The 72,089-nt window shown below is 41.0% G+C and overlaps 2 protein-coding genes across 2 annotated transcripts; both read right to left on the bottom strand.

Annotated features, from left to right (window-relative positions):
* Positions 1-35,068: 35,068 nt before the first annotated feature.
* On the bottom strand, positions 35,069-40,786 carry COPRS (coordinator of PRMT5 and differentiation stimulator). Its single transcript, XM_063112797.1, has 4 exons — positions 40,613-40,786; positions 38,292-38,362; positions 36,020-36,234; positions 35,069-35,490 (listed from the first exon to the last, which is right to left on the bottom strand). The coding sequence occupies exons 1-4, from the start codon at positions 40,709-40,711 to the stop codon at positions 35,321-35,323; spliced, it is 555 nt and encodes a 184-aa protein (XP_062968867.1). The 5' UTR covers positions 40,712-40,786; the 3' UTR covers positions 35,069-35,320.
* A 2,376-nt stretch (positions 40,787-43,162) lies between these two features.
* Positions 43,163-71,356, bottom strand: UTP6 (UTP6 small subunit processome component). The gene is made up of 19 exons (XM_063111447.1): positions 71,149-71,356; positions 69,855-69,939; positions 66,397-66,438; positions 65,964-66,056; positions 65,125-65,172; positions 64,616-64,679; positions 63,013-63,131; positions 55,602-55,679; positions 54,725-54,806; positions 54,154-54,235; positions 53,115-53,299; positions 52,441-52,520; positions 51,969-52,046; positions 49,426-49,605; positions 48,479-48,559; positions 48,167-48,276; positions 47,300-47,366; positions 45,225-45,297; positions 43,163-44,265 (listed from the first exon to the last, which is right to left on the bottom strand). Exons 1-19 carry the CDS (start codon positions 71,238-71,240, stop codon positions 44,108-44,110), a joined length of 1,797 nt encoding a protein of 598 aa, XP_062967517.1. The 5' UTR covers positions 71,241-71,356; the 3' UTR covers positions 43,163-44,107.
* Between the last annotated feature and the right edge of the window lie 733 nt (positions 71,357-72,089).

Genomic DNA, 72,089 nt, shown 5'->3' with positions numbered 1-72,089 from the left:
AACGATATGGAAAAGCCAGCAGAAAGTTTGAACAGAAAAGAAAGGGATGTGGTTAGCTGCAAGCCTGTGTCCAGGCAAACATGCTGTGGATGGAGAAGAAAATGGTCAGGAGCAAACCCCGGACAGGCTAGACCCCCAGGGCCTCCTGTTCCTGGCAGTGACCGGTTTCTGAAAATGATTTCCCTCCCAGGGACCCCAACAATAAGGAGGAGCTAATTGCATTCCCAAAGCCCTCCCTGCCCGGACTGAAGTCTCAGAGAGATGAGGAAAGAGCTGGGACCCGACCAGTTCATCAGGAGGAAGTTCAAGGGGGAGGGGGGGGCTCTGCCAACAGCATCCGAAAGCAGGAGGATTCAGGCAACCTTGGCTTTGCCATTCTCTGCAGTCCTTCTGATGAAAAGGGCTGGCATGGTTCTAATGCCTAGCTGGTTAAGCATAGAAAGAAACTTATTCAAGAACAGACTTGAGATGAAACATCCAGAAAGTAACACCCATGGCCTGATAAGGAAACTATCACCAAAGCCAAGCTCTAAGTATCAGGAACCCGGCCCTATTGCATTCACTACTGTAGCCAGCACTGATTTCCTGTCTGCAGCAGGAACTTGACCTTGCTGCCACTGGGAGCCACCACTGTGGCCATCATCACCAAAAGCTGGCCACCTCTGCTGCCATCCATGCCAGCAAGCATGGTGGCTCCACCCATAGCTTGTTTCCGCCTGTGGCTCCCTCCTGAATCGAAGTCTTTATGGGTGCATGTGATTGGTGCAACCTGGCCCCAGGCCTGTATCCCAGCCCCAGGGCAGGCTGGGGATGAGAGTTCTGACTTCCTCATTGGGAAGACATGAGAGGAATTTCCCCGGATACAGAAAGACAATTCAAAAGGGCACTGTATGATGAAAAGGGTTCATGGTGGTGATAGTAGCAAAGTAATGTGAACGTGCTTAATACCACTGAAATATACAATTAAAAATCGTTAAGATGGTATATTTTATGTGTATTTCACCACAGTTAGAATTTGGTGAAAAAGTTAACTAAAAAAATAAAAAGACATGGGGCAGCTGTGAATATGACAAATGGCCACTGCATCTCAATGAATGTTTGGTGAATAAGTAAATAAAATTATTAGGCAGGGACACTGGGCTCCCAGACACACAGTAGTAGTAACCAGTCACTGTTTAACATCTCTCAGTGGACTGAGCATTTTCAGCATACTTTGTACCCCCTGCCATCATAGCTCTCACCACACAGGATGACTATTGTTGACATAATTATAGCTAATTCGTCTAAGTATTTACAGTGTGCCTGGTGCTTATCTCAATTACTCCTCTCTACAACCTGTGAGTTAGGTGTTGGGTGACCGTATTGATCAGAAGAAGCAATTCATTACACTGGAGGGTATCAGAATATGTCAACAGAAATTCGATGTGAAGTTAGTAAATTCAAGGTAAAGTAAGGATGCAGAAGAAACAGAGAGAATAAGAAGAGAGAAACCTCAGCATGTTTATGCTTTTGTGACTGCAAAAGCAAGGAACCCAGGACAGCCTGGAACACAGGGATGTTTAACCAAATAGGGTCAAGACTCAGTAAAGACTAAAGCAGCATAACGCCTTCCTCCTACCTGGTAGCCCTGGCAACAGGGCTATAATGAGAAAAACCACGTGCAAATAGTCATTCCAGAGGGAGCCACACAGAGTTCCATTAGCGCCACCCTAGGGATAGCTCTGGGGGAAGCGAAGTTTGAGAGTAGTTTGTGGCACAATGTAAGTTGAACCTGCTCACCCAAGGGAATGTGTGGTCTAACCAATACCTGTTGCTTCCCCCGCTAAGGATGATCAGAGTCTGTGTGTCTGGTCAACTGTGTACTTGTTTATCCAGCTTCACCATGTCCTTCTCCCCGGCATCTCTGCCTGGAGGAAACCCAGTCCTGGAAATGGACAGCAGTTCAATCTGCCAGCCTGCAATGAGGCAGCTGCAGCAGCCTGCTGCCTCTATTGCTCTCCCGACCCCAGCCCCTGCCAGTTGGAGCCTGCCCAAAAGAGGCTCTTAAGGTTATAACATAGGAAATTGAAGACTCGAGAGGTTATAAACCATGCCCAGGATTAGCCAGCTAGCCAAGAGGTGGAGCCAGGATTTGAACCTAGTCTAATTCCAAAACCCCCCTCCTTAATCACTGAGTAAGGATGCAAATTCCCAATCAGACAGTAACTAGCTGTGTGGCCCCAACAAGTTACTTTAGTTCACTGAGCCTATCTTCCCATCAGTAAAAAGGTAACAAATGGTCTGCCCAGTAGGGTTGTTGAGAGAATTGGAAACGATGTATGTCAAGTCTTAGCACAGAGCCACCCTAGGGATCTAAGAGCAAAAGTAGTATTCCTGTTTAGATGGCAAATCCAAAAACAATTTTAGCCTCATAGGAGTTAAGGAACATGACCAGAGTTACATAGTCATTTGCTATCAAAGACAGATCTTGATACTGGTTTTCATTACTCCAGATTCTGTGCCTCTGGCTCATTTGAGGGTTTGGGCGGGAATGTGGAGGGACTAAATCTAATGGACCTACACGAGAAATTCAATTTTATTTTACTGAGGACAAGACTGCATCTACTCCATGGAAATAACTATGACAGGCACTGCGGAGTGGAACAACATGAGGATGACCCAGCTCTGTCCTCAAGGACAGTGGCATAGCCTGTGCCGTGGGCGTGATGCCAAGCTGGTAACAAGAGCTCCTTTCCCTGCCTCTCCCATCAGTGCACTGGATTTGGCTAAGCCAGTGATTCTCGGCCTTGGCTGTACGTCTTTCTCGCCTGGGTCTGAGTTAAGTGGTCAGGTGTACAGCCTAGGCATTAGTGAATGGGCAGCCAGATTGAGAACACCCCAGCTCGGCAGAGACAAAGTTCTTGGGCCAACTGGGGTGTGGGAGGAGGAGGGAGTGTGAGTGGGGTTTTTTGTGTCAGGGAAGTAATTGGATCTTTAAGGAGAAAGCCCAGGGCTGTGGTCTGTACGGCCCTAGACACAGCTCCAAGTACTCATGACAGAAGCAGGAGGGAGTCCCTGCTTGTGTGTCACAGGCAAGACCTCAGACATCAGGCTGCTGTCAAGATGGAAATTCTTCTCTCAGCCTGAGATACCTCCTTTATTGCCAGAACTGGGCTACATGGAAAGGAAGAGTCTCCAGTGAACATACGCTTGACTACAGCCACAGAGTGGCCTCCCTGACTGTGAGAGGTGAGATGCATGGCCACCTGGAAATGATCTATTGCGTTTCGAACATGAAGTCAGATAAATAAAATGCATTATTTTATTAGCAGCCCTTAAAAGCTCCTGCAGTGGTGTGAATTACAGCAGATACAACTAGTTTCATGTATTTATTTTATGTGTTTGGCACTTAACTCACACTAGCTTGCCTTGCAAGACACTCAGCTGTAACACATTTTTACTATGCTGTGTTCATCCATATTAATCAGACTTTATTGATTACTCACAACCAGTATCTCTAGAGAGCAGTTGTCTTCTTTCCAATAATTCCTCTCCTTTTTCAATGTTATCTGTCCATCTTTGCTATTGTAGGGTTTGGTTTCCATGCTGCAGTCTTCATCACCAGTCTTTCATTAGTGTTTCTTCTGTGGTTTCTGAGAGTTCTTAAATACTATTCCACCATTTTTTGTGCTTTTTAAAACATTGATTAAGTAAATAAATACTTAAAGACATAAGATTATTTGGTAATGTAAAATACCCAGAAAACACAATTCTTACAAACATTTTTTGCTCTGTATTAAGTTCAAAATTGGTAGCATGTTGAATACTACTTGATATAGAAATTCTAAGCTTAACTTTTCAAAGATTAAATAAAAGCTCAGAAACATGCACAGATCTTCTCGATAGTCACTACCCATGTCAATCTGGGTGCTCCAGGAAGCAGATGCTGAAATGGGGTCAGAAGTGAAAGATTTATTGGGGGGAGAATGACTATAAAATATAAGGGGGGATGAAGCAGGACTGGACAGAGAAAGTCTCCCAAGTGCAATGCAGATCTGATCCTGTGAAAGAAAGGAGAGGAAGAAAAATAGGGCAGGGAAGGTCTGAGACCACAATTCAGATCTTTCAAAGTCTTGGGCAACCCAGTGAGGAGTGGAGGAAAATTTCCCATTGGAGGTGTCCCGCACTGGGCAGAAATGGCCGGGTTCTGGAGCCCCCACCATGCTCAGCCATCAGCCTGGGAGCTGCCTGTGGAGAGAGACCTCTGCTCAAATGCCGCAGTGGAGGATCGCAAAGGTGCTGCAACTAGAGCACATTCCTTGCAGCTGAATGGCAAGTTCTTTCTTCAAGGGAGCTCTGAGCAATGCTCTTCCATGACTTCCATGCTTCCTTCCATCTCCAGCCAATGTGAACATTTACAAATCAAAAGGCATGGTTTCCTAGACTTACTAAATGCTTGCCTATTCTTCGCCTGAGTAATCAAGTGAACACCATGCCTGGCTAACTGTGGGAAAATACAATTAAACATTTTATACAGAGATATATTTTATTGACAGTGGTGGGACCATGGGCAACTTTTCTTTCTGTTTTTCTTTATATCCCGAATTTTAGACAATGATCATTTTCTTTTTGATTAGAAAAATATATAACAAGTACTTTAAAATCAGTCTCCATAATCACACCTTTTTGATCTAAAATAGTATACCTCAATTTCGTAGCTCACCAAATTGCATCCAAGTAAGAGAACATGGTAATAGACCAAACATAGGCTTTGAGTTCAGACAGACTTGAGCTTGAACCCCAGCCCTATTCTTACAACCATGGACACTGGGCAGGCCCTTTCTCCAGCTCAGCCTCGGTTCCCTCATTTGGAAAGGAAGACATGTGTCCTTACTTCTCAGCATTGCTATATTAGAAGGTGGATGTATGTCCTCTAGTTCCACGCCAACACATAGGAACCAATCCATCTTAGTGCCCTTCCTCCCACATACACCAAAACTGCTTAAAGTTTTTAAAAATCAAATCCACATTCAAAGAACAGAGAGTGGCCATGGCTGAAGAAATTCAAGAGAATGACCTGGGAAAGTCCCCAAAATTAGTTCTAAAAAGCTCTTTGGCAACTATTCCACTTCTAGGTGTATATCCAAAAGAATTGAAAAGGGGCTCAAACAGATGTTTGAACAATTATTTCATGCACAGAAGCATTATTCCCAATAGCCAAAAGGTGGAACAACTCAAATGTCCATTGATGGATGAAAGGATAAACAAAATATGGTATATACATACAGTGGACTAGTATTCAGCCTTAAAAAGGAAGAAAATTCTAATACACGCTACGACATGCATGAACCTGGAGGACATTATGCTATGTGGAATAAGCCAGACAGAAAAAGGACAACTATTGTACAATTGCACTTATATGAGGTATCTAGAACAGTCAGATTCAGAGAGACAGAAAGTACCAAGAGACAGAGGTTACCAAGGACTGGGGAAGGAGACAAAGGGGAGTATCGTTCAATGAGGACAGAGTTTCAGTTTGGGAAGATGAAAAACTTCTGGGGACAGATGGTGGTGATGGTTGCCCAACAATGTGAATGGACTTAATGCCACTGAACTGCGTGCTTGAAAATGGTTAAAATGGTACATTTTATGTTATGTATATTTTACCAAAATTTTTAAAATAAAAATAATTTTTAAAAACCTCCTTGGCAATGCAGTATTATTATTTGAAGCACATGCAGAAAATGAAGCTGAGCTACTGGCAGGTGTTTCTCACATAGAGAAGCAACACACAGCTTGTGCAGTTCATTGCATTTTTCACAAACTGAATTATAAAATAAGAAAACCACACCACAGAAAATTTTGAAAATAAAGAAAAAATCCTCATAACCCCATTTCTTTTTTTTTCTTCACAAGATTTTACTGTAATCATAGTGTATGGGCACTATGCGTACTAAAAACAAGTCCCCAAAAAGGCCCCCAGAAACCTCCTTGACAATGCACAGGAGCAAGATGGACAGTAGTTTTCCTCCAGGGCACCCAACCATGCTTCCCCCAGCGTGGGAAGCATCCAAACATCTGCTAGATGTGAGGGCAGGGCCACAGGGGGATGGTGGGGGGAAAGGAGAGTTGGAAGAGAGAAAGCTGATGGTTGTATAGTCTCCTTTATACATGTGCACACACAGAGCCCTTTCCTACTGAGGTTAATCACCTACCCACAGCCCTCTTTCAGGCTGGAATCCACAAGAAGAAGGAAATGGTTGTCGAGGCAGCCCCAGACCCTGGGCCGTAGAACCATCTGGCTGATGGCAGAGTCCCTCTGCAGGGAGCCCAGGACCAAGTACTCTGGGGAAAACCAGCACAGCAGAGCACAAGTCTGGGGCTGCACACACCCAGGTTTGAGTTATAGTGCAGCCTTAAGCAAATGATTTCATTTCTCTGATCCTCAGTTTCTCTAGATTTAAAATGGGAATTATATTTCCTACCTCTTGATGGTGTTATGCGGCCTGAGAGAGAATCTATCTAAAGTTCTTGGCACGGAGTTCACTAAGTGCAGGCCTCCTAAGGCCCTGAAGCAACTTCACTGATCCAGCCAACAAACAAATACTCGAAACATTTCCTCTGTGGACCTGCTTGTGAATTCATATGAAGAACTCGCTGAAATTATTTTAACTTTATGAAGAAACATTTGAAAGACTTAATAAAAGGTTTATCTAAATATTTTCCCAAATTTGATTATCAGTCATTCTTTAACAAATACATTGACCTGGTCAGAAAAACAGATTCTGGAGATTGCTTCAGATGGCCTCTCGAAACAAAAATGTCTTGAACAGGAGTCACATATATCATTTTGTTTAGAAATTCATTTTTAGTCTCCAACCCTACCAAAGAAGAGAGGTATATTAGTTAGGGGAACACTCTAGTTGCTACAACATATAGACTCCAGAAGGTCGGTGCCTTAACACAAAAAAATGTATTTCTCACTACAGTTAATTTCAGTGTTCCTGGTGGACAGGCAGCTTTTCTCCATGTGGGTACTCAGGGTCCTTCCATCTTGTGGCTCTACCATCATCTTTACAGCCAGTGGAAAGATGACAAAAAAGTAAAGAAGCTTCATTATTTCTTAAAAGTTGACCCAAGAGTGGCATACATCACTTCCACTCATGTGTCACTGATGAGAACTAGTCACATGGCTGCAGTGGAGGCAAGACTGGGGGAAAATGTTGCCAAACATGTATTTGACAAAGTTCTTGTATCTGTAATATACAAAGAAATCTTGTAACTTAATAATAAGACAAACAATTGAGTTAGAAATGGGCAAAAGATTTGAACAGACACTTCACTAGAGAAGATACACAAATGACAAATAAGCACATGAAAAGATGCTCAACATCATTGGTGAGTAGGGAAATTCATATAAAACCACAATGAGATACCCCTACACACCCACTAGAATGGCTAAAGTTAAAAAGACTGACCATCAAGTGTCGGCAAAGATGTGGAAAAACTGGAACTCTCATACCATGCTGGTAACAATGTAAAATGGTACAACCTCTCTGGAAAATAGTTTGGAAGTTTTTTAATAGGTGAGATGTTTAACTTTTTTAAGTGATATATATCACTGTAACCAATTATTTTAGAATGTACATTTTTTTTCCAGAAATACATGGATCATTTAAGAAATTAAATTGTGCTCATGCCTCAACAAATTTCAAAGGACTGGTATTCTATAGACCATTTTCTCTGACCACAATACAATTAAATTTGAAGTCAATTACAAACAGAAAACTAGAAAAAAAAACATGTTTGGAAATTAAGAAGCACATTTTTAAAAGTCATGGATTAAATAATTAATCAGTGAAAATTAGAAAATATTTAGAATTCTACAATAACAAAAGTGCTACATATTGAAATTTATAGTGTTTACCTAAAGACTTACTGTGCTAATGGGAAATCTGTAGTTTTATATGCTTCTATTAAACACTAAGTTAAAAAAAAATTTAGGTAGAAAAACTAACAGTAGAATAAACCCAAAGAAATTTATAAGGAAAGAAATAATAAAAACAAGAGCACAAAATAATGAAATAGAAAACAAACATACTTAGAAAGGATCAAGAAAACCAAAATTTTGTTATTTTAAAAGATACTAACAAACCTCTGGCAAGATCGATCATGAAAAAAAATAAAAGGACCAATTTAGGAATGAAAAATGGTATATAGATTGAAGAGATGGAGAATATTATAAACTTTATGCTACTAAATTTGAAAACTTAGAAAAACATGGACAAACTCCTATGAAAATAAACTGACTAAAGAAGAAATTAAAAATCTGAATAGCCCTATAACTGTTAAAGAAATTGAATTAGTAGTTTAAAATCTTGGCACAAAGAAAATATCAGGTCCAGTAACTTCTACCAATCATTCAAGGAACAAATAACTCCAATATTACACAAACTCTTTCAGATTATAATAAAGGAAGAAACACTCCCCAATTCATTTTATGAGACTAGTATACAATTAATACCAAAATTGGCAGGGACAATGCACAAAAGAAATATTATGAGAATTTCACTGATGAACATAGATACAAACTCTTTTTTAAAATTAGCAAACTAAGTCTAGCAATGTACTAAAGAATCACAACCAGTTGGATTTATCTCAGGAATATAAGATTGCTTTAATGTTAGAAAATCAATTAATGTATGGTCGTCCCTCAGTATTCTCTGGGGACTGGTTGCAGGACCTCCCTGATACCATAACGTGAGGACACTCAAGCCCGATACAAAATGATGTAGTATTTTCATATAACCCATGCACAACCTCCCATATACTTTAAATCATCTCTAGATTACTTATAATACCTAATACAATGTCCATGCTATATAAATAGTTGTATACTATATTGTTCAGGGAATGATTACAAGAAAAAAAAGTCTATAAATGTTCAGTACAGAAGCCATTTTTTTTCCCAAATATTTTTGATCTGAAGATGGTTGAGTCCATGGATTCAGAACACACAGATATGGAGAGTCAACTGTAATTCACCACTTCAACAAATTAAAAGAGAAAAGTCATATGACATCACAGTAAATAAAAAAGGTTTTTGATACATTTTACTACTTCTTGATAAAAATTAATAAATATAAAAATAAATCCTTACAAAGCCAGAAGTAGGATCTCCTTAACCTCCTAAAATGTATCAACAGCAAAAATCTCATTTATGGTGAAGCACTGAATGTTCTCCCTTTGAGACCAAAGAAAAGAGTACCTGCTTATCACATTTTCATTCAACATTGTATTGGATGAAGAGAAGAGAAATAAAGGTATAAGGATTGGAAAAAATAAATAAAACATTCATTATTCATATATATTATTGGACTACCTAGAAAACACAAAAATCCATAGAGAAACTATTAGTTTTAATAAGAAAGTTTAGCAAGCGGCTGAATAAAAAAATCAATACATAAAAGTCAATGAATTTCTATAATCAACAACAAATAAAGTAAATTTTAAAAAGATAATTATGCCAAAAATATAAACTGAAATGAATAAATCTAACAAAAGCTACGGAAGTGATTTATGGAGAAAATTATAAAATCTTTTTGAAAAACATTAAAGATGACCTAAATAAATGGAGAGGTTTATGGATACCTTTTAATTTTAATATACTTTTCTTCTAAAATATTTAAAATTAACTTTTCGAAAACATTCGAGTATATTAAAACAATTTTACTTTTTTACGTTTTTATACTCATTTAAACATGACTGGCTCATCTACAGAACATTCGGACAGATACAATTTAATTAAATAATATTTACTATTTTGCCAATTTTAGTAATTACATTTTTAAAAATGTTGTCATCATGAAGCTATATTTGTCAAGGTCTGAGGATGGAACATATTTTATTTAACACTTTGTTAGCTTGACCCATAAGTTTTAAACACTTGGACAGATGGCATGTGGGCTCCTCAGAAGCCAGGGGCCGGCCTGATGAGAGGCACTGGGGACACCCAATGCTGTGAGCAGAGAACCCGTGTCTGGCCCCTGCAGACTCTCGCAGAGAGAACCACCCAGGTGAGTCAGGATGTCCTATCTGGAAACTTCAGTCAAACCCCATAAAACTGAGTTCATGAAGTTCATGAAGCTGCTTGGGCCCTCGGGGCAAATCTACTCAAGCTGCCAAGAGGGAAACGCAACCATCTGAGACTTCGCACTGTGTTGAGTCAGCACTGGAAGATGGACGTGTTTGGCAGGAGGTTCTAGAGAGGAGGTTGGGGAGGAAGAGGACAAAGAAAAGCCATTGTTCCTTTCTGTCTGTGCACGAGCAAAGTCTGAAAGTCATTCAACAAACATGTCCAGAGTGCTAATCATGATCATTGTCATTAAAATATCCAAGACTTATTCAGTGCTTATGTCCCGGGTACTGGTGAGGTGACTTTTACATATGAAGGTACTTCAAAAAGTTCGCGGAAAAATAGAATTAAAAGATAATATGAATCTTTCCATGAAGACCCCTCATATAACCATACACAATACATGTTATACACAAGAGCCATATGAATTAGGTACTACTATTTTCCCACCTTTACAGATGAGGAAACTGAAGCTTGCTGTTAAGTGACTTGTCCAGAGCCATGCAGTTTGTACATGACAGAGCAGGAACTGAACCTGGATAAGCGTGTTTAGGATAAACATGTTGGCCTGTCAGTACCTAAGTTATAGAAGTCAGTCATAGTCCTCACCTATGAGGACCTCATGGTTTAGCAGCAAAGACAAATATGCACATAAATACATTTTGATAACCCAATCTGGAAAAAACTAAGTAATCAAGAAGGACATCTAGATGAAGCAAAGTTAAGGAGCTGGGAATGACAGGGCATGTTGGAAGGACAGCAAAGGACCTATCTGACTCTAGAAAAGGTTCATAGTGAAACAGAGTGAAAGAGGGGATGGGGAGTAACCAAGTCAGTTGATACTGGATTGTAGGAGACTTCCAACACCCAGCTAAGGAGCTTAGACTTTATTGTCCAGTTAATGTTAAGGAAGGAGTAACATGAAAAACACAGCCATCAGATTCATTTGTCTCCTCTGTGTCAGGTGAATGGAATGAACATGGTGGCAGGGTGACCGGGGGACCAGTGAGGGACCCCTGGCACGCAATCATCTGGCCTTAAGGCAGGTCATTGGCAGTTAGGAAGGAAGGAACAGTTACAGGAGCTTGGCAAAGGATGGATGAATGGGGCTTACAGCTGGGTGGCTAGCCAAAGGAAACTAGTTAATGTAAAGGCAAGGAATAATACTAGGGTACCACCAGGATTACATTGTAGCTTTAAAAATGATTGTTATACAAACTACATAGCAATATGGGAAAATGCTTATGATATACTGATAAGTGAAAAGGAGAGCATCTTAAATCACATGTACCTATGATTACAAATATCTTTAAAGGCACAAGAAAAAATAATCTCCAACAAATTAATCAGCCTACCTCAAAAACTTATTTCTATTTTGTTGGTGTTATGGACTGAACTGTGTCCCCCGACCCCAAAATTCACATGTTGAAGCCCTAACCCCCAATGCAACTGTATTTGGAGAGAGGGCCTTTAAGGAGGTAATTAAGGTTAAATGAGGTCCTAAGAGTGGTACCCTAATCCCATAGGACATCAGAGATCTCTCTCCACACACACAGAGAAAAGGCCACGTGAGGACACATGAGAAGGTAGCATCTGCAAGCTGAGGAGAAAGGCATCATCAGAAACCAGCCCCACTAGCACGTTGATCTTGGACTTTGCAGTCCCCAGAATTGTGAGAAAATACACTGCTGTTGTTTAAGGCCCCCGCTTTGTGCTATTTTGTTACAGCATCCTGGGCAGACTAACACACTTAGCCAGTCAGTCCCCAAGTCCTATCAATCCTGCCATTGCAATTCTGCTTGCAACCACTGCTTCCTCACCATTCCCACTGCCAGCGTGGTTCAAGACCATCTCATGCCCAGACGAATGCAATAGCATCCCTTCTCTTCTCTGGCTGTGTACTTCCTGACTTGCTTCTCATAATCCCAGCAACCAATTCTTACTTTATCTCATCCCATCATCTCAAATATCTGAAATGTTTGAATCTGATAAATGATATTTTCTTCTAATACCAACCCTTGGCTCCCTCTCTCTAGAACTCACTGTGCTCATCTCTCAGACATGAGTTCTCTGGCCTCTCCAGGTGTACTAGAGTATATCCATTGCAAGTGCAGAAAGAAATCAAGATCAGACCAGCACTCAAAGGGTTGGTGGTCCGTCCCTCACCACCTCTCCTGCCTCATCTCTGTGTGTCTTTCCTTAGTTCCATATCCCCAGGCTTCTATTGCAAGGAGCTTCTTCCACATAGAGGGAAAGAGGACCACCAACAGCTTGAACCCTAAATCATCACTGGTGGGAAAACAGTTTCTTTCTCCCAACATTCCTATGTCAAATCCCAGGAAAGAATGTGACTGGTCATTCTTAGGTCAAGTGCCCATTCATGAGTCAATCACTCTGGCCAAGAAGAAAAAAGATTCTAATAGGCCAGGGCTAGATCATGATACAGTAATTAGCAAGGGAGAGAGAAGACCCTATTACCGAAGAGGAAAGAGATGCTGAGCAGACAAAAATAAGTGTCTACTCCTCCAGGTAACACCTGTTGTGATGCAACCCAACACACGGGACCCTTCCCCAGGGTCACCCTCGCCGACTTGGCCACGTCTCTGGAAGAGTGAATCAGACAGCACCTACCTAGGTAGAGCCAGACACCTGTGCTGTCCCACCCCCTGCCCACCCACCCCCACCTGCACAGCCCCAGGCAATCTATTCCAACTGGTAATCCAGTAGAGAAAGAGTTGAGCATTTCTTGGAACAATGGCAATGTTTCGCTTCTATCATGATTCATACAAACTTGGCTGTGGGGTTTTACAAAGAAAGGAAAATAGACACTGACATCTCTGATGCGGAACTCTTAAGTCCTTCCAGAATAAAGCCGGGCCTCCATTTGACAGGAAGGATTTGGTTTGCAATACAAAGGGCAAAAAGCCTCCTGGCTTTAAAGGTTAGGTTAACACTGGATTAGAGCACAAAATAAATCTGCAGAAGCTGCATCCTGGGAGATTTTTAAAATATGGTCAGCTAGTGCTGGCGATGGAAAGTGAATTGAGCACGTCTTTACTCTGTTGGTGGAGTTATAAACTAGCATAAGCCTTTCCAAGAGCAATTTGGCAATCGTGTCTTTAAAATTCCAATACCCTTTGACCCACAAATTTCATTTCCAAGAATCTATTCTAAGAAAACAATCCAAAAAACTGAATATTTATACAAAAAGATGTTCACTACGGTATTATCGATGACAGTGAAAATTTAGACACAACATAAAAGAAAGGATAGATACATTTTGGTAAGTCTTCTCCATGGGATATTTTTCAGCAATTGAAAATGATATCCAATCAGTTCACAGAAAAAAATTGTAAGTAGCTTTGAAAGATTTTCAGCCTTCCTTATAAGAAAAACTTATATTAAAACAAAATTGAAATATCATTTTTATCTTGATGGACACCTTTATATATTACTGGGTAGAGTTTTATATTGATACAACTCCTTGGGAAGGCAATCTGATAGTGAATACCAAAATATATAAAATATGTATATCTTAAAATGAATCTGCTGACCTAGCAAAATTTCACTGCTAGGAATTTATCTTACAGATATTACTCACACATGTACATGAAGGGCAAGTCTGTTGCTTGCAAGATTGTCTAGAGAAACAGAAAAATCATCTTCAATAGAATACTGGATAATAAATTATGGTACATTCATGCAATATGTACTATTATATGTTAAGAAGAAAGACCAGGTTAAAATCACACACGCTATTGTGGGATGATTTCCAAGATATATTAAGAGAAAAAGACAAGACAGCAAGGTGCAAAGCAGTAGGTATGGTATTCTACTATTTGTGTAGAAAAGCTTATTTATGTTTGTATGTACATAGAATATTTCTGAATATACAAGGAAATTGTAAAAATTGTCCTTCAGGGGAGGATGACTGAGGTCAAGGATGGGAAAAAGACTTTTTTGTATATCCTGCACTATTTAAATTTTTTAAATCACGTGTATTTTCTTTTCAAAAAAAAGGCAACAAAAATAATAAAATGATTATGAAAAGGATATCTCTGTATGCCTATAATTATATAAATACCTATATTGAATATTAAGTGAAAAAAGATAAATTTAAAATTGCTCATATAGTCTAGTCACAGTTATATGAAAAGAGAAAAAAATGTTTAGAGAAAAATATTGGAAGAAAATGAGGAAATGTACCACAATGTTAACCTTGGGATTATGTATGGGTGATTACTTATCTTTCAACTTTTTCTATAGTTCCCCACATGTCTTCATAATCACATTTTATTCTTGTAAGAGAAAAAATAAGCTTTAAAAATTTTTGTTAAATTGAAATATAATACCATCCATCTCTGTAGTCCCAATACAGAAGGTAAAAATCAGGGGAGACATGAAGTTAATGTACTGCTCACGGTCTTTTTCAACTCCAGATTCGGCACCAATGAAGTTTGTTGTAGTTTCTTTAGTTTTTACATTTTCTGGCTTGGCAACTGTTGCCAATAAAGACAAGACATAGCTCATAGATTAGCCAAAAGAAAACTGTATTTATAATACCCAATACCAGATTGGCTGGTCAGCTCAGCTGGTTAGAACGTGGTGGTATAACACCAAGGTCAAGGGTTCAGATCCCCATACCAGCCAGCTGCCAAAAAATATGTATATGTGTGTGTGAGTGTGTATGTGTGTATATAAAATATCAATGAATAAGTTGGATGAGCATTATCAGACGTTTCTGCATTATAAATTGATACTACCTTTTTGGAAAGCAATTTGGCTGTTTGAGTCTAAAGCTATAAAAAGTATTCATACTCTCTGACCCAGAAACTTGACTTCTGGAACCCATCCTCAGAAAAAAACATGAAATAATGGAGAACTTATTCATAAAGGTCTTAATTAAGAATGGTATGCAACCATAAAGACATTACAATTATTATTAACATGTAGCAACATGGGGAAATGTTTATGATACAGTGCTAAGTAAAAAAAAAAAAAAAAAAAAAAAAAAAATTGCATATATCCTATAATTACGACCTTTTTTTTTTTTTTTTTTTTTTAAAAAAGATGACCAGTAAGGGGATCTTAACCCTTGACTTGGTGTTGTCAGCACCACGCTCTCCCAAGTGAACTAACCGGCCATCCCTATTTAGGGATCCAAACCCGTGGCCTTGTTGTTATCAGCACCACACTCTCCCAAATGAGCCACGGGCTGGCCCTGATTATGACCATTTAATAAAATACATGTAAAAAGCCCTACAAGGAAGTACACCAACATGCTCACGGTGCTTGCATTTAGGTGAGATCACAAGCAAGATTTTTTCCTCCTTTTCTCTTTTCCAAAATGTTTATAATGTATTCTTTTTAAAAAATAATATGCTTATAAGTACTTGAAAATTCAAAGTCTAGACTGTTCCACAGGAATTGATTCTTCTCTATGTCACTTAGATTCTATTTCCCTTTAGAGAAAATAAAGCCCCTGTATTTCATGTAATAATAACAGTCACTAATAGTTATTGAGCAACCACCCTGTTCCCTTTACATATTTTAGTTCAATGAATCAAATGAAGTAGAAATCCTTATCACCATTTTGCAAATGGGGAAAACTGAGGCTCAGACAGGCTAAATGAAGTGACTAAGAGGTGACGGCACCAGGATTGAAACTCAACTCCAAACCCAGTTCCTTTCACCACATCACAGTAACTACCCAAAATAGTTCTTGGTGTCCAGTGTGTGCCAGAAAGAATGCTAACACTTTACACACATTTGCTCATTTAATAACCCTGTAGATGTAAATAATGTCCTCATTTCAAGGGAGGTTGAGTCACCAGCACTAAGTACCAAAGTTGGTGAGAGGTAGAAGCGGGATGCTAACCAGCTTGGTCTGACATGAAGTGGGCTCCGAGGCTGTCCTGAACAGGGCAGGGCCTGGCTCTGACACACTTCTGCAGCCCTGGCACTGTACACAGGGATGTCCATGTGGCCTGGCCTAGGGCCAGCACAGATGTCACGTCCTCCTGCCAGTGCTGACAATGCTGGTGCTAACCTACCAAAAGGCCTCAAGAAAAGTCGTTAAAGCTCTCTGAAGGATTCCTGGTTCTCAGAGTGGGAAGAAGGGAAGAGGGGGGATTCCATCCTCTCTATGATGGAAAATTCCAATGCTACCTGGCTTGGCAAGAGAAAGTGATGTCTAACCTCGTCGATCCCTACCCCAAGAGTCACAGGGCCCTACTGGGACTCAGAATCCAGAGGAAGGCTGGAGTTCTCTGCCCGGACCCAGAGACTGAGCCAAAAATACAAGCAAGGGCTTAAACTCTCAGGGAAGCAGGAAGTCCAGCTCAGCCTCGGGGAGACCAAACCCGAGGTACTCAGGCCCAAGGCCGAGTAAGGCCTGAGTAGACCAAGGGCCTCTGAGATGTGGCCATAGCTGAGGTGGAAGACAGACTAGCACTAAAGAGAGTTCCAAGGATAGGGAGTGTTGGGACCCTCATACACTGCTGGTAGGAGTGTAGACAGACCCAAACCTTTGGAAAACAATTTGGCATTATCTGGTACACACATTCTACAATCCAGTAATTCTACCCTTCATCATACCTAAAGAAATTTTCCCAGGACATGGGCCCCAGAATGCTCAAAGCAGCACTGTTCATAAAAACAAAAACTGCAAACAGCCCACACCCATGAAGGGATTGAAAAATATATTCATGTGATGAAAAACTATATAGCAGGGAAAACAAATAAGGTATAACTCCATGAATGGCTCCCACAAACACAGTGTGGCCTGAAAAAAAGCAGATCACGATATAATATATACAGTGTGAATTCACTCAGAAGTCTCCAGACTAAACAACGTATTGGCATATGGGACATATGCCTATGTGGTAAAACTATAAAGAAAAGCAAGAGAACGACAAACACAAAATTCAGGATGGTGATTACCAGCAAGGTGTGAGGGGAAAGAATGGGATTTGAGGGGAGCCCATAGGGGTGGGGAGAGGGGTTAGAAAGTATTGGAAACATTGCCTTTGTTAAGTTTGGTGCATGGGTATTTATTTTTATTTTTATTCTAACGGACCCCATGCATTATATACACTCAAGTGTATGTACAAAGTGCCTCAAAAAAAAAAAAAAAAAAAAAAAAAAACCTGGAGGACATTCTGCATGGGGAGCTGCTGTGTGGAGGTGTCCCAGCACCTGGCAGCCTGCCTGGCTATGACCAGGCCCCACTGAGTGTGAACGGCCCCAGAAGAGGTAGAGATTCAGTCTCCGGTTGGCCTAGAGAAAAGGAATGTGGAGGAGAAGGTGCAGGTCTAAAGTCAGAAGGGTGGGTCAGATCTCATCTTTGCCATTGACTTGCCACATGACCTGGGCAAGTAATTAAAACTCACTGAGATTCAATGTCCTCATCTGTAAAAATGAGCGAAAGCTAAGAAGCTAGCTTTATCTCTGAATCCCCAGCACCTGGCATCTTATTTGGGATATAATAATAAATATACATCTGACACCCAGTCTTATCATGAGAAAAACAGATTCCAATAGTGAAATATCCTGCAGACTACCTGACCAGCACTCTTCCAAGCTGTCAAGGTCAACAAAAACAAGAAAAGTCACAAAAAGACAAATAGTGAATGGATTCTGCTTACAAGAGGTACCTAGAATATTCAAATTCATAGAGATGGGAAGAAGAATAGTAGTTACCAAGGGCTGGGAGTAGGGAGAAAGGGAGTCACTGCTGAAGGGGGACAGAGGTTCAGTTTGGGATGATGACAAAGTACTGGAGACAGATGGTGGTGACGGTTCTACAACAACGTGCATGGACATAATGCCACTAAACTATATGCTCAGAAATGGTTAACATGGTAATTTTTATGTTATGTTTTGCCACAATTAAAAAAAATAATAAAGCAAAATGAAAATAACAACCAAGAAATGTCTAGGAAACTGCCACAGCAGCCCAGAGGAGCCCGAGGAGACACGAAGACGAAATGTGATGTAGTGTCCTGGATGGGATGCCGGAACAGAAAAGGGGACTGGGTACAATTTAAGGAAATCTAAATAAATTATGGACTTTAGTAAATCATAATGTATCAATACTGGTTCATTAATTATAACAAATTCATCACTCTAATATAAGATGTTAATAATAGGGGAAACTGGGTGTGGGGTACATGGGAACTCTCTGTGGACGTTTCTCAGACTTTTCTTGATTGTTTCTGTTTTGTTTTGTTCATTTTTGAAAACTGGTAAAGCATACATAACGTCAAATTTGCCACTTTAACCATTTTTAGGTGTATAGTTCAGTGGCATTAAGTACATTCATACTGTTATGCAACTCTCTTCTAAATTTTTCTGAAAATCTAAGATAAAATCTATTTGTTAAAATATATGCACGTATATATATTTCAAATGAAGGATAAAAGGGACCAAGGGAGGGAGAGAGGGAAGGGGATGCTGGCCAGAACTCTCTGAGTAGTCCCTGAGCCTCTGTCTTCAGGACCTCCTTTCTGGGAGGCCCCAGTTACCAGGCTCTGTGTCCAGTGGCAGATCCTCACCCACGGACTGACCCCGTCCATACTCTTGTCCCCACATACCAACCCATAAACAGTAGCCTTGTCTTGTGTGTGATGTCAGTCTCTCCTCTGCTTCCTGCCCCACCCCCAGGTCTTCAAGGAATTGGCTCTTTATTTTATATTTTTTGCCTTTGACATTCTACATGTACCACACCTTTTGCTGAAGAGGCCCAGGGCTTGGCAGGTCACTGAGAGGACTCAGAAAGGCCACCTGAACTGGGAATTTGGGGCTCACACAATAATCACCAGCTCCACTGAAACAGAGACACGGAACCCTTAACCCTAACATGGAATCACAGAATATTTGAGGTCACCCTACTTCCCAGCCCTCACATTACCAAGTGAGAAACTGAGGCCCGCAGGGTCCACGTGACTTGTCTCAGATCACAGCTGGTTGAAGGCAGAGATGGGATTGGGACCAGGGGTTCCTGAGCCAACCCTGCCTGGTCTTTTCTCCTGAAACTTGCTGCCTTCCTAAAGCAGATGTTAATGGACTTCTGTCTCAAGCAATAGAGCAGACTAGATGTTCTGAACTACTTCCTGCTGAAAACATTAAAAATGTTGGGTGAAATGTTTTTAATCCTTTAAAGGCACCAAATGAGCTGGCAAAAGGGTTAAGACTAGTCATAGGTGAAAAAAAGAAGGGAAAGCAGGAACCCAGAGAGGATGTGGACACTGGCTTTCTCCCTGAGGAAATGTGCCAAAGCCAAGCGATCTTGAGCTTCAGCTTCTTGGGCTTCACAGAGTGCGTGAAAAAGGGGACAGACCCTAGCCCAGTCAAGGTGGGGAATCAAATAGAACCCTCCAACGAGGCTGCGCCACATGTTCAGTATAAGGGAGGGCTAGAAATGAATGCAGGCCCCACAGAGGAGCAAGGAAAATAAATGCCCCACATCAGACTTTGAAAGTGGATGGAAGGAGCTGGACAGTTAGCTCAGTTGGTTAGAACATGGTGCTGTTAACACCAAGGTCCAGGGTTCGATCTCTGTACTGCCAGCCACAAAAAAAAAAGAAAACAAAAGATGGAAAGAAGGACATTTTCACCCTTATGTAAACCACAAACCAGCCCTTATGTTTAAACTTACACTAGGCAAAAACCTCAAGCCATCTGAGCAAGGCTTTAAGGGGGTGAGGAATTTAGCCATAAGCATATCTGGGATAAGAGTATTCCAGGCAGGCAGCAACAATAGCCAACTTGAAGGCCCCAAGGCAGCATCATGCCTGGCTTATTCCGGGAAGATAAGAAGGCCTAAAGGTCTGGAGTGGAGAGAGCCAAGCAGCAGAAGGAGAGGAAGTCACATAAGTAACAGGAGACCAGGTTTTACAGGGCCTGGTGTGCCATCGAAAAACTTGGACTCTTCCTCTGAAATGTGGAGCCACTGGAGGAGTTTGGGCCGATGAATAAGGTGATCTAAAATATATTAAAAGGATCACTCTGGCTTCTGTGCTAAGGATATGTGAATGGAAGCAGGAAGGTTGGATAGGAAACTATTGCATCCAGGTGGGAAATGCTGATGGCTCTAGAAAGGGTGGTAGGAGGATGAGGGATGAGGTCCTACGTGAGTGTGTTGGAATGCAGAACCAAATAGGTTCCTGACATCAGATGTAAAGTACGAAAAAAGGGAGGATCATGCCGATTCCAAGGGTTTTGACCTGAGCAATTGGAAGGAATGAGTTGCCACAGGCAACAGGTTTGGTGGAAAAGATAAGTGAAAAAAGTTTGGGACTTTCGAGTCTGAGATGTCTATTAAACATTTAAGGGGAAATGTCAAGTCGGCAGTAGGTACATGGAATTCAGGAGAGAATTCCAGGCTACAGATGCAAATATGGGAGATGTGGGCATGGGGGGATGGTATTTGAAGCCATGAGGCTAAATCACATTACCAGAGGCGTGTAGGGAGAGAAGCGAATCAAGGACTGAGCCCTGAAGCACACCCAACAGAGCTGGGAGAGAAGACAAACCAGGGTGGGGGACAGGGGTGGCTGAGAAGGAGTGGCCAGTGTGGCAGAAGGAGAACCAAGAGAATGTGGGGCCCTGAAGCCACGCTGAGGATGGTGAGACGAGGAGGAGGGTGTGCAAATCTGCCAAATGCGGCAGGATGGTCAGTCAGCCGTGGACTGAACGCTGAGTGCTGGCAAAAGTGGAAGAGAAGAGGTAAGAGCTTGACTCAGGTAAACGTAGAGAAAATCACCACCCACCGGAAAAGCTAAAATCAAAAAAACACTGAAATACCACATGCAGGCAAAGACGTAGAGCAACTGGAACTTTCACACTCTCCCAACGGGAGTGAAAATTGGTACAATCTTAGAAAACCTTTCGGCAGGATCTACCAAAGCTGAACATGTGCATAATCTATGACCCAGCAACTCTATTCCAAAATAAATGAGGATACTTCAAAAATTTCATGGGAAAGTAAAATTAAAAGAGAATACAAATCCTACCATGAACTTTTTGAAGACCCTCATATATCTAATAGCAATCTATCCACGTGTTCACCAGAAGACAATGAACAAGAACGTTCATGGCATCGTTTTTGTATTAACCCCAGACAGGAAATAACCTGAAAAGAATAGATTAGATAAATGGTGATATATTCATATAATGACAATGAAAATAAGTAAACTACTGCTACATGCAATAACAGAGATAAATCTCACATGATAGAGTATAATATTGATACAGTATAAAGTTAGACCGAAAAAATATAAATCATGTGATTCATTTAAAGTTCAAACATAGGTAAAATTGCTGTTCAAACAAAAACTTGTACATAAATGTTCATAGCAACACTATTCACAATAACCAAAAAGTGAGAACAACCCAAATGTCCATTGATGGATGAATAGAGAAATAAAATGTGGTATATCCATACAACGGAATATTATTCAGCATAAAAAAAGAATGAAGTACTGATACATACTGCAACATGGATGAACCTTGAAAATATTTGCTGAGTGAAAGAAGCTGGTCACAAAAGGCCAAATGTTATATGATTCCATTCATATGAAATATTCAGAATAGTCAAGTCTATAGAAATAAAAAGCAAATTAGTGGTTGCCAGGGGCTGAGAATGGGGAATGGAGAGTGATGCTACTGGTATGGGCTTTCCTTTTTAGGTAATGAAAATGTTCTGGAACTAGATGGTAGTGATGGTTGCACAACACTGTGAATGGACCAAATGCCACCAAATTATACATTTTTAAATGGTTAAAATGAAAAATTTTATGTCATGGGTATGTATTTTTACAATAAAATTAAAAAGATAAAACTAAGCTATGGTTTAATACCTTGGGGTATAGAGAGGGATAAGTGATGGAAGGGGTGCAGGGTTCCCAGCGTGCTCTTTTTCCAATCAGGGTGGCAGTTACATGGGAGTGCTCATTTTGTGGAGATTCGTTGAGCTATAAGAGATAATGAGTACAATTCTTTCAAGGAGTTTTGCGGCAGAGTGGAGATGAGAAAAGGAGAGTAGCCAGAGGCAGAAGTGGGATTAAAGGAGGATTGTTTTAAGATGGGAGAAGTAATAGTATTTTTTGTACAAATGAGAATAACCTAGTAGAAAGGGGGAAATAGATGGCATAGGAAACACAGAGGAGAATCGCTTAAGTGGTCCTTGAACAAGAGAAAGGAGATGAGATCTCACACTCGAGGGGGGAGATCTGCAGCGAGTCCATCTGTAGGAGCAAGCAGGAAGCGGAGTCAGCTGGGTGTCCATGCTGGTGGGCGGGTAGAGCAATGGTTAGTCTAGCAGTTCACTACTGGTTTATTACCAGGTTTATTACCCCCAATTTACTGATGAGTTATCACAGACTCAGGGAGAAAAGAGGTTTGATCACAATCACACAGCTGGAGCCAGAAATAGAACCAAGATCTCCCTAACTACAGGTGCACTACTCTAAGTTATCCATGTGCCCCAAGTCCACCGTGTAAAATAGCACCTTCAATTGTTTGCCCTAAAACAACTTCTCAAACTTTTACAAGTACCTCTTTAGGCTTATAAGGATTCTGGGATTTGATGAACGAGTCTGGTCAGCCTCATCAATATGCCTTATCACAGAAAAGACCTCAATTACACTCCTGCCTCAGCCACCGTCTTTCCAGGCTGGAGAATTCTAATTGTGGAGCTTGCCCTCATGGTAAAAGCCCTTCATCACTCCATTGCCTGTCCCTTTCCCTGTTCTGCTATGTCTTTCTTGGAGTGCAGAGGACATAACAACAGAAGCCACAGTAGCTTCCCTTTTGAAGTGCCTTCTGCAGGGACAAGGGCCCATTTATATATTTAAAATTATGGTCAGCAAAGCTGTGGCTTCCCAAGGTCACACTGAGTGTCCACAATAGTGCCCGACCGAGAAGAATTCTGATTGCCATGTCTCTCTGCCACACCAATCTGCCCACATGCAGGACTACAAACGGGCTTAAAGCAATAAGATTTTTTGAATTATATAACTGGAAGTCCTTAAGCAGGCAGTTTTCTGGATTGCTTGATAAGGGCTCAACAGTGTAATGATGGTGCCAATTTTGTTCCATTTTGCCATCCACAGAGGCAACAGTGGGTTGGATGAGTTTCCCCCACCCCCAAATTTATGTCTACCTCCTAACCCTTGGAACCTGTGAATGTGATCTTACTTGGAAAAAGGAACTTTCCAGATGTAATTAAAGACCTTGCGATCACCTTGGGTTATCCAGGTGGCCCTAAATCCAATGACAAGTATCCTCATAAAAAACAGAAGAGAGGAGACAGACACAAAGGGGAAAGCCACATGAACATGAGGCAGTGATGGGAATGAGCCGCCACAGCCAAGGAACACCGACAGCTACCAGAAGCTGGAAGAGGCAAGGAAAGGATTCTCCCCTCGTGCCTCTGGAGGGAGCACAGCCCTGCTGATACCCAAAAGATTTCAGACTTCTGGCCTCCAGAACTGAGAGGGGAAAAAATTTCTGTTGTCTTAAGCCACCAAATTTGTGGTAGGCCTAGGAAACAAATACAGAAGACAAGGAATGCAATTATGTGGGTTAAGTTAGGCCTGAACCCTATGCCCTGCCCCTGTGTCCAAGAGCAGGATTAGCTTTCCCCAAAGCCCATGGGCTGCATGGGAAAGTTATGGTCACCAACAAAAGGGGAATGAATGTGGAGGAGACAACCAAAGGTCACTCCCCGAACCCTGTGCAAGAAGGTGCTGTCCCTGATCATCTGCTCTGAGAGGAGAACACAGAAAAAACAGAGGGCCCCATGAAGGCATGACCTTCACATGTTCAAGGTTCAGGCTGCACAGTCCTGGGGTCCTCCACACCCTGAGAATGCAGTTGTACGTCAGGAACATGGAGCTCTGTCCTCTTGAAATAGTGGGTGTGAAGGTGCTTATGAAGATCCTCCACACTTCAGAGATTATGCCACCCATCTTGTTGCCCACGCCAGGATCGCAGGTCATCCCAGACTCTCTCCTCTCCTTCACTCTCCCTTCATAGACATCTGTCCCCACTCCTGTCAGGTCTACCTTCTATAAATAGTTCCAGTCTGTCCACTGCCTTTCCTCTGATAGCCATTACCCTAGCTTAGGTCACTATCCTCTCTTGCAAGACCACTATCCTCTCCTGCTGGGATGCTGTCCTCTCCCGCTGGGCCGCTGTCCTCTCCTGCTGGGCCGCTGTCCTCGCGCTGTCTCTCCTGCCGGGCCGCTGTCCTCTCCTGCCGGGCCGCTGTCCTCTCCTGCCGGGCCGCTGTCCTCTCCTGCCGGACCGCTGTCCTCTCCTGCCGGGCCGCTGTCCTCTCCTGCCGGGCCGCTGTCCTCTCCTGCTGGGCCGCTATCCTCTCCTGCTGGGCCGCTGTCCTCTCCTGCTGGACCGCTGTCCTCTCCTGCTGGACCGCTGTCCTCTCCTGCTGAGCCACTGTCCTCTCTTGCAAGACCACTATCCTCTCCTGCTGGGCCGCTGTCCTCTCCTGCTGGGCCGCTGTCCTCTCCTGCTGGGCCGCTGTCCTCTCCTGCAGACCGCTGTCCTCTCCTGCTGGGCCGCTGTCCTCTCCTGCTGGGCCGCTGTCCTCTCCTGCAGACCGCTGTCCTCTCTTGCTACGCCGCTGTCCTCTCCTGCTGGACCGCTGTCCTCTCCTGCTGGACCGCTGTCCTCTCCTGCTGGACCGCTGTCCTCTCCTGCAGACCGCTGTCCTCTCCTGCTGGGCCGCTGTCCTCTCCTGCCGGACCGCTGTCCTCTCCTGCCGGGCCGCTGTCCTCTCCTGCCGGGCCGCTGTCCTCTCCTGCCGGGCCGCTGTCCTCTCCTGCCGGGCCGCTGTCCTCTCCTGCCGGGCCGCTGTCCTCTCCTGCCGGGCCGCTATCCTCTCCTGCTGGGCCGCTGTCCTCTCCTGCTGGACCGCTGTCCTCTCCTGCTGGACCGCTGTCCTCTCCTGCTGAGCCACTGTCCTCTCTTGCAAGACCACTATCCTCTCCTGCTGGGCCGCTGTCCTCTCCTGCTGGGCCGCTGTCCTCTCCTGCTGGGCCGCTGTCCTCTCCTGCAGACCGCTGTCCTCTCCTGCTGGGCCGCTGTCCTCTCCTGCTGGGCCGCTGTCCTCTCCTGCAGACCGCTGTCCTCTCTTGCTACGCCGCTGTCCTCTCCTGCTGGACCGCTGTCCTCTCCTGCTGGACCGCTGTCCTCTCCTGCTGGACCGCTGTCCTCTCCTGCAGACCGCTGTCCTCTCCTGCTGGGCCGCTGTCCTCTCCTGCCGGACCGCTGTCCTCTCCTGCCGGGCCGCTGTCCTCTCCTGCCGGGCCGCTGTCCTCTCCTGCCGGGCCGCTGTCCTCTCCTGCCGGGCCGCTGTCCTCTCCTGCCGGACCGCTGTCCTCTCCTGCCGGACCGCTGTCCACTCCTGCCGGGCCGCTGTCCTCTCCTGCCGTGCCGCTGTCCTCTCCTGCTGGGCCGCTGCCCTCTCCTGCTTGGCCACTGTCCTCTCCTGCTGGGCCGCTGTCCTCTCCTGCTGGGCCGCTGTCTTCTCTTGACCTCTCTGCCTTCAGTCTTAGCCTCTTCCCACCACTCTTACCAGGAACTAGAAGAATCTTCCAGAAATGAACATCTGCCCATGTCACATTCAAGCCCCTTGGCATAACTTTCAAGGCTCCTTGCTTACGTGACTTCATCCCTCACCATGTCCCTTACCAGTTCCCCAAATACTTCAAGTCCTCTCACACCTGGAGGCTCACTCTGGCTGCATGACGCCCCCCCTCCCCACCACCAGTTGCCTGGCTGAGTCCTTAGGACTCACCTTAGAGGCTGTCTCCTTTGAGGGGCCTCCCAGCTCTGCTCCTGCGCTCCCCCACACCCAGGTGTATTCTTATCACGTCCTTCTGTGGGGTTGCAATGGCCTGTCTGTGTGCCACCACCTCCCCGCGTGACTCCGAGCTCCCTGGAAGCAGGAACTAGGGCCTCCGCCTCTTCCTCCTGAGCAGAGAGCACACAGCAGGTGTTCAGAAATAAATTAATAAAGGTTCAACCTACACTGGATTCCCTTGATTTTCTAAAACAAAATTCATCCTAGACTTGCTAAACTTGAATGCTGCCCACCTCAGTAGAGCAAGCATACAAACCCAAAAACTTGGATCAGACGACTTGGGTCACATGCTATCTTTATGAATTTTGGCCAGTTATTTCACCTCCCTGAGCCTTGGTTTCTCTCTCTCTGAAGTGGGAATTATAAACCCTACTTCAGAAGAAAAAAATCACATTGGCTGGCTGGTTGGCTCAGGTGGTTAGAGTACGGTATTGATAACACCAAGGTCAAGGGTTTGGATCCCCTTACCAGCCAGCAGCCAACAGAAATGCAGCACGATACATTTTACTTTCTCTGCTTATATCCACACTTTGAAGACTGCAAGCATGTATTAGGCACTTACAATGGGCCAGACTCTGAGGTAGGTGTTGGGAGATAACAATGATGACCCTAACCCTACATTCCACAGTAACCTTCTCTGAGAAAACTCACCTATAAAATCCAGAGTAAATGCGGAGAATTCACAGGTGAGGTTGCCAACCGGCAGGAAGCCAACTAACAGGAAGGTAACCCTGAGCCAGCCTCAGCATCTCCTCCAGAGCCCTCAGTCTCCAGTGGGTCACCCAGGAGACAGCGAGTCAATGGGTCTTTACTGCCACCTGCTGGAAAAATGCAATAAGGCCACAGGCAGCAGCCAGGAGAACTTCAGGCGCCTGCCTGGAGCTGCCAAAGAGCTCCCTGACTTATACCTGCCACATTTGTTCAACAGCTAATGAGACGTTGTCAGAGGAAATTGCTTTTGAAATCAAAACCACCTTACAAGAAAAAGAAAGAAAAGGAAAACCAACGGCACCTTGCAATGGTCAGAAAGTGGAACCCTATGAGGTGAAAGAAAACACCTTCTTTAGAAACCATGGCCGTGTTTTGTGTCACCAGACATCATCGAGTACAAATTCTGGTGGGATTCTCCAAACTGTGTTACCCTGGAACCCAAGTGAACTTTCCTCCTGCCCATAAACAAGGCATGATCTAGCTCAGTCCTGGAACCAGCTCGATAGAAACCGCCGGAAGCATGGAGGCCGTTCTTCCCAAAGGCCTTGGCTTTGCAGCCGGACTTGCTAAGTCAACAAAGTGGGAGCCAGCCCTGCCTCTTGCCTTCCTGTTCCACCCTCCAGTTTCTCCTCCCTCCGTAGCAGCCTGGTGATTCTCCTCCTCGGCCTGCCACGCTCATACACACGTGCATGCACACATGGGCACACACACACAGTCCTCCCAGATCCATCATTCTCGGTTATTTGGTTGGGGAATCTGCTCTGGAAGAACTGGGAGGCAGAATCCAGATGGGTTGCAGCCAGGGATATTTTTTCTCTTTCTCCATATTCCAACCAGCCTGTGCAAAATTGGGCCCAAGAATGCAAACTCCGGAAAACCAAGGGCAGCGCAGCGCCAAGACATTTCCTTAGCCGATGCATTTGCTTCCATCTCCCAGGGAGGCAGTCTCGGATTTCCTCAGGGCTGCAGGGCTTTGCTAGGGCCAGTCAGATGCCTCTGTACATAAAGAGAGTGGTCTTTGTAGCCTCCACAATCAACTTCAGAGAAGGGGAAGAAAGGTTCTCAGGACAGGCCCCTAGGCCCCGGAACGCAGGGCTGAGAGAAAAGCTTGGAGAAGCACCACCCACCACACCCCCCCTGAGGTCTCATGACCACCAAACTGTCCTCACTATAAACAGCACCAAACTAAGTTAGGGGTGGGTGAAAGGGTACATTCTCCTGAATTTCCCAAAGGGAAGAAAGCCATGAAATGGACAAACACATGGGAGCCATCAAAAATACACAAAACTACCTAATTGTGAACAGCACGATTCTGTTTGTTCCGCCACAGTAAAAAATTGCAAGTTTTTCATCAAGATAGAAAATAAAAACAGAAAGAAGTCATCAGCACCCTCGTATTAATCAACTGATGATGATACTTCAAATTCATCATCTCTACCTGGTTGATGGCCTCGGGCCCCCAGCAGTGACTTGGTCACATCAGGCTTCTGTAACTTTGCATCTCTTGCACCTCGGAGGTTCAAGAAGCAAAACCATTATTCTCCCTAAGCATCCTAATTGCCAACCCCAAGCTTCCATCCAGGCTTTCTGGGGTTCTCCTCCCTTCTTGGAGTTGTGCCAGCCAGGGCCTCCTGCAGTGACAGGACAAATGGAAGATGGGCATCAGGTCATCTGACATCCATCTTCAAAGGTCCTCCCTGTCCTGTGGCCCCTCTGGGTCCATCAGGTCCTCAGAATGCTCAAGATGTGGGTGTCTTTTGCAAGAGAGTCCCAACTGCCTAGAGGCACCAACACTATCACTGTCTGAGAACCTAACTCCCCAGGGACACTCCAGGAAGCAGAGCTCATGTTCCATGTGCTCTTGGCATCCCCAGGTCTCTCTCTCTCCTCTACCATCTCTCTCTCACAACCCAGGGGGCGTGTGCATGTGTGTGCATGCCTAGTGAAAATTTTCCTCCCCCCCAAATTTCTTCAAGGTGTACAGTCTATTGGCTCAAAATCCCCTTACCCTCTTACTAAAAAATAAATAAATCCTTTTTTTCTAAAACAAAAGCCAGAAAGATTCACCTTAGACTGGATTTTGATGCTGCTGCTTGCCTCTTAAGGCACTGAGCAGAGAGAGCCTGCTTGTATGGAAATAGGGATGAATGAGAGAAAACAAGTGCATATCTCAAATGTCATCCAGACAAACCTGATGAACACATATTTACTCTCCCTTCCATCACCCTAGATTTTGGCTGTGGTCAGTTGTGATTTCTTTCTTGGCAAACTATATAGTTTGCAGGAAATGACAGAATAAAAGTTTCTCTTTTGTTCCTCCTAACAGTCCCTTAGTGTCTGTATTTCTCAACACCCTCTGTCCATTTGTCCCTCTCTCCATTCCCTCCTTTTCTCTCCCATCTCTGCCTCTTCCCTGCCCGGCTCATGGATTCTGAGGGAAGCTGGCCAGAAGTCACCATTGCCGGGAAGCTGGCCAGAAGTCACCATTGCCCAGTCAAGAGAAGCAACAGTGCCAAAGGCAGCAGCCCAGGGTGCCCAAATGCATACCCCAAAACGTTTTAGCCTGCAATGCCCCTGCCCTTGCTCTCTCCTCAAATCATTACATCATGGGAGCACTTTCTAATTCCCAGGTCTGAAAATACCCTTTTTAGCCTTCATCTTACTTGGCCTCTCCCTATGACGGATGGCCCTCTCTCTTTCTTAAAACTCTCTTCTCCTTAGGGCTGGCCAGTTAGCTCAGTTGGTTAGAGCATGGTGCTGATAACACCAAGGTCCAGGGTTCAATTCCTATACCAGCCAGACGCAATAAAACAAACAAACAAACCAAAAAAAAAACCCAATAACAGAAACACCTCTCTTCTCCCTATTAGATTTGGCTTGAGTGTCACCTACACTCAACTGGTTTTCCTCCTCCTCTGCTATCAAGCCTGCCCACCCTTATGATCAGATCTTTCGACTTATCCTTTAATCATCCAGGTTCTGTCCTCAGCCCTCTTCTCACTCTACATGTCCTCACTCAACAACCTCAACCTCTCAATACTGTAACACCTACTGAAACCTCAGCAATTTCCACATTTGCACCTCCAGCATCTCCCTCTCTCTCTGATCCCAGACACATATATGCAACTGCCTGTTGACTGCTCAGCCTGCAAAGCAAAAAGCCGGAGAAAATAAGGTTACTAATTTCCAATATTTGAAAGAGTGTCAGGACCACAGAGCAAACCAGGACCAATTGGATAGATTTCAGCTCAGTACAAGGACGACTTTTCTAACAAATAGCACTAGCCAGCAATGGATGGGCTCCTTCTAAGGTAGTGAGCTCTCTGGAACTGGAAGGAGGCAGAGGGGATTCCTTCAGATAGCACAAAGCCAAATTAAGCAACTATCCACGTTCTCCCCCATTCTCAGATTGTGACTTCCCAGCATAGCATTCAGAGATTCAGATAAAGAGATTCTTCATTATAGGACACTGTTGAGAAATTGTTGTGATATTTCCTTCTTATTCAATTATCTTTTAAATAACCATGATTTGTTGTTTATCAAATAATTTGCATACAAACTCATTTGTCTTGTACATATACTCAAGTTTTTAGAGAACAAAATTTACTTGGCCACTGATTAAAGACTTTCAGATTAAAGCATGGTTACAAAACTCACCACTTCTGGAAATTTCTCTATGTTAACATTGCTTTTAAAAATAGCTAATAGCTAAGGAATCCCAATTAAATCCTAATCAGGTGAATTACTCTGAGCATGGCTTCCAGAAGAGTTCAAGAGAAATCAGCAAATAAGATGCCTGGTAAAGCAAATGCTTCCAAGAAAAAGTCTCAACAGTTACAAAGAAACCCAAAAGGAAAAACTGATGATGTCAAAATGAAGTTGTCCAAGAAAGAGGTAAGAAACACAGTGAAAAGAAATAAAAATCATCCAAAGCATCTTTCTAAAGGACAAAGCATACAAATCTAAAACAGGTAAAGATAGCACCCAAGAGGAAAACCTGGCAACCTCTTTCAAAGAGTATCAGAGAGCATCTGCAATCTATTATGGAATCAATAACAGCAATTTTAAGTAACAATATTAGAGAAAGAGAACTAATTCAGTCTCATCTCAACTTCCTGAAGAACAGATTGCTACAACTGTGTGAAACCCTAAAAGTCCCTCCACAAATGCTGATTTAACTAATGTGTCAAGTTTACTGAAAATGGAAAGTGCACAGAACAGAGCTAATGAAGGTCTGGCATTATTGCAGCCTAGAGTTGTTGCTGGTGGTGATTTTCCAAAACCTATAACAGTAGCAGAAGTTTTATTCATTCAACAGCACGCTGCCTGTGCTCTCCGTGATGGTGCTAGAAGACAAGGTGAACAAAAGACTGAGTGATTCTGGGAAGAAGACAGCAGAACTGCTGAGGCATGCTTTTTTAATTGCCCTGGATCTTATTATAAAAATAGAGCCATAGGATTTGAAAATATGAGAATAAGGACCAAAAATAACAGTTCTACAGACAACAGAAGTATGCCCACAAAAATATGTGCACAAAGCAGATGAACACTAACCTAATTTCTCAAATGAGCTGAAAGAAATTCAGAAAAATTATTGAAGGTATGGGGAAAAAATTATAAATCAGTATTAGAAATACTAATAAGTGATGTTACACAATTCAGGAAAGAATTAACATAAAAATCGTTCAGATATGCAGACTAAATTAGAAGAAACACTAAAGCAAATAAACACAGCAGTTAATGCTTATGATTAATAGAAGATAAAATAAGGAGAAAATGTTCAGAATGATAAAGACATTTTTAAAAGGAGCAAGAGTTTGGCAAAGAAAATAACATCATGCATATGGTAGTAATACCCAAAGAAGATAACCAAAGCAATGGAACAAAGTAAGTGTTTTAAATTATAATGAAAGAAAAAAAATTTTTTTTTAAATGATGACCGGTAAGGGGATCTCAACCCTTGGCTTAGTGTTGTCAGCACCACGCTCAGCCAGTGAGCAAACCGGCCATCCCTATATAGGATCCGAACCCGTGGCCTTGGTGTTATCAGCACCGCACTCTCCCAAGTGAGCCACGGGCCGGCCCTATTATGAAAAAATTTAATCCTTGTTATATTTAACTGTTTTCATCATCCAGTGCTGTTATTCATTTCCTTCTGTAGTGGGCTGAATCATGGCCCCTAAAAAGATATGTCTAAGTTCCAATCCTGGGAACCTGTGAATGTGACCTTATTTGGAAAAAAGGTCTTGGCAAATATAATTAATGATCTTGAGATGAGATCATCCAGTATTATCATGGATGGGTCCTAAATCCAATGGCAATCGTCCTTATAAGAGACAAGAGAAGGCCCTGTGAAAACAAAGGCAGAAATGGGAGTGATGCAACCATGAGGAATGCTTTCAGCCACCCAAAGCTGGAAGAGACAAGAAAGGATTCTTCCCTACAGTCTTCAGAGGAATCTCGGTCATTCCAACACCTCGATTTCAGATTTCTGCCCTCCAGAACTGTGACAGAATAAATATCTGTTGTTTTAAGCCAAGTTTGTGGGACAGCAGCCACAGGAAACTAACATTTGTAGTTTCCTTTATATTTGTACTGAACAGCACTCTATAGATCTGACCACCAACTCAGAGAAAATGCAGGGCTGAGAAACAGGTTAAATGTTAACGGGGAATGCAGTCCACAAAATTCAGGCTGTGGGAACTTCTACAGAGTAAACTGTCTCCACAAATAAATTCCAAGGAACCAAAAAAATTGGAGTGGAAGCTTATAGATGAAAACAGACTTAAAAAGATATATCAACCAGTCACAACCAATTTGGGTTCTGATTCAAAGTGTAAAAAAACTCCAATATAGGAGAAAATCAGAAATGTGAACACTATGTATTTGATATTAATGAATTTATTGTGATTTTTTAATGTGATAGTGATACTGTGGTCTTATATATTTCTTAAGCCCTTTAGAGCTGTATCTGAAATATTTATAGATGAAATAATAGGATATCTAGGATTTGCTTCAACTAGTGGATGGAGTGAGAGGTGAAACAAGACGACCCTGAGTTGATCATTGACACTGGGTGATAAGTAGGTACATGAAAGTTCATGGTAACATTTCTTCTTATTGTATATGTTTGAAATTTTTCATAATACAAAATTAAAACGAAGAAAAAATCCTAATCTGATTTAACACAAAGATTTTTTTTTTTTTTTTTTGGTAACTGGTAACACAAAGACTTTTTAAAGGTTCTTCAAACACCTCGTTCTTTTCTCATCACCAGCCTGGGATGTTATCAGTCAACCCTAAGTACAGTCAAGGAAAATACTGCACCATAACTGAAGATAATTGAATTTATATCAATATTTACTGGCATGAAGAGGGAGGCAGAACCATAAACCAACAATCGCAGTAGAATAAGACAAGTGTTGTGATGTCTGTCAAAAAGGACAGGGAAGACTAGACAGAAGACACAACTCTGCTTTAGAATAACATCTTGTCTTTATTTTAAATACCCTAATTGTTAAATCTATATTAAAGTAACCAAAAATAAAACAGAATTGCCTACCTTTCCATCATCCAATCAAATTGTTTCCATTTGTCCATATTACCTTCTAAATCTTTATCACTTACATATGCAATTTTTTCACACTATATATGCAATATCATCAGAGTAGTTTTATAGTCTTTTTCACTTATTAGATCATTAGTATTTTTCCATTTCACTACTTTTCTTTCTTACTCCCACCTCACCCCCATAAGATAACCTACATCTTACTCTATGCTTGAATCAGAGGGGGCACTAGAACAATACTGAAATCAGAACAATTGACTAGCCTCTGCTCCCCTTTGCTTGTTCTCCTGAAATACCCAGCTTTCAAACATAAAAACCACTCTAATGTCTTTAAGAGAATATTATTTTCTACCTCCTTGCTCCGGTAGACCCAATTTCCCTCCTACCCATTTTGCCAGAAATAACCAGGAGAAGGAACCACAGAGATTAACTTCTAAAAAGCATGAGTCCTAGATTCATAACTATTCCATGGATCACAGCAACAGAAACTTGTGAATTTTCTTTGCTCAGCTACTCATGCACATATGCTTTTCATACTATTTTTTTCTTCCCTCTCTCCCACCTCCCCCCGCTTTTATGTAATCTCCCCACCTCATGACTTTTGCTTTTACTCATAGTTTCAGCTGTCTCCTAACTCCAGCTTACACATGAGCCAACATTATTTTTCAATACCATTTCAGCAATTCTATCATCTTCCTTAAGCTCCCAATTATTTCTTGGCTCAGTCTTTCAACTTTAGGCTGGCTGGTTAGCTCATTTTGTTAGAGTGCGGCCTTGTAACACCAAGGTCAAAGGTTCGGATCCCCTTACCAGCCAGCTGCCAAAGAGTTCGGTTTCTCAAGTTTACCTTTTCATGCCAGACATACTCATGGTCTCATCAGCTATGACCTTGGAAGGTGGAGGAAAGAAAGAGGGGCGTGGTGATGTGGTCTACAACTGCCCCTTTAGCAAGGACAGTGGAAGGGACATTGTTTCTCCTTAGGACAGCCTTAGCCATCAGGTCCCTCATGGCCAAAGCTTTCTCTCACGAGGTTCTGCCTTGTTCACACACCTTGTGGGCCTTTGAAAACTAGTTTAAATGGTTAAATGCTCAATTACCTGCTATGGAGGGTACTCAGATTTCAGATCTGAAATCTTTTCTTGATTCAGCTTTGATAAGGAGGGAGGGCAGTCAAGAAACTATCCCTCACCCTGTCAAAGAGGCAAAGGTAACTTCCTCTGGCCCCCAGACCCCTCTGCTATGCTCTCACACATGCAGGGCCAATGAGGAGAATGGACTTCAGAGTCACATGTGCATTTACGTGCCACTTCTGCCATTCACTCTGTGATCTCGGAGAGGTCAAAACATTTTGAGTTTTGCATTCATCTCTAAAATGAAGTAAATTTTTTTTTTTAAATAGTGACTTCATATAAGTAATTGTCAAGATTAAAAGATTAAATGGAAAATAGAATCTGGTGCCAATTAAGGGTTACACGATTGCTGGTTTAATTAATTTGCCATTTAGTTTTCCAGCCTACAGAAAGTCCTTATTACCTAAGTAACTGTTTGGTTTCCCCATCAACAAGAACAGAAATCAGTCATAAAGTCACCAATGTCTCTTGGATTCCAATCCCTAGTCAACAGTGCCAGATCTACAGAAGCAAAAGCTAAATTTTTTCTTTCACAGAGTAGCTTTAGATCTCCAAGTACTTCAATCTTTAAAATGTAATTTAGAGACTTAAAATGAAGAAGTGAGGTCTTGCTCAGAAGAACCTAATTAAAAGAAAAAAAAGGAGACAAAATACATCGGTTTTTTCCTACTTTTATTTACAAAGAACACGACTCCTCCTGACACAAATACTTGCACATTCCAAGGAGGATCTCATTAAAAATAACAACAAAACTGGACCTTATTAAACACAGTCTGTGTACCCCAGACTCAGGGATCACTGGGAACGTTTTCTCAGACAGGACATCTTACCTCACAGATAGGAAGAGAGACCTCAATGTGGAGGGTCCACCCAGGCCCACCCACCCACCAGGCAGAAAGCTCCACACTCAGTCTTCGGCATCATCAAACTGTCCCGTTTCAAAGACCATCTTGGAATAATAGGGTATCAGTGGAGGTGGGTGGTGCCAACTGGGGTCATAGATCATGTCTCCTTGTGGGGCGCAGCACACCCAAGGTTTGATCTCTTGAGAAATACTCCCCTGGATGTCATCAGCATCTGCAGGCAGTTTTAAAAGACAGATTCAAGGAGGAAGGAAGGTAAAAACAGGTAGCCAAAAGAATATATGTCTAGGGGACAGACACCTGCACTGATCTTGTTTAAAAAGACACATGGATGCGTGCAAGTGCGTGCTTGTGCATAGTTCATTCCTGAAGAACTGCAAATATGTTCATTCTGAACAACCCATAGCTGTGCTTCTCAGACAATGTTCTCAGCAGTGGAGACGAAGCAACTGCATATCAGAGCACTTCTATCTGCAGCTGCTCCATTCACAGCAAAGATTTTTGGAGAGAGTAATATTGTTTCAATGTTAATACAAAGTGATAAATTATGGAGTCAAATAAAATATTTGCATGTATATTTCTTTCCAATATGAAAGAGAAGCTGTCACAGAAATTTCAGATCTGTAACAGATATCAGGCTAGGCTCACAGATGTGGACCCCTCTCCCAAACTACCTGCCTTCAGGGGTCTGGCAGGAGGGTCTGAGAAGCCCTAGCTTAGGAACTCACAAACTCCACACCTACCATATGGATTCCCTTGATGTGCTTTCAACTCCAAGTCCCAGTCCTCATTAAAAAGGTCGCCGGCCTGTTCCTTGGGCAGACAGCGTGTCCCTTCTGACAACTCCCAGGTGTTGGATTCCCCATCAGAATCCTCATCATCCATAGCAAAGCCTTCCTCTTCAAAATGGGTACCCTCACCATGGGTGGGACTATCATTAGAGATGCTCTGTGTTCCACTGGCTAAGATATTGACAAAAAGAAGGTCTTAAAACAATTGTCAAACCAGAGAAGACCTGCTCATGTGCTTGGAAAATTTTTGGCAGTCTCACTAAGAAGACAGTAAAACAAGTTACAGAGTTCTTTAGCCACCTGAGTGCTTTAAGAAAAATATTGTTGTTTATGTTTTTAGAAGTAGGGTTGATGACTTCTTTTCACAGGGAGCCAGGCACAGTTTACATATTCAGGTGGTTTGCATGTCGCTGAGACAAAGGGCCTCTGGCAAATACAGGCTTTTATTGAATATTTGCTCTTCTTATCCCTCCTTTCAGCCTCAAAGAGCATGTGAAAAGGGAGCACAGGGTGGGGGAGAGAGGGGAGCACACAAGCAGAAGAGCAGAACCTGTCTGGTCTCAAGAGGCAACCACCACGGTCCTCCACCTGACATCAGGGGAGGCTAGAAGGTACATTTTCAAAAGGTCTCATTAGTAATGAAAAGTTTGGGGAAGGACAGTAGACGTCCAAACATATATCGCTATGGTGATGCCAGGTCAGAGCTGGGAAAGGAATCAGCCTAAAAACAGCCATGTTATTAACACTGTAATAATAATAACAGCAACTACAAGCAATAAAGTAATAGTTCAGGGGATGGGGTCTGGAGCCAGACTGCCTGGGTTCAAGTCCCAGTTTTGCCAATTACTAAATGTGCGACTGAGCTGAAACTCACTTAACTGGTTTCTCAGTAACTTAAGCATTGAACTGACTATGACCTAGCAATTCCACTCCTAAATATGTACCCAAATGAACTGAAAACAGGTGTTTAAACAAAACAAGGATGTTCATAGCAACAAAAAGGTAGACTCAACCCAAATGTCTATCAATGGATGAACAGACAAACAAAATGTGGTAGATTCATATAATGGAATTACTCAGCCAAAAAAGAAATGAAGTGCTGATACATGCTACAACATGGATGAACCTAAAAGAAGGCAGTCACAAAGACCACATAATGTATGAGTCCATTTATAGGCAACTCACATTTGCCTATCCAGAACCAGTAAATCCATAGAGAGAAAAAGCAGATTAGTGGTTGCCAGGGGCTCGGGGAAGGGGAAACGGAGGGTGACTACTTTAATGGGTACAACTTTTCCTTTTAGGGTGATGAAAATGTTCTGTAACTAGATAGTGGTGCTGGTTGCACAACACTGTCATTGTGCTAAACGCCACTGAATTATATGCATTAAAATGGCTAAGTGGTAAATTTGTTATGTATCTTTTACCACAATTGTTAAAACCTTTTTACTTAACCACTCTGTGTGCCTCGGTTTCCTCATCTGTAAAATGAAGACAGGATTGTTGTGAGTTTATTAAAAAGAAAAAAGAAAAAGAAACACTTAGAACCATACCTGCAGCTTAATGAGTTCTCAAGAAGTGTTAGTTGCTGTGACTACACCTACTATGTACTTGATCTAGACTTGCACTATCCATTAGAACTTTCTGTGATGATGGAAATGTTCTATAATCCATGCTGTCCAACAGGGCAGTGCTAGCCTCATGTGGCCACGGCACATGAAATGTGGCTAATGTAACTAAAAAACTGAATTTCTCATTTTAATTATAATTAATTTAAATTTAAATAGCATCAGTGGCTAGTGGCTATTGTACTGGACAATACAGTTCTAGATCCTCTCATCCAATTCTCAAAACAACCCTATGAGGTAAGTACTAATTAGCCCCATTTTAAAGATGAAAAAAGGCTAAGAGACTTATCAAAAGCCACAAAACTCAAGTCCAGGACTCTCTGACCCAGAGCTGAGACTGAAAACCATTTTGCCTGACTCCTAAGCTTGTACTCTTTTCGCTGTTTCTCTCAGTGGAAAGGGTGGTTTGGACACACTGAATGTCCAGGACTTCCCTTAAAGAAATTCCAATAGGGCTTCCATAGGAGGGCAGTGTTGAAACACTGGACAGAGATGCTAACTTGGCAACAAAGAAGACTGATTAGAAGGTAAACAAGACATAGGGACATCCCTCTCGTCACTCTCTTAGCTGGTCCACCCCAATCTCTGCCATCTACTTGCCTAGTCGATCCGCGGCCTTCTCAGACTCTCTCTCCTGACCAGGATGATCAGCTGTGGCAAAGCCAGCCTGTGGGAAGAAGAAACAATCACCAGGGACTTGGGTACCTGGGGTATGCCCACTATATTCAGCTATCACCTCTCAACTCCAACCTACCCTTCCACACTCCCCTTCATGATGCAGGGCTGGGATTCTGCAACCCCCACTTCTGCTTTCCCCTATTAGTCTTGGCAAGGCAGGAGGGAGACAGGCCTTGCTCCTTCCTATTCTTGTAAGCATCACTCCAGCAACACTTCCTCATCCCCGGCAGCAGAAGTGTGTGATTTCCGATAGCAGCCACTGAATCCAGTTCCCAGTTCTGCCAAACCTTGCAGGGCCAGCCTCCCCACTGGGCCCTCTCTTCAGAGGTCTGGGTCCCAGGCCCTCAGGACCTCTCCTCCAAGTGCAAACATCCCAGCACCAGCTGGGGCAGTGCCCCCTCCTGAGGTTGGAATTTCAGCTCTGCAAAAAACCCTCTCCTCTAAGCTTTTCAATTTTAATCATTCCAACTTCATCCCTTTGTTTCCTCAGCCATAGGGTTGGTAGCTGCTTCCTGCAGTTGCTACCTCTATGTACACTTTTTACCTTATCAGTTACTTAACAACTTTATATCTAGTTAACAATTCTTTCTACCAAATTCTCTATCTCCTCACTGATACATGGGAGGAAGGAAGCTTTAGTTCCTCTACAGTGCTGAACATTAAAGGAATTCTCATCTAACTGGAAGTCTTCCCTCACAGCCAACCAGATGCTTCTCTGCTCCCATGACTCAAAAGTTCCTGAAACCTTATTACTTCCAAGCCCTCTTTCTACTGGAACAAATGTTCATAGCCTGCATGAGAGGCCCTGATTTCAATCCCAGCCCTGCCATTCATTCAGTGTGACTTGGGTTTTCTTCTCTGGACACTGGGTATGACTGTTCTGACCTTGCAGGAGGCCTGTCATGAGATATCATTTATGAAAACACCCAGCATGTAGCAGAAATGTAACACTTCTTGAATTGAAATCCACCTCCTTTTCCCCTACATCTATACTACACTTCGCTCCTGCCCCAATTAGCATTCATTATCTAATCATGCCTGGATTTAATGATTCAATTCCACCTCCTGTGATCAGTGACAACCACTGGTCACCGCTGCCCATGAAGGAGTTGAACCTCTCACCTAAACCACTGCCATGGCCTCCTAACCGCCTCTCCACCCACGCACCCATCCCGCCCAGCCTTTCAGGGTTAATCACCACTCTGCTCAAAACCTTCAACAGCCCTCCACTGCACAAAATTAGCCACGGCATTCACACCTCCCCCTCACTCCTCCCAACGACCTGTTGAGCAGTCTCCCGCATGCTTTCGCACCCAAACTCCAAGCCATTTGCCCTGCACTTTCTCATCTCCACACCTCTGCAGGCACCACCGCCCCTCACCTTGGAGAGCAAGTGCATGTCCCTTCCTGCAGTGCCCTCACAATATCAGTCTCACCCTATTCTGCACTCCAAAGTAATTCATAAGTCTATTGCTACATTTTTCATATCTTACTCTGGTTAAGTACCATCTTTGATGCTTAAATAAGCATTCCATTAATCCATCCAGTTATTATGCGTATCAACTGTGCCAAGCACTATGCTAAGTGGTGGGTAAACAGCCCTACACAGAAGGCTCCTACCCTGGAGGAGCTCACTGGCTAGCAGGGATTGAGTGTAAACAAGGAGAGATGATGACTGCAATAACGGTCTTGGAATAACCAGGAACCGTCCGGCGCACCCATGAAAACAAGTTTCTGGAAACCCTGCATCAGACAGGGCTTTGTGGTTTCAGTAAACAGAAAAGAGGGAGAGCGCATATGACAGCATCTAGTGCTCAGGGCTAGCTGAGCACTCCCAGCAGAGGACAGAGGATCTTAAGGTAAGGTCCTTCTCCCCGCCGCCCTCACCTGGCCCCCGCCCAGGCCCCCAGCAGCGGACCCCAGCTCTCTCTCGGTCATCAGCATCACCTCCAATTTACCAAGTACGCAGAGGCGCCCCTGAGCCGACAGACTTCGTTCCCGACCCGGCGCGCCCACCCCCGCCCTCGGGTTCCCCGCCCAACAGCATGCAGCCCTTCGGCCCGGCCGTTTCCAGCTCGAGCGCGCCCCCAAACGGCGTTCGGCGTTCGCGAGGCGGCCCGAGGCCGGCCCGAGGCGCTTCCCCAGCCCCGCGGCCCCCCTCGGCCCGACCCCGCGAGCCCGCAACTTCTCGGCCCGGGCCGCAGGTGGTGGCTGAGCCCGGCCCCCGCGCGGCGCTCACCTCCGGGCCGGGGGGCGCCTTTGGCAGGCTCGGCAGCGGCGGGCCCCGAGGCGGCTCAGCGCCCCCCAGCGCCTGGGCCCTGGCGGCCTGAGGGTCCATGCCCAGCGGCCCGCTGCTCGGCGACCTGGCTGCTGCTCCGCCACGTGACGCGCCGGCCCGGCTGCCGCCCAGACACACCGCAGGGGGGCCAACCAGGCGGGGCTGCTCCCGGCCGGAGCGGGTGGAACGTCGGGTCACGAGGAAGCCAGGGGCGGGGCGCGCCGCCGCGGCGAAAACGCCCCACCTACCCCGTGCGGAATCTGAAACAATCGCGGGTGCTGGTTTTGGTAGTTCCTACCCGGGTGGATCCTACGGCTGGAAAACGAGCTGGATCTGAAATGCCAAGTGGAATCCCTACCCAACCACACTGGGTGTGCTTCATCTTCAAATCCTCGAATTCCCGTTACAATATTAAATGACCTGAGTCTATAAGGTGGTATATAAAGCCTGACTGTCAAAACTTCTAAAGCAACTGAGGCTCCAACCACATCTTCACTGGTTTCTCTACAATTCAAGCTGGAATTGTACTGTAACTAATCCGTAAATGGATAAGACAACTCAGCAGCCCAATGACTCTCCAGTTAATGAACATCTTTAAAGTTAATTCATTAGAAACCAGGCTAGATGATCAAAACAAACTGTTAGTACAGGCTATGACTCTCAGTCACAGTAACCCTAAATATTCTGTGCTGTGAGAGTAATATTCAGGGCTCCTAGCTTTCAATGCTCAGAGTCCGGTACTCTACAACCCCTTTTTGCCTCTAAGGACATAAGGTGGCACCCGCCCAACTCTAAAGACAGCCTTCACTGCCTTTCGCCGCACTGCCTAAACTCTAGAACCAAACCAGCTCAAGGTGAGATAATCACGTTAACATTTATGTATCAGAAAAGCTGGAAGCTGGGATTCCTCACCTACCAGGCAACCTTATGACAATCTTTTGGGACATTAGAGAGCCTCTTCTTTCATCTCCCTCAAAGGATATGTTTGTAAACTATATAAGGTGTTTAAAAAAATTTAACATAAGGGCTGGCTGGTTAGCTCAGTTGGTTAGAGCATAGCATTGTACACCAAGGTCAAGGGTTTGGTTCCCCATGCCCACCAGCTGCCAAAAAGGAAAAAACTTAGAATAAAGTTGACACATAATATGCAGTGTTAGTGTTCTTCTCTCTGTAGACCATCCTACAGAGAAGGGAATGTGACCAATTAATGTGTGCCCTGTTCTGCTGACCCATGAGTCGGTTTCCCTAAATCTGACTGCTTTAGGTCAGCACTGCCCAACAGAACCTACTGCGATGGTGGAAATAAACCTCTATTATCTGTGCTGTCCAATATGGTAACCATGTGGCCACTGAGCACTTGAAATGTGGCCCATTTGAACTAGAAACTGAATTATTTCATTTTAATAAATTTTAATTGCCAAATGTGGCTAGGAGCTATCATATCTAATAATGAAACTCTAGATGAATTAGTTAGATGCTTTCATAATTTGCAATGGTTAGAGCCACATATAGGGATGTGTGACCCCAAGGTGACCCACCTTCATACCTTTGGTTTAAGTAAACTACCAACATCCTCTTTGCTCTCTACCCTATGTACAACACATATCTCTTTCCTAGAATAAAAATGCCATGTAAGATTTAGAATTTAAACTTCCCAGGACTTAAAGGATAAGGAAAAGAGGAAATTTCTCTTTTTATAAAACAAATGACAAGCAAATGACAATTATGAGTACAAAAGCTCAAAATAAAAATGTCCTAAAACTGACTCAAATATTCATAGAAATTAATACATAATAAAGGTAGCATCACAAATCAGTAGAGAAAAAAAAATGATTGTCCAAATAGTGTTGGAAAAATTAATTAACTGCTTGGGAAAAAACTGAGTTCTCCTGAGCAAGAGAAAGGGCTTTCAAAGCATTTTAAAAATAATATAAATCACACACAAAAAATACCTCTGGGCATCAAAAACACCACCAACACAAAGCTGAGGGTTAAATTACTTGTAACAAATAAGAGACAAACAAAAGATTAATATTCTTAATATATAAAAAGTCATAAATTAGAAAGAAAAAAGTTTTAAAGTCTTAGAACATGAAAAGAGAAACATGAAAAACACATTCACTTCATTAATATCAAAGAAATTCATGTTAAAACAATGATATACTACTTTCCACCTATTAAAATGGTAAAAATAAAACTATAATACCCAGTGCAGGTAAGGGTGTTGACCCTTTTGTACATTGCTTAAAAGAAGGAGCTAATCGGCAATACATATCAATATTCTCTACAAGTTAAATTCTTTGATCTAGTAATTATACTGTCAGGTGTCAATCTCACAGTGAAATAACCAGGGACTGAAAAGAATCTTTATCAGTAGCATTTATACAAAGAAAAAATTTAAAACAACAAGGTCCAACCACAGGGGATCAATAAAATAAATCATAGGTCATTTATACAATGGAATGTTATAAATTCATTAACTGTTTTAAAGACTATTTAATGAACGGGAAAATAACATTAAATGAAACATAATACTAAGTAAAACTGCAATGAATGTTTCTCCCAGTGACATCATAATGTTAAGTTAAAGGATATAATCCAAACAGTTGCCTCCCCTACCCCCAGAATGCTCTTCTCTGCTCCAAACCATCCTTCCATGCCTCACCACTGAAGCGCTTCTTTGCTGCTCTACCCTACTCCCCCATCCCTTCTTTTGCTGCAGGGCCTACTCAATGTAAACACTTCTCTGCGTGTCAGCTCCAAAGACAGAAAACACTTTTATATTGTCTTAACCTTCTTAAAGAACAAGTTTTTCCCTAACACCAGGCACCTCTTTGCTGCTTCAACCAGCTCTTAGGACATCCATTCCCAAAGCCCTCCCTTCTTTCCTGTACATGATGGGCACTCAAATATTTCTTGAATGGATGAACGAGTAAATGACCTAACAGTATACATCCAATTCTGATCAAGAAAATCAAATTACTACATTTAACTCCAGAGGATTACAAGATGCTTTTATTTTCTTCTCACACATTATTTCCTCCATATTTTCTAAAACAAATGAATACCATGTATACTTTTATAATAAGGAGGGAATAAACAAACAACAGAACTGTATTTTCTCCTCCATTTTAACTAGCTCTTAGGTCTAGATTAGAGGTACTAATGCTTGACCTGGGATAATAAATGAAACTCAGCTGTATGATTTCCATACATTTTGGAAAACATTTAAGACCTATGGTAGGTCTGGCCTCAACAAATAGCCATTAAATCAGCAATTCTCTTTTCTGGAATTAAAGAGTAATGCACTAACACAAAAATAAGGCATGTCTCAAAAATCAGACCGCCATCTTGTCTGCCATCTCTGAGCAAATTACAGATTGACTCATAATAATACAAATATGCCCAGAGGGCTTACAATACTATTTCACAAAAAGTTGGCTGTATTCTTTCTCGTCATAAACGGCCAGCCTGATGCATAGCATGTTTAGTTACAAACACCTCTGCTGACTCTCCCTGCAACATTTTCATGGCTCGCCAATAGATCTGTCCACAGCTCTCAGGTCTACCAAGGGGGTTGTTCAATTCTTCTTTGATGTAATCCATCCAAAGATCTTTAAAAGGAACGAGAAAAATGACTGTGAACATACTATTAGACAACTGAAAAGGCTTTATTAGACAAACAATTATTTAATATCGATTCAACTTAAGATTTCTAACAAATTTAACTTCTCGCTGTTATTTCACTAGAACTCTATGAGAAACAATACCTCTAATGTATACTGAAAGATTTTTTTTAAAGTAGAAAACCTTCATGATAATTGTGACAGCCTATGTTATTTAATGAACTCAAAAGTATTAAATTTTTTAAAGAGGAAGGATTTTGCTGAGTCTCTTTCAAGATGAAATTGACCTCAATGACTTCAGTGTAACCTTACACCTTGCTTAATAAAATTTGCTTAGGTTAGCAAAAATTTCACTTATTTCACCAGGAAAAGTTCCGTTGAAAACCAGTTGGGAAAAAAAAAAAAGAAAAAGAAAACCAGTAGGAGCTACCATATTTTTTTTTAATGTGAGTTTAATAACTATATGTCAATATTTATGAGTTCATAAAATAAAGCTCCTAATTTTACAAAACACACGTATACCCAGAAGTATGTTGTACAAGTCCTAGAAATGAGGGCAATGGTGGCAGCCAATGACAACAAATGGCAATTAGCATTCCACAATTACCCCTTTGCTATTACTCCCACTTTTTGTCCTGACCTACATTAACTTTTTCCTTACAAATACATACATTTTTTAGAGAATCAAACCAAGCAAATCTTTCTCTAATCCAGAGTACTTAATAGAAGACCCATGAACCCTTGGGCTAGTGAACTTGAAATTTCAAGCAAAATTACATGCAAGTATTTATGCACAAAGCAAGGGAAGAAGCAGGGGAAAGATTCAGACTTTATTCCAAAAGAGGGCCATGATGCAAAAAAAAGTTAAGAAACACTGCTTTCACATACTAATAGGTCACAGACTGCACATGCAAATGTTCATGTGTCTATAACTGAAGTTTACTTACCAGAATCTACAGATCCAAACTCTCTCAAAGCCCTCTCATAATATTCTCTTAAGTTTGCCATCTTGCAGGATTCCTAACAAAAATAATCAGACAATCTTACTTCAAAAGCCTAATTTATAATGTCACATTCATTTCAACCATACTGTTAAGCAGCTACTATCTGTGAGGTATCTGAAGGGGAAGGAGGGTCAGGGTTTAAGATAAACATAGCCTGGCTCTCAACTTATCCAGAAAAAAGTCCAATCCACTACTCACCAGAGTGAAGTAAATATCAAACATAAATGCACTTTGCTCTGGTACCATGGAGAAAAGTGTAACTAATTTCCAGTGGGGGAACATGGGTAGCTTCACAGAAAGCATATTTGAGCGACTTGAGGGATGAATAGGATTTAAATAAATAAATAAATGGAGAAGTTCTACTCCCTATAGCTAACGATTTCTGCTTTTTGAGTATCTGGGCTCTGGTATATACTAGTTATGTCCACCTTAAAACTTTTTATATCAAGGCAAAGTATAAATAAATATTAGTTATTTGACCTTTGGCAAGTTTTTGAAACCCTGTGACCTTAAATGTTCTCTCACATGTAAAACAAGGATAATACCTCCTAGTGCAACTACAAGTTTAAGATTAAAATGCTAATTAATTATGCACCTAGCAGAATATCTATAAACTAACTTTACAAACAATCAATAATTGCTAATTCTTTACCTCTATTTTTTTAAATGTATTCCCTTTTTGTTTCATTTACAAAGCAGATTAAAATCTTCACTTTAAAAATCCTTTTGTATAGTAAAATAACTATTTCCTCATTTAAATCTATCTTCACTGAGACTGTTCTATATTACAGAAAGTCAACTTAACCTCGTATTTTATACATGCATAAAAAAACAGAATCACACTTTGTTGAAGGCTCCTAATGTGCATACACTAGGAAAAGTCCTTTCTATCCAGTATCCCATTTGGCCTTATAACTCTTCACACCCCTGAAACAGGTATAATGACCTTCTTTACAGATGAGGATGTGAAACTTGGAATTAAGTGACTTGCCCAAGGCATATAATTATTATGTTATTAATCAAAAACCTGGCTATTAAACATTATGCTATATTATCTCCTGAACTGTAAGACTGTACTATACTGTAGGATAAGAACAGATATTTGACTCTCACAAGAATGACTGAAACCATAAAAGAAAAGTTTAACCATACTAGTAACTTTTCAAAATTCAAATAAAAATAATAAACACCAATTAAAATGCCAAAATAAAAGAGAAAAGGTAAGATGAGTACTTGGAGAAGCTATGAGCATATAGCTATAGTGGTCTATCTGCTGATTATCTCTGCAAATAAGTATAATTCTTTTAGAGGACTATCTGGCAGTATATAAAGAACCATAAAAAATAGTCTTCCCAGTCCTAGAAATTTATCTCAAGAAAATAATTCAAAAGAAAAATAGCTACATAAAATGTCTGAGCACTGTTTTCAATATCAAAAAGCTGGAAATAACCTATATGTAAAGGAATAGTTACAAAAACTATAGAGAGAATCCTAGATAGCACATAAATCAGAAATATAACAGTACAAACCTTGTGTGCGTATGTGAATAAAAAACTAAAGAAAACAATTAAAAATTGTTTTAAGTATGGCTGGTTTTGTTAATGTGATAGAATTATAGATACATTTGGGCTTTTGTGTATTATTTTTTAACTGACACTTTCTGTATTTTTCCCCACTCACAATTTCCATTTAAAAACACCAGAAACAGTTACTGAGTGCCTACTCTTCCTCGCCATCCAACACAAGAGACAAATAGGGCACTGCGGAGGCAAAGCAACAGCATGTCACCCAGCCTGGCAGGGAAGTGACATCTGAGTTTTCTGTTCCCACACATGCACTTTCTCCTTTTTGCTTGATTACCATTCCTAAACAAGCTTTATGAAAAAAGGATTGAACCAAGGGACCAGAAACCTATACTGTACTATAATGAGTGCTTTCTAAATAACAAAGTGCTGCCTATAGATTAGTAACCACTAACCCATTTTCCCAGACTAGAAATGCTTACATAGTACACTTACCTGCTCCTTTTCAAACTGGATCATTTTCCTAAAAAAATCGACTGAAAATGGACGGCTTTCCTGTAAACTAAAAAGGAGGGGGGGAAATGTTATCTTCCTAGGTTCCCTCAACTACATCTCAAAGTGTTTTTGTAAAAGGCAAAAGATTTATACGTTTTGAAGAGAAACAAAGAGTTCAAAGTGTTTTTGGAGACTAATAATTCCATTTCTAAGAATATATTCTAAGGAAATAATCTCCAATACGGACAAATATTTATGCAGAGATGTTCATCAAAGCAGTATTACTGTGGTCAAATAAAATATAAAATATATGACACCAACTATTTTTAATAAGTGATGTTTATGAAGTATTTTTACTGAAGGGGCAAGGCCAATCCAATCAATAAAACTGGTATGTAAGATTGCGATTATAGTATAATCTCAACTACATAAGAACAAACTTTAAGATCATATCTCAACAGTAGTTTTTCTCTTGGTGATGGGATTATAATGAATTATTATAATCCCCTCCACCCCCCGCAATGGGTATGAACTCCTTTTACTGTTCAAAAAAAAGAAAAAAAAAAGGGCTGGACTGTGGCTCACTTGGGAGAGTGTGGTGCTGATAACACCAAGGCCAAGGGTTCGGATCCCTATATAGGTTGGCCGGTTAGCTCACTTGGGAGAGCGTGGTGCTGACAAAACCAATTCAAGAGTTAGGATCCCCTTACTAGTCATCTTTAAAAAAAAGAAAAAAGAAAAAAAAATTACTTTTTGAAAAAGTCTCTTGATTACTTCCTCAGATACTATTTGTGATACATATAATCTGGGTATGAGGGGCTGAGTATGGGGCAGGGACTAGTAACAGCTATGAATGTTTCTGAGTACCTTTTAAACACAGCTCTGGCCTTTTTATAGCCACCACTTCGATAAGCCCAATCCAGGTACTTATCCTTCAGAGTTACTGAGTCAGCACCTGTGACAGCTAAGAAAGCTTTCTACAATTTAAAAGAAAAAAGAAATACAAGGTGTATACATGATGAAATTTATAGACATAAAAACAAATTCTCCCAGAACCACCCCAGGCCACTCAATAGTGCTTTAGGAGCACCTGCTGATCACAGCCAGCAAAAGCTAGCTGACCAGCGAACCTATTTACCCATTCTCCACACCACAAGACTTAAAACATGGAGCCTATACCTTAAAGACTGTTTCAGTATCTTCTTGGCTTTTGGCACTTTCACTCCACTCTGCCCAAGAAAGCCACAATGGCAGACAAACCTGCTCACAATAAAAAAAGTTAGAAAATGACAGCTTAGTACTATACTCTAAAAACTAATCACTATAAAGACAGGTTCCTCCTAAGACAATCAATATGTAAAATATGGATTCACTCCCAGTCTGTCCTCATTGTGACAGAATTCTCACTGCCCAGAAGGAATGGCATGCCAGAACACAGACGGCTTTCTGACCAAGTCACCCAGAGCAACAATGTCCTGTTAATTTTAGTTCCCTTCTGTTGGGCAATACTGCTTATAGTTATAATTACCAATCATATTTTAGTTAATTAGACAATTAACAGTCCACAGCTAGTCAGACCCCCAGCTACCCAGGTCATGTTTCTGCTGTCTAGGACCCACAACACAAGAACTAACTAATCTAGGCTCAACAACCTGATCTTCATTCATGCCCCAGAGGCATACATAAATAAGCAATAAAAGTTCTTTTACCACTTTACCTTTTGGAATACTTTTTTCCTACTAATATAAAAGATTCACTGCAAAGCTTTAAGGTTTAGACCTTTAAACTCAGATTGAGAAATATATTTGTGTTTAAAAGTTGGGCCTATGTTCAGCTTTGGATGCAAGTGAGAATAATATTCTATTAGTATCTCTCACTTGTAAGATATCTAAATAGAATAGGAAGTTTTTTTAATAATTTAGTCATTTTTTCAAATAAAAAATCAGAAATAGGCTATTAAATGGAATTAAATTCTTCTAGTCTTGATCCCTGAACCACTGCCACTTAATAAAACATACCACTCTAGGGTCGGCTCTCATCAGACAAGTACATTTCACATGTGCTCTGGCTGAAGTCTTAAAAGGTTTCCTAAATGGAACCAAATACAAAAAACCCAACTCACAGACCTGGGGTTTCAGGTGCATCAAAGCTTCTTCAAAAAGCATGGCTATGTCAGGACTCTTTGAGTCAATCAGCACCCGCAGCTTCATCTGCCACATTGTCCCAGAGTCTTTAAATAATTCAGTCCCAGCTACTGCCACCTCCAGAGCTTCCTTTAAAAAGTCATGGTGCAGCAACAACTCAATCTAGATAAGATAAAGGGTCATTGGAAAATTAATTACTGAAAACTAAATTACCTGTGTAAATGGAGACAAAATAAGATTTCATTTGAGGCGATAATTCTACAGGCTTTCCACTAATACTTTTACCATGGCTGCTAAAAAGGCAAAGTGAACGTTTCAGAATTCCTTCTCCTTTCTGTTCCTATCCACAAAGGCTATCAAAAGACAGAGAAGAGGTGAAAAGCAAAAAGTCTAAATAATTTAGACTGGAAGTTAAGTTTTCAATAAAACAGCTCACTATACTAAAAACCAAACAGAGAATAAAAATCAATGAAGATAAAACTAGTGTTTGTGGGGTGGTAAGGAAACAGGTATACTCATTCAAAGGGAGCACTATAAACTGGTACAATTTTTCTGAAATGTAATTTGACAATCTGTAACAAGTCATGAAAGTGTTCGTCTCTTAAAGTTGGGAATTTTACTTTAACAAATATGGCCCAAACAACAAATGAATGGAAGAAAATCTTAATCTATTCAAATTGCTTACATCCACACTATTTCAATAGGAGGAAAAAAAAAAAAAACTAAAACCAATCCAATTTTACAAAATTGTAAAAAAGCAAGTAAATGGCAGTATATAGTCCATTCATTCACCACGCATTTTTATTGCATACCACATATGCTAGACTCAATAGTGAACACGGAATCAGATATTCCCTACTGCCCATAGAGCCTCCAGTCTAACAAAAGAGACACCTTGATGCATACCATGACAGAAAAAGAATCACCTGCTACAGGAGAACAAAGCAGGAGCATCCAACAGGGTCTACAGTAGTGATGAGAAAAGATTCCCAGAAAGGAAGTATCACTTAAGCTAAGACTCAGAGAGGAATAGGAATTTGTCAGGTGAAAGCAGAGACCTCCAGGAAAAGAGAAGGCTCTCCCAACCAGCATGTGCAAGAGGCTGAAGATGAGACAGCCTGGAAATGAAAGGAATCAAGTGCAGAATAGCTGAAGGGTGGGATGCAAACTGGAGAATTGGAAGATGAGGCTGGAAATGCAGGTAGGGGCCATGTTAAGGAATCTGAGCAGTTTTATCCTAAGAAAAATGGGAAGCCACAGAATAATCTGACAATCAATTTTTAAAAAATCATTCCGTGGAGAATAATCTGAAGAAAGGATGGATGCAGAATCAGCTAAGCATTTAAGTTTAGTGGCAGTATACTGAGGAACTCTCATTAAAAGCAAGACTACCAAATGAGTGATGAGGTGGTAGACTTAGGAAAAGGAGCATCAGGATTTGAGGAGTACAGGATGTCTGAAATAGGCAGAGTGGTGAATGGCAAGAGAGATGATAAAGGAAAAAGAGGAGGACTACCAAGGCAATACTCAAAGATCATTATAAGGTGTGACTGACTGCCTTCCAGCACTCAACAGCTCATGCAAGGACAGCTGAAATCATCCAGGCCTGGGATTTTCCCAGACAGATGCCATAATGGGAAAAGGTATCTCAGTCTTAGAATAATAATATAATAGGCTCTATGTAGTGTATGAATTATGCAGAGTTATGTAAAATGTATGGGGAAAATGTAATGCAAAAATATTAGAATATACAAAATAGTAGAATAACAACAAAAAAATAGAATACAAAATAACAAGGTATTAACTGCAATTATGTAAAAACGATATGGATCAAAAGAGGTGAGAATTATATACATAGAAGGCACTCAACAAATACAAAGATTTTTGTCCTTTATTCCCCAATGAAGGTATTTAAATACACAAACACATTCACTACTTCATGTAATGCTCTCAACAACTTTGTGAGGTGGCAAAAACAAAGGATCACTAAAATCGAGTAAACAAACTCAGAAAAGTTAAATGGCTTGTCTGAGTCACCTAGCTATCAAGTGGCAAAGCCTGGTCTAGAACTGTGTATTTTCACAGCACATTATTCTGGGTAACAATCTGTATCCACATCACAGGGTATGGATGGTTTAACATGCCTCTTACTATAAAGTCAGCTTCTGAAACACAGAAACACCTCTAACTTGTCTTTACTGTAACAATGGTCAATCTGGGCCAGGCATATATGTTCAGGAAAAGGATGTAGAGCAAAAGATGGATGAATAGACAAACAAAATACCCCCAAATCATGACTCTTGTTCTGTGTTTTTCACTGTATAATATTCCTCCGTTTATTAGTACAGATTTCATTTCTGGTATACACCAAACACTGACAGCCAAATGTAAACACTCTCCACATGCCAAACTTCCAAATCGTTGTAGTCACATAACTATATATATTTAAAACACATGACACCAGCACAAAACAACTGGAATAAAGTGTATGTAACTGGCAGTGAACATGTTCACCATGTCCTTACCCACTGCTTGTATTGGAATTCTGACAGAAGCTTGAGGTCATGTGCCTTCCTGAATGCAATCATGGTTCTTTCCAGCCTCTGAAAACAGAAAAATCCCTCAGTTCATTACAAAGATATCCCAGCAGCAGCCTCTGGCCTCTGACTTGAACAAAAGCAGTTTTGCATATTTCTGAGAATTCAGTGAAGAGACTGAGTTGCTCCTGCATGGAGGTTTCACTTATGATCAGATGAGCTGGTCACGTGCACCAAGTACAGCCCAATAGGAAGAGAGCCCCACCTAACCTGGTGGCCAGGATAAGGGAAAAACAAACTCAGACCATCAGAATGACAGGTCATCCACCAGGAGAAAGAGTGGTGAAGCATGAAGTTCTTGGAAGCTATCCCAGACCCCAAAAGAGTTGTGCTTCTGCCTTTCTTTCAGAAGACAGTCCTTTCTAGTTGGCCACTATAACCATGTAACATTAGTCCTTACCTTCCTTTTGAGAAACTGACTATTTGTCTTCTTAGCAAATCTTTCCAAACAAAAGTTGATGTAACACTTCCACATGGCCTCTGGAAAAGTCAGAAAGATTATACTGATCAGATCCCCAATTCTCTCAGTTCAACAATCATATATCTTTTCTTCAAAGGGAAAAACTCCTCTGAAGAGTTTAAATTAGCCTGATGAGAAAAAGCATTATTCTGATTATAACCAACCAAACATCTCAAACATTGGGGAAAACAACTGACTAATGACACAAATACAAAATTCAAAAGCTTTATCCATTATAGATCCTTTCTGCCTTTATTCTCCAAAATCACAAAATAAAAATTAAATCTCTATTAAAAGATAATTAAGTAATGAGAGTGTTATAGCTCTTTCTGAATTTGTCTGAAATAAAACTAAATCAACATACTGAATTAAAAGACATATTCAAAAAAAGATAATTAAGGAATGATAATTAAAGAATCTTCTGAATTATCATTTCTCCAATATCATTTCTCTTTCACTGTCAGAGAAAGAACAAGTTGGAAAGCCAGGTACATTATAAACTGTTACTACAGAGAGATTCCTGGTATCAGGTTTGATAATGGGAATGGAGGCTTCAGTTTCACACTCATGAACACTATTACTTCTACAGCACACCACAGTTTAGTGAAGGTCACCTGTAGGCAGAGTCCTCACTGCCTCTTCATACACAGCACAGCACCTCTCCTCTTTCCGGCCCATCTCCACTGCTTTAGCTTGTTTCACTGTAGGCTGCTCTTCTCCTGGCTGTGACTCGATCTCTAATTCTCGTCGTGCCACATAATCCCAAGTGAGAGGGTCATCTGTGTGAAGAGCCTGAAGGCTAAAAAATACAGCTTACTGGTATCTATCTCATGACAAGAGACTCACTCAGAATATCAGAGACAGTTCCCTATGCTCTAAAAATGTACACAGGACACCCCTTTAACAATTGCAGTGCCATAAAAGACATTTCCCAACAGGTTCTCCAGAATATATGTTTTGTCAATGAATCAGAGTTGTCACACATTTATTGAGTTTCAGAATGTTTCAGACATCATTCACAAATGTTAACTTCCAAATTGGTTCTCAAAGTCAAATCAGCAATTATCTGTTACAAAACAGCCTCCATGAGCCATGGAGGACCTTAATATATTTCAGCTTTTGACTTTTTATAATAGTAGAGGCAAGAAAAAGCACAACCTAATCCTCTACCAAAACCCTAAAGGTATTGAAAGAACAAACTGATCCAAGTTCTATTTTATCTCCTATGAAAGTAAGGGGTGCTACCGGAGGATGGAAGTACCCACAAGGTAGGCTACAAATAATTATTAAACCATGTAATAAGACATTAAGGAATAAAATTACCTACAGCACTTAACTATAAACATCTATGAGTACAACTCTCATTTTACAGACAAAAGACATGCCTGAAAAGCAGAATACAGATTTTTATATAAGCCTTAGGATATATTTGTTATTAAATAAAGACAAACTATTTCCAAAAGGAAGCCAATAAATGAGTCAAAGAACTTCTCCGGAAACATACTGTTTTATTTAATATGACACAGTGGTTCTAAAATTCAGCTTTTCTTCCAAGGATTTAGCAGGCTATCTTCTTCCCCATCGTAAAAATCCAACCTCAAAACCCTTATCACAAGATCAAAAATATATTCGCCTTCCCACTATTTTACTTACTCATCATAAATTTCTTTTTGTAGATCTTTGGCAAAATCAAATAGTTGTGCAATTGAAAGCAGTGACACATGAAATTCTGCACCTAAAATTTAAAAAGGAGGGGAGGAGAGTTCATTGTCAATAAGACTAAAGAATCACTTTATAGTACCATTTTCTTGATGTACTGGAGTTAGTTGTTTGTTTTTTATGTTTTCTTTAACTGAGAAGAGGACAAAACAAAAATGGTCAGCCCATAGCACCCCCTCCACAAGCAAAGACATTATTAGTTCTCTGGAGTACTAATAAGTACTTCCAACTTTTACTCTAAACTTCTAAGGGCAAAAAGGAATGCACAAAATTATCTATTTCTTTCAACTCCCCACATGAGTTAAGTACTCGATAAAAACTTATTGAAATGTTCAATTATAGCCTAAAGAAGTAAGCCTTTTCTGAAAGCAATAGGACACTATTCCTACAGTCAGAGTTTTACATACATTCTAATAGAAAATTTCAAAATTAGCTAAAGATCTTCCTCATTATAAACACAATGTTTCACTTTCCTACCACAAACAGGTGTTCAAAGGATACCTACCTTTAATTATGCTTATAGAATTTTTATAGATTATTCGTGCCAACTCGCCCTTCAGGAGTTCTTCAGGATAATCAAGATTCCCCTAAAGAGTGTTACATTAAACATAACAGGTAGTCCTGGTAAGTAGAAAAAGCACTAGGATGAAAATTAAGTCCTAAACTACCTGTGCCATATGACCTCTGGCAAATCACATCTCTCTGGGCTAGTTCCCTCACTAGTAAAATGTGCAGCTTGAACAAGATCCCTGATCTTCCAACTGAGCTCTCTCAGGCTCCTGAAGTAGTAGCAAGATCACATGGGTTAAGGCCTCACTCTCCATTTAGACCACAATAGATCAGGTTTTACATGCACTGCTTGCCTTTCTGTGTAACATTTTATTTGGATAAAAAAAATTCTGCTGGAAACCATAACAACGAACAATAGCAAAGTTCCTTTTCAGCTCTAAAATTCTAAATCTTTCTTTAAAAAGATTATTGTCACATAAAAAATTATATAAAAAGGAAAAAAAAGAAGGCTAGGAACCACACATTTCACAATCTTTCTCCAGCTCCTTCAAACCATTAATACTTCACTTAATGAGATCATACAGTATTAAAGAATAGCATCTGGCCTTTGTATCAGTAAGAATTTTGAGGAACATTTCAATTAGTCCAAATATCTATTTTTAAAGCACAAAGTTTCATTTTTATTACTAAGCCCATTTAATTAAGTCAATACTAGACCTAACTTAAAGTTTCAAAATGTATTAAATGCATTAAAAATTGAAATGCATTAAATTGAACAGAAAAATATATTCCAAAGATTTTCCCTTACTCCTAAATAGGCTTAAAACACCATACATTGTTAACAAGTGACAATACAGTAACCAGGACCTTACCACACCCATGTCAGCTTTTTCAAATTCTTGCTTTTCCTTCCTCAGTTTTTCAGCATTCATCAACTCCATCCTAAAGTACTAGAGGAGGGAAATAATGAGCTGAAAATCTTTGGAGATACTTTTTTTAAAATTAGAAATATATAAGATGCTCTTTTCTACCCATAAATCTCAGATATGGGAAAGTCTTAGGGGAGAATGTTATATTTTATTTTGTTATGAAACTAACTGACACTGAGATGGTATGATGAAAATATTATTCTATGCTCTTTTGGCAAGCAATTTGGAAACATCAATCAAAAACCTTAATAATGGGGCTGGCTGGTTAACTCAGTTGGTTAAAGCATGCTGCTGATAACACCAAGGTCCAGGGTTCAATCCCTGTACCAGCCAGTTGCCAAAAAAAAAAACAACTTTAGAAATGTTTTGTGGGCCGGCCCGTGGCTCACTCGGGAGAGTGCGGTGCTGATAACACCAAGGACCCGGGTTCGGATTCCATATACGGATGGCCGGTTCGCTCACTGGCTAAGCGTCATGCTGACAACACCAAGTCAAGGGTTAAGATCCCCTTACCGGTCATCTTTTAACAAAAAAAAAAAAAGAAAGAAATGTTTTGTGCCTTCAGTTGAGAAGCATATATAAGCTTGTTAGCTAACAATAAAGGTTTTTGCAAGTGATGTTACTTATGATCTCATTCCTATACCAGTACTTCAAAATATTCATGGAAAAGTGGAATTAAAAGATAACACAAATCTTTCCACGAACTTTTTGAAGTCCTCTTGTATGTCAAAAGTGTCAACAAAGGCCAACTGGGGAATATGGACTTCCAACCCCATCTAAAGAAGTAGAGCAGTATCTGAGGAGGTCTATTAAACAGAGGATTTAAGTGATATCCTGAGTTTCATAAAATAATAGCCAAAAATGTCTAAGATTCAATGGAAAATCACTCATCATACTAAGAACAAAGAAAATCTCAACTTGAATAAGAAAAGGCAATCAAAAGACACTAACATCAAGATAACACAGATGTTGGAATTATCTGACAAGGATTTTAAATCAGCCATCATAAAAATGCTTTAGTGAGCAATTACAAACACACTTGAAACAACTGAAAAATAGAATCAGCAGATAGAAAACACAAAGAAAAACCAAACAGAAATTTTAGAACTGAAAAATACAATAACTTATAAATAGTCAGTAAATGGACTCAACAGCACAATGCAGAGAATAGAAGAAAGAATAAGTTAATCTGAAGATGGAACAATAAAATTACCCAATATGAAAAACACAGGAAAATAGTCTGAAAACAATGAACAGAGCCTCAGAAACCTGTGGGACAATAACAAAAGATCTCCTTTGCGTCACAGGAGTTCCAGAACAAAAAAAAAATAGAGAGGGTGGAGCTGAAAATTTTTCCTAAGAAATAATGGCTTTCTATTTTCCAAATTTGGCAAAAAACATAAACCTACAGATTCAAAAAGCTGAGAGAACCCCCAGTTGATAAACCCAAAGAAATCCATGACAAAACAACACCATAAGTAAACTTCTGAAAAATAAAGACAAAGGGGGCCGGCCCGTGGCTCACTCAGGAGAGTGCGGTGCTGATAACACCAAGGCCACAGGTTCGGATCCCTATATAGGTTGGCCGGTTAGCTCACTTGGGAGAGTGTGGTGCTGACAACACCAAGTCAAGGGTTAAGATCCCCTTACTGGGTCATCTTTTTAAAAATAAATAAATAAAGACAAAGAAAAGAACTTGAAAGCAGTAAGAGAAATGACACCTTACCTAAAGGAGAAAAACAATTCAAATGACAGCAGATTTCTCATCAGAAAACACAGAGGCCAGAAGGAAGTAACACATTTTCAAATGCTACACGAAAAGATGTGTCAACCCAGAATCTGATCTCTAGCAAAAATATCCTTCAGGAATAAGAGGAAAATCAAGACATTCTCAGATGAAGGAGAACCAAAAGAATTTGCTGCTAGAAGACCTTCCATAAAAGAAGAGAGAAAGAAAGTTCTCAACAGAAAACAGAAATGATAATAAAAAAAAAAAGATACACTGGAACATCAGAAAGGAAGAAAGAAAAATGTAATGAGTAAAAATATGGGTAAATACAATAGAGTTTCCTTCCTTACTTAAGATAAATTATGTTTTATGGGCTGGCCAGTTAGCTCAGTTGGTTAGTGTGGTGTTGATAACACCAAAATTCAGGGTTCCATCCCTATACCACCTACCTGGCAAAAAAAAAAGAAAAATAAGATAAATTATGTTTGATGGCTAAAGCAAAAATGGTAACACTGTCTAACGTGATTCTCAGTGCTCTCAAATAGGAGATATAAAGAAGACTCAGGCAGAAATCTTTAAAAGTGAAAAATACTATAAACAATATAAAAAACCCAATGGTGGGATCAATAGCAGAATGGAGAGAATAGTAAACTTGAAGATTACATCTTAACTTCAGTGGTGGTTAAACAAATCTACACATGTGAAAAAAAATGACATACAACTACTGTATATTATATATGACATGCTATAGCAATGTCAATTTCCTAGTTTTGATATTATAATAGTTTTATATAATGTAACCACTGGTGGAAATTGGGTGAAGGGCACACAGGACCTCATGTATTATCTTTGTGACTTCCCATGAATCTATAATTATTTCAAAATAAAAATCAATAGCAAATATGTAATATCAAGCTATATAAAGGTTATGGTAACTTTTGAAGGTACAGTATGCATTGCTTAAGGACAGGGATACATTCTGAAAAATGCACCATTAGGTGATTTCATCATTGTGCAAACATGGAATGTACTTACACAAACCTAGATGGTACAGCCTACTACACACCTAAGCTATAAGATTACAGCCATTATAATCTTAAGGGACCACCTTCATATATGCAGTTCATTACCAAAACATCACTATGAGGTGCATGGCTGTATTTAAAGAGAAAATAATGCATGATTAACTGTAAAGTTGGATTTATCCAGAATTTTTAATACTTTGAATGCTATGTTATAAAACATTAAAATGACATTTTTTTAATGTTTATACCTTTTAAACCAGTAATTCTGCTTCCAGAAATCATAAAGAAATAATCCTAAAGATCCAAGTTTCAAACATGAAGGTGCAAAAGCAAATACTGTACTGAAAACAATTTAAATGGCCAACAACAAGGAAAGTAAAATAGATTATATAAGAAGCAGACTGTTGATATAGCCATAAAACAGTTAGCAATAATTTAGTAATGGTACGCTATAATTCTAATGTTATTTTACCTTGTTTTTAAAGATGCCTATAAAATTTTACATATAACACAATTACCACTATGTGAAAAATGTGCCAAAAAAAATATTATGAGTAAAATATACCATATTTTTAATAGTATTCATCCTCAATTGGTTATACTTAACACAATACTTTTTTCTTTCTTTGTGCTTCTCCTTTCCTGATTTTTTTCTCTAAGATTTTCTATAAGCACATGTTACTTTTATAGTGTAAAATAGAAAATAATCTTTACATTTTTAAGAAATGCAACTATTGGAACAGATATTGTACATCAGAGGTTCTCAAAATGTGACTAAGGAATACCGGGGTGTTCCCAACACACTTTCAGGGGGCCTGCAAGGTCTAAATTATTTTCATAGTAACACCACCATGTTATTTGTCTTTTTTGCTCTCATTCTGTCAGGAATTTAAAATTTTTCAGAGCCTATATGATGGATGCTATCACTCAGACTGAATGCAAAAGCAGATATGAGAATCTAATTGTCTTCTATTAAGCTAGATATTCAAGAGGTTGGCAAAAATGTAAAATATCATTCTTCTCTTCAAACTTTATTTTGGAAGAGTTATTTTCATTTAAAAATAAGCTTAAGGTAGATCCAATCAAGATGGCAGAACAGACGGTCCACAGCGTCACTCTCTCCCACAAATCAACCAATTTACAACTATAAAAACGTAACATCAGCCAAGCCAGAGCCGCTGGAGCTCAGGGGAAGAGGAGGAGAGATCAATGGAGTTCATGAAGGCAGGAGAAACTACGATGAGAAAAAGAAAAAGCTGCTTTGAGCATTTCGGCCACAGCTGCTTTAAGGCTGGAACTGCTGAGTGCATGGAGCAGAAGCCGGCAGAAGCCGCAACTGTGCCCTTCAGATGGAGTTACTTGGAGGCAGCAGGAGAGAAGAGGGCCTTGGTGGCCCCCAAGACAGCAAGACCACTAATAGGGTTCCCACAGACCCACACAGGAGCAAGGAGCCAGAACAACTGAAAAAAGGGAGCCATTCAGAGGCTGGTGAGTCATTGCAAGGGATCAGCGCATGGCCCGTCCCATGGGAAGTGTTTTCAGCACGGGCGGTGGGGGAGACAGGCCCACCGGGGGAACATTGGGGCACAGCAAGGACAGCTGATCTGCCTCCCAATCAGCACAGGACCACTCGGAGGAGACTGGTCGGGAATACAGAATTGCATGGGGTGCAGTTTGATGAAAAAACTCAGGCCCAGATCAGAGATTCTACAGAACACAGATCCGCCAGGTCTCTGGAGAGCCAGAAGTACCTATAAGGTCAACCATTAAACCCTGAGCTGCACAAAAAGGCTTCCCTAGGGAAACAGCAGCAAAGTAGCAATTTAAACAACCACACAGCTCAAGTATTGATTCCCACAGGAAGTTCCCCTGTGTTAGAAGCAAAGGACAAAAAATTAGTTCCAGGCCAAGCACACCACCAGCACCTTGGGGCCTGCCTGGGAACTGGAGGCTTGGATCTGGGGACTAGACCCCACTCCTACTTCCAGGCAAACTGCACCAGTGCCTCGGGGCCAGCATAGGGACCTGAAGCATAGAGAAGAGGACTGGACCCCCCTCCCACAACCAGGCACACCACGCCAGCACCTTGGGGCCTGCCCGGGAACCTGAGACAAGGAGAAGGGAAACGGACCTCTCACCCATAACCAGGCACACTGAGCCAGCACTTCAGGGCCGTCTGGGGAACTGAGGCATGGAGAAGGGGACTGGACCCCTCTCCCACAACCAGGCACACCACACCAGCACCTTGGGGCCCGCCCAGGGACCCAGGGCATGGAGAAGGGGACTGGACCTCTCTCCCACAACCAGGCACACTGAGCCAGCGCCTTGGGGCCCACCCAGGGACCCAGGGTATGGAGAAGGGGACTGGACCTCTCTCCCACAACCAGGCACAACATGTCAGCACCTCAGAGCCCACCCAGGGACCCAGGACATGGTGATGGGGACCGGACCTCCCTCCCACAACCAGGCACATGCCAGCACCTCGGAGCCCACCCGGGGACCCGGGGTAGGGAGAAGGGGACTGGACCTCTCTCCCACAACCAGGCACACCAAGCCAGCACCTTGGGGCCCACCCATGGTCCCGGGGCATGGAGAAGGGGACCGGACCACCCTCCCACAACCAGGCACACTGCGCCTGTACCTCGGGGCCCACCCAGGGACCCGGGACATGGAGAAGGGGACTGGACCCCTCCTACAACCAGGCACATGGCACCAGGGCCTTGGGCCCTGCCCAGAGACCAGAGGCATGGAGAAGGGGACCAAACACACTCCACAACCAGGCATACCGCCAGTGCCAAGGAGCATGCCAAAAACAACACCCCCACGTGTGTGGCCCACCACAGCCACAATAACCATGGCTGCTGCAAAAGCGGCTAGACACCACAACCACCACGCAGATGGTCCACCAACCACTGGAGTGCATTCACACAAGAAGAGTCACCAGCAGAGACAAAGAAAAGAGGATGTCTCTTTCCACAAAACCCATTTCAGAGTGACACAGGAAGCATTTGCTCTATGATAATACTGGGGGACCTGATCACATCTCTCAGCATTGGACAGATCATCTAGGCAACAAGCTAACAGAATAACCATTATTCTTTCAGAAGGAGAGAAGAAATCTAGGGCAATTGGAGAGGGGAGGGGGAAGGAATGGGGGAAGGGGAGAGGCTGGAGAAGGGGCATAAAGAATAACTACGATTTGTAACAATATATATGCTAATAATACTGATTTAATCAACATATCTCAATGTTCACCCCCCAAAATATGTATAATTAATTTTGATTCAATAAATAAAATTATTTTAAATATATAAATAAATAAATAATTAATTAATTAACTAATAAGCTTAATATGTAATGGGTTTTTAATATCATTTAAAAATGGCTATTTTTTAGATTTCTTGGCTTTAATTTTTAATACAATAAAAATTGATAGATATAATCCTCATAATCAAAAGCTCTTTGGGGTCCTCAGTAATTTATGTTTGTAAAGGGATCTCAAGACCAAAATGTTTGAATAACACTGATGTGGAACAATATACAGAACTATATTCATGATGTTCTAGGTAAAAATGAAAAACACAAGAATACACAGTAGAATACCATTTTTTAAGAAATAAAACCTGTGTTTTAAATGTCTCTGACATGCATGAAAGTATGGGTGATAAGATTATGAGTACTTTTCCTGTTATTTTTTCTCTGAACTATTTATAATAAACAAAGTCTAATTGCTTTTGATAAGAAAAGACAATAAATCTATTTTCATTTGGGGAAATACAAGTAAGGGCAATTACAAAAGCTTCCAAAAGGCATAAAAATAATAACACCAGACAATAACTCTCTAACAGCAGGGATGAATTTCTTGCAATAGTTTCTCAATAAAAATAACTAGAGCTGCAAAGGAATGTCTAACAGAATATGAAAAGAAGGGAAGAGATACAAGGCTACAATATAAAAACATTAAACAACTACAAGACCAAAAATACAGTTGGGACAGCTACAAAATCTATTAGAATAAAGATGCATATCTTTTCCCCCTCATCATACAAGGCTTAATTTTGATTTGAGGACTAACTAGCAATTTCTCCCTTATCCTGACAAATACCTTAGGAAAGGGTGCAGTTTCCAATAAAACATCATTTCTAGCATTTGAGGTTTCTTTACTCAAAAGCTTGGCCATCGATGTCGTAGCACACCCTTCTAAGAGTTCCTCTCCAAGAGGGAGTAAGTCCCCCAAGAGGAGAAGGAAGTACTAACAGTGTATCTATCTCATGAAAAAGAGACAAAAAGAAAGAGAAGAAATAAGGACAAATGTATTCAGGTGCAAAAGGCTAAAACTGCCCTCCAACTAAAAAAAGTTAGGGTCCAATTCCCTATCGCTCCCAACCATAGTGGGCTGTTGGGCGTTTTAACCTCTCACTAACCTAGAAGCTGCACATTTGCCAACAAATAAACAGATGTTTCTCCTCCTCCTCCCCCTTTCCACCATACTTATCCCTAGCTTCCGTAAACTGAAGTCCCTTTTAACTAAACAAAGAATATATGTCTCCAGAGGACCAAACCGAGAAATCACTCTTTCATCCTATGTGCACACACTCACTTCTTGATAAAGTTTTGGGCACTGTGGATGAAAGCGCAGAGCCCGTAGAAATAGTTGTCTTGCACTCTCTGAAGACAAGCAATCTTCCATTTCCCATTTAGCCGCCATGATCCACAAAGCTGTAAATAAAACAAAAAAATCAGACTTCATTTCAATAAATTAATCAAATCAGGCAAAAAAAAGACAAATGCTCTAATTTTAATACTCCAAGAATTTTTTTTTTAAAATCTTACCAAAAGGGTAAGGGGACAAAGAGTTTCTAACTGCAGAATTTTGTTGCTTTATCTAAAATTAGAAAGAATATTCTGAAGCAAATAGGTAAACGCTAACATATGTTCAGTCTGGATGATGGGTATATTAAGTGCCTGTTACTACACTTCATCAGATCAAAGGACAACATCACTGTAAGTCACATACAAATGTTAAAGGTGCTAAAATACTAGAAAAATTTGTGTATCTTAGAATCAAGAAATAAAATTATTTTGGACCTTTTCTCTATATTTAGAATAATTCATAAAATTTTTTTAAAAACACTGTCCTTCTACATGGTAAATAAACTCCACATTAACATTCTAGCTACTTAACTAGAAACTTAATAAAGGTCAGCTATGTTACCAAGCAACCTTGCTTTTGGTAAAAATGACCCATAGTTGGTAACCACACCTGGACTAGGAGGGCCACAAACAGTGGCAAGCCACTGCTTTAGGCTTTCTCGAGCATGTCACTCATAAAACTGAGCACGGACCTTTCTAGGATTTTTTTTTTTTTTTTTTGTCTTTTTTCGTGACCGGCTGCACTGCGCTCAGCCAGTGAGCGCACCGGCCATCCCTATATAGGATTCAAACCCGCGGCGGAAGCGCTGCTGCGCTCCCAGTGCCGCACTCTCCCAAGTGCGCCACGGGGTCGGCCCCCTTTCTAGGATTTCTGGAAGCTATGCCCATCCATGGGACTTTCAAGCCAGAATGGCTCCCCTACCTACTAATGTGGTCTCATGCTCTCACACCTGAACAGAGAATGGCCTCCAAATTGCTAAGAGCACTCTACTGAAGAAACACAGCTAATGCTACCCTGCTATATGTTTCTGAGTAAACCATTGCCTTATGCAGCCTATTTGAGTCTTGTGTAGTATAAAATGTCCAGTAAGCCTAATGCCCTGAGAACAGGTACTGGAGCATCTCCACTATAAATAATATACCGTTCACACACTAGTCACAAGAAAAGTCTTTCTCTTACAAAACATGAGCACCTGTTATGTAACCCTTCTAAAATCCATATTAATATTTTCCCCTTTAAGCTTTTGAAATCCCTCAGATTTGACTGCTTCCAAATAAAATGTCGCTCAAATAACTGAAGAGTTTCTTTTACCATCAACCAAAAAGAAAGTCCTTCTTGCTCACAGATACAATACCGGGCACAGTAACTAGTACACAGTAAGCAGGACTGAACTAAGAGGCAGCTATTGAAGAACAAAAACTGCTGAGGCCAACTGCCTAAACTCAAGACCTCAAAATAATTTCTCTTAGGTTTATCAAGCAAAATAAATTCCACAATAGCTTGAGCTTAAATAAATGTAGAAAAAGAAATGACAAGAATTTCACCATACCTGGCTTGTTTGAATGAATGGCTAACATGGCAGAGAATACCTTGCTGAGTTGAGTTTTGGTAGCCTATAAAAGAGGAAGAAAAATTTCTACTTCCTGCACAGAGAAATCAATGAAATAATCTCTAAATAATATGTACTACACTCTCACCAACTGTAAAATCCAATGTGGCAAGATCTGGTATTCCAGGAACATATCAAATATAGAAACACTCACAGTTTTCTTCTACCTAAACCACTAAACATGAACATTCTAAACATATTTTTATATGTTTCAACTCTACTGAACAAATATGGTAAAAATAATTTTCTTTTCAACTGACTTAGAAGCCACTTATTACAGTCACGCAGAAATACAAATGTTACACTGAAGTTCAACCTCCTTGGGTTCTTTTCCCATTTGTTACCCCTATATCTTAGCAGAAAACATGGAGTTCAATAATTAAGTATGAAGCTTAAAAGGCAGACTAACAGAACGAAGGGAAAAGGGAGTCAGACACGGCTTTACTCACCCATTTCTTACAAAAAACTACATAGGAAAGCCAAAGTTGAACATCATCCTGCAAGAAAAACAATTATAGTAAGCTGCTCAAATTTGACCTTTATACCTTTGAATTAATTCATTTTGTTAGAAATAGAGGCAGACTTCAGGGCAGCCAACATGTTACCATACCCCTCAGCCTACTGGGCTCTTCCTCACTGAGGCTTTGGATTTCTTAACAATGACAGTTCAGTTTGTCCCCCCCACGCCCACCCACCATGCTCCAAGACAAAATGTGTTGTCTATACAATCTGTTCAATGCTGTTCTTAAATGGTCTCAGTCAGGGGTAGCAGCACAAAATTTGACATTCCAGGAATCCAAAGCAATTCTCACATAATATCATCCAGTCCCAGAGCCAAACCTGAAGAAAATCACGTTACTGAGGTACTGCCCCTACCTAACCATTTATCTTCCACTTCTAAGTCTTCAGTATACTTAGACATATATCCAAACCTCTCCCAGACAATTTTCTGTTTCTTAACAATGCATCAAATACACTGTTTTCAGCACCATCCTCACAGAAGGAGATTTTATTTTTTTTAGCAGTTAGCCAGTAAAGGGATCTGAACCTGTGGCATTGGTGTTATAAGGCTACACTCAAACCAAGTAAGCTAACTGGCAAGCTCACCAATTTTCTTAATGGTTTGTTAGATGGCTTGAAAAATGTTCCAAGTGATGATACCATCATTAGAATAAGTACTGAGACACCCAAGATAAAAACAGAAACAATGCATTTGAATATCCAACTCATAATATGTATAATACATATCTTTACATCTCTTAGAATTAAGGATGCTCTGATCACTTACTTTCCACTTCGCTGAAGCACGTCGGAAGACACCTTGTACTCGGTGCACAATAGAATTCTCAATCTCATCCTTCTTAAATGAATATCCAATGCGCTAAAAGGGGACATAAAAAACAAAGCTTCAGTTTAATCACATTTATCCAAAGCAGCATTCCTACTTGATCATTTAACAGTACTGATGAAGAAAGCAAAGAATTAAAAATATCCATCATGGGTACATCATCACAGTTTATCAACACTGTCTCCAAACATTGTCACTAAACATTACCTATACGACCACATTGCTTTTTTTTGGTGACTGGCCAGCACAGCGATCAAATCCTGGACTTTAATATTATCAGCACTATGCTCTAACCAGCTGAGCTAACCAGTCGGCTCCACATGGCTTAATTCTGTATTTTTTTCCCCTACTTCTAAAAAAATCTTCTACTTACTGTTCTTCTTCTCTGGATCAGCTCCAATAGATTAATTTCATACTATGGAAGAAAAATATACAAAAGAATAGAAGAAAAATTATAACCTTTTAAATACAGAAAATATATTTAGTTAAAATATCATAAAGTAAAAAATCAAGAATATAAAATAGAAGATAATTTGCTATCAAGTGTAATTTACAATAAATGTCTAGAATTCACTGAAAATTCACCTTACATTAGTTAAACTAACAAATACATAGAATCATTAAAAAACTTACAATCACAAAGAAAGCATGTTACTAAAACCGTAAGACTAACAAGATTTACACTATCAATTAATCCAACTTTCTAATCTACAACAGTACGTTCAAACTTTTAATAAAAAAATTCAAACAAAATCTTAGCTGATGCATGAGCAAATAAAGCAGATAAAGAGTTATACTAGCTGAAACAGGGGTGACAAGCCTGATTGGCTCCTCCTACCACTTCTAAAGCACCACCTAGAACCCCTAAGGCTCTCTAAAACCACTACTATATTTATCTGATTATTAATGATGCTGACATCTTTTCATAAGTTTAACTTATAAATGGTGTTTCCCCTTTGTGAATTGCATATTCATATGATTTGTTATTTTCTTCTTAATTTGTAGTACTTTATATATGTACAGTCATGCATCCCTTAACAATGGGGATATATTCTGAGAAATCCATCACTGAGCAATTTCAACACTGATAGAAACAGTGTTGAAACAAACATCATAGAGTGTACTTAGGCAAACCCAGATGGTTTAGCCTGTTACTCAGACCACCGTCCTATGTGCAATCATTGACCAAAATGTTATTATGTAGCACATGACTGTAGTTCCTTATATATCTGTGTATATGCAATTCTAATTATACATGTTGCAAATATTTTCTCCCATTTTGTGGCTCGTCTTTTCACATTATTTGTTGTGTCTTTTTTGCACAGGAATTTGTATTTTTAACATAATCAAATAAATCAATCTTCTCTCTCGTGGTTTGGGCATTCACAGTTTCATTTATTTTTTTAAAAAACTTTTGCTACCTGAAGTTGTTCTTTTATAGTTTTCCTGAAGACTTAGTTTTCCCCCACATTAAGCTTTTCAGTTCATCACGAATTTCTTTTTCTGAATTATGTGAGGAAGCGTCTGATTTTATTTTTTCAATGTGGATAACCAGAACTTCATTGATTTAAAATGCCATTTATGACTCATAGCAAGTTTATACAGTTGTGTTCAGACAGGGGAGTGAATACATAAGACTGCGTGTGTGTATATTTTTTAATCTATTTATTTATTTCAGTTACACTCTCTAAAACTGAACAAGTCAAACTAATCCACAGGTAGCTTTTCAAATATTTTGAGAGTGAAATCATTTGCCACTTCTTAAGTCTCTTTAAGGTTAAACATCTCCAGTTTTTTCAACAATTCCTCCCACAACAAAGCTTCCATCCTGGCTGCCTTCCAACCAACCTCTCAAAGTCCTTCTTAAAACATAGTCTTGACCATAACACAATGCTTCAGATGTAGATTGATAAGTGCAAAACAAAGGCTGGCCAGTTGGCTCACAGTTGGTGAGAGTGCAGTCCATAATACCGAGGTCAAGGGTTCAGATCCCAGCACTGGCCAGCCACCAAAAACCAAACCAAAACAACAAAAAGTGCAAAACGTTTTTTAAGCCAAAATCTTCTGAGAGCCCCCTGTCTGCAAGCTCTCTACTCTGCTAATTTACCAACACTCTACTTTTGTAAATGTAATTAGAGTATATTTTTTACATAATATGCTCTTGGCTCATTTTGAGTTAGCAGTCTACTATGAGCCTTAGGACCTATTCCAAAAACATGATTCTTATCCAAGTCTCATATATTGTTTACTCAGCTGTTTTTTTAATCCAAGCTCAAAACTTTTAGTCTTATAAACATTTCATCTTGTTATTGGTTCTGTCTGAATCCTGATTCTGTCATCCAACATACTAGCTATTCTCCCACATCTCAAAATTGGTCTGGCATGTATGTTTTGTTTTCACTCAAACTTTCCATCCATTTACAAGATGGAAGAATCTTACCTCTGTCCAAGTTGACAGACTTACAGAAACACAAGTATTAACCTTCCAACCATCTGTTATCATCCAATACACACTCCTCTATCCTGACCCCCAAAAGGCAAATCTCTTGCTGAAATCCACTTACATACTTATATCTCTGGCAGTCTCTGATCTACTAACCCAACAAGAAAAAAGAAAAAAAGAAAGAGGAAAAAAAAAAAGAAGGGTTTCTGTCGGTGATGAGCCCAGCAAGCAGCCTCAGGCCTTTGGTGGTAGCCTTTTTTTGGCATCTACAGAGATGGTGAAAAGCGGAGCTGGAGGCTGAAACTTAAAAGTACTGGATGGAGTCCTAAAATGAGTAAGAATGGCTGCAAGCAGGACCTGGGTGGTCACCAGAAATGAGAAAGCGGAGATGGTGTAACAGCCTCTCACGTACATCCACCTTATACTTTATTCTGAAGTTAAGCTCAAGTGTATGAATTCATGATGACACCTAATTCCAGTTACAATGAAGGTGCTGGCTGTGGACTCTGGAAAAGGTCATGTGAAAACCCATTATCTTAAGATGTTGAGTGTAAAGATCTTCATGATAAAATTTCTGTAAACAGTAGTCTCAGGCTCAGTTTCTGAAGCTGAAAAAGGATCCTCTAGCAGCCACATTGTGGCAGCTGCCTGGACCCAGACCCAGACCTGTACTCTGACTTGAACCCAAAGATAAATGTTTCTCATATATGTGTCTGCAGTGGGTGAGACAGAACTGTGAACTGCGCTGCCTGAGGTTATCTCCCAGTGATGCCAGATGGGATAAGCACAGCCCTACCTTTGCTGCTAACTGCTAATTCTTATAAAATAATCTCCCAAAAAGAATCATTTTAGAGTTCTTTGGGCTTCATCTTCAAAAGTATCCAAGGAATTCAAGTGACTGAAATTACCCCAGAAAGTCTTTGGCAGTTAGTGAAATTAGGGTATAACCAAGAACATTCAGAACTCCAATTTAGGTGATCTGGGCATTATATTGTATTGGTGGGACTGAAATGATTATAAATTGAGATTAAATAATTAACATGCATGTACTCTGTTAGCAGAGACTAAGGGGAAACAGATGCTTAGCCTAGGAAGACATTTCTTGGGGAGGATTTCCTGTGAAGTCACTGTGTCTTAGGTTTAAATTCCAAAACACAAATAAAGTGTTGTTTTTTTAAAAAAAAGAGAAAGAAAAAAAGTTCAGTTTGGCAAAGACTAAAGCCTTAGTGGAGCAATGCTACTCCCAGTGATCATCTCTACTCCTGTTCAAAAATACTTGTCTAATAAAAAATTCTGGAATTTTGTAGAAAACTGATATTAAGTTCACCATTCTATAACTGATTTAAAATTTGTGATCGGATTAAAACGTAATAAAATTATTCACTTACTTGAACGTAATTGATAAAGTCTTCCTTGAAAAGGGCTCTTCGTTGTATTTTGTATTCTAGATCAGAAGCCTTCTTAATGATGGCCCTGAGGAGAAAGCCATTTAAACTATAACACTTGAAAAGAGCAAAGGTTAAACTTGGGATTTTTTAAAGTTTCTTTATTTTGACTATACTTATAACACATATTTACCAAAACACATAATTCCCAAAAAACGAACATCTTTCATAAGCTAGTATTCTCTTACCTAATTACTTCTGTGTTCTCAAGGGCATGAAGATGCATTTAAAACTTTCATGAAAATCATCTTAATTGCCAGGACTAATTGACATTTCCACCAGCAAAGCAAACAATATCAAGTACTTTACATTATGTATACATGGTACTAATAATGATTTCTCTTCCTCCAAATTCAGGTTACTTAGGTTCTAATAATCAAATCTCTTGCTTAAATTCCTCTTATTTCTGAGTTTTCATCATGTAAATTAAGAAAAGAATAAATAAATTGTCTCCAACTAAAAAGATTTATTACTACAAAGAATTTACAGGAGAAAATTCACCGTCCTTGGCTAAGGAGTGAACACACAACATGTGTATATTAGGAGAATTTAATGCAAAATGCTCAAGACCATTGTCTTTAGTGATGGCAACAATAACTAACATTTACTGAGTACTTCATGAGTCCACACTACTATGTTCTGTGTTTCACGAACAAATGTTTGATTTGAGGCTCCCGTGGTCACACTACTCCATTCACTGACACTGTGAGATGAAGAAATAGTCACAAAAAAACAGTTAAAACTATTAAACGTAATTAATTTTTAGAAATGACGAAACTGAATTAAATGGTCCCCATGTTCAAGTCTAGTAAGGGAGATTCATCCACTCCTCCTGGGCTCCCACAGCTCTCTGTTCGCATCTCCAGAGCAGTACATGCGGCTGCGGTCAACTTAACAGCACACTGTCATCAAAATGTCTAATGTGTCTGTCTCCCCCACCACACACAGTGCTCTGTGAACGCCTTACGGGCACGGATGGTGGTTTCATCACTTTTACAGCCCCGGACCTGATCCAGGAAGGGCTGCCAGTGTGTTTAGTGGCTAAATACACGGACGGATCACCTTACAATGGATGAGAAATTAATTCTGGCCATCACCAAAACCCAGCAACGTGCTTCCGCCAAGTTAGGAAAAATAAGCACAACTCAAGTGTCCCACCCCTGGCCCCGCCACACACCCCCACCTCCCCTCAGCCCGCCCAGCTCTTCCCTCGTCCCCTTCCCCAGCCCTCTCTCACTTAATCTCCGCATGACTGAACAGCCCAATGCGCTCCAGCTGCTCCAGCTCGGGGAGTCGATCTTCTACGCGCTCCTGAATTATCTCCGCCATGAGGTCCGAATTCCACAGCCCCGTGAGGACAGACTCGACGGCAAACACGCGCAGGTAGGGCCCACCTTCCAGTCGCGAGATCCAGCCTTAACGCTCGCACGCACGGACGGAACGTGCGGCCGGGTCCCGCCTTTTCCGCTTCCGCCGTCTCCGCCTGTGGAGAAGTCCCTTTGGCTCTTGCGGCCCCTGTCGCCTCCCTGTGGCGGACTGTGGCATTGCAGCGAGAACTCCTCCGAGTCACGGCCCGGACGCACAAGGACAGGAGTGGAGGGGCGGGGCTAGGTTGGGGGCGGGGCTAAGTGCACGCGCGGCTGGGCTTGGGCGGGGGTCGCATAAAGCGCCTCCGAGTCCAGAGCGGTTACCTGGGAGGAGCGTGAAATGCATTTTCTGCAGGACATTGTCTACTTTTATTGTGTTCCCATCCCACGTCCTTGCTGTCTAATACCAAGAACCTAAAAATAATTTTAAAAAGCAAAAGGGGAGAACTTGTAGAATTAGAGTAAACGTTTCAAAAAGTCAGTCATGAAAATCGCAGGGACGCTAAGGTTGTCCAGGCGAAAGACTGTCCTAGCTTCCCGCTAGATGTAGTAAACCAGTGTGATAACACTGCATTTTCACGGGCCGTGAAAATCAATCTCTGGCTGATTGATTTTAAAATGGGGAGAAATGTGTCTTCTTTAAATAACTATCCTAGCTTTGTAGGCAAGATCTTTCCAAACACGTGACCCTGAATATCAGACACTATAATTTTTTTTAGAAAAGGAGAATTTGGTATTGAAAAGTTTGGGAGTTATGGAAAGAAATCAATAAGGTATAGACAGACTCTCCCTAAACCGTTGCCCAAGCAAC

The sequence above is a fragment of the Cynocephalus volans genome, chromosome 10 (genome assembly GCF_027409185.1).
Source record: "Cynocephalus volans isolate mCynVol1 chromosome 10, mCynVol1.pri, whole genome shotgun sequence".
NCBI classification, from domain to species: Eukaryota; Metazoa; Chordata; class Mammalia; order Dermoptera; family Cynocephalidae; genus Cynocephalus; species Cynocephalus volans.
This window is presented reverse-complemented; position numbering and strand designations above follow the sequence as displayed.

What these genes read in the sequence shown, in the direction of transcription:
- UTP6 (XM_063111447.1), bottom strand. Translation starts at nt 71,240, where the DNA reads ATGGCGGAGATAATTCAGGAGCGCGTAGAAGATCGACTCCCCGAGCTG. An exon ending in GTCAGTTTCTCAAAAGGAAG is followed by an intron (nt 52,047 to 52,440) that starts GTAAGGACTAAT and finishes TTCTGTTTTCAG; the next exon opens with AGGCTGGAAAGAACCATGAT. An exon ending in TGATGCACCTGAAACCCCAG is followed by an intron (nt 48,560 to 49,425) that starts GTCTGTGAGTTG and finishes TATTGTGAGCAG; the next exon opens with GTTTGTCTGCCATTGTGGCT.
- COPRS (XM_063112797.1), bottom strand. Translation starts at nt 40,711, where the DNA reads ATGGACCCTCAGGCCGCCAGGGCCCAGGCGCTGGGGGGCGCTGAGCCG. An exon ending in AGGCGCCCCCCGGCCCGGAG is followed by an intron (nt 38,363 to 40,612) that starts GTGAGCGCCGCG and finishes TTCTTCCCACAG; the next exon opens with GCTGGCTTTGCCACAGCTGA. An exon ending in ACATCAAGGGAATCCATATG is followed by an intron (nt 35,491 to 36,019) that starts GTAGGTGTGGAG and finishes AACTGCCTGCAG; the next exon opens with ATGCTGATGACATCCAGGGG.